Source organism: Peromyscus leucopus, chromosome 18 (assembly GCF_004664715.2).
Source record: "Peromyscus leucopus breed LL Stock chromosome 18, UCI_PerLeu_2.1, whole genome shotgun sequence".
Taxonomy (NCBI): Eukaryota; Metazoa; Chordata; class Mammalia; order Rodentia; family Cricetidae; genus Peromyscus; species Peromyscus leucopus.
In genome coordinates this window covers 12088831-12157503 of record NC_051078.1, presented here as the reverse complement: position 1 = coordinate 12157503, position 68673 = coordinate 12088831, and the positions used below count along the sequence as shown (strand labels likewise).

Sequence of the window (68673 nt, the reverse complement as noted above, 5' to 3'; positions counted from 1 at the left end):
CGTGACAGCTCAAACATCCCTCCGCACAGATAATTTGCTGGTGGTAGACTGATATATAGGTGACTTCTGTTAAAATCGTCCTACTTGCCTTTCAAGCTCAAGCCTGCAGCCTTCCACCCATATGGAATCCATCGGAACCTACAAAAACATCCAAACACCAATGACTTGGGGATAATATTTTTAAAGGAGCAATGTTCCTTGATTTCTCATTTCCTTTTAGAAGAATCACCGCAGCTACCAGAGATAACCCCTCTGAAGACTTTGAAACTAGGTTTTTCCAAACTTCCATGAAGCTAGAAGGAAGCAGGGTGGCACCCAGAGGGCTGGCTTCTTTCTCGCTGGGCAGCACTTTCTGAGGTAGCAAACCCCTGCGTCCCCCTTCTTCTTTAACAAAAAGTGAAGAGATGAACACCCCTGCTTGGGTCACGGGAAAACGATAGAATGATTCGACCCTGTGATTCACCGGCACGGCCTGCATCCTCTCCTTCACAGGCAGGGGGTGACGAGTGTGGGAGCCCAGCTTTGGGGCTGTCACCTTGGGTATCAGGAAATGGGCAGCTCAGGCAGTATTCAGGGGTCACTCAGACCCTGGGGTTCAGGTAGGTGCGGACAGGCTGCCACTTGAGGGAACATCTGACTCTCTTTACCAAGGGCACAGGTTAACACAGAGAGTCGTTATCTGTGCATATTCAAAACTGTTCCTGGTGACAGAAACGAGGATGTGCTTGAGCCCCGGAGAACATGGCATCTCACATGTCTTCTCTTAGGGTAGGGCAGTTGCCAATTGAAAGGCTTACTTATTCCATAGTAATCGGAGAGTGACCCTAGTTACTTCATCTCCGAAGCAGGGGGAGCTAACTGGTGAGTTCCCCCCAGTTTTCTTAGGACTTATTTAGAACCAGGGGTATAAAGGGAGGACAGAGTGCATCTTAAAACAGCACGATCTCCTTATGCCTTCCAGTTTCCAACACAGAAAGAGCTATTTCACAGGGCTGGGAGAAAGAACAAACCCTTGTACCTCTTTTCGGTGCGTTTTCATCCTGCAGCCTCTCTGGACTCCGTCTGGCTTTACCTCCCTGTATCTCAGTCTGTGAGGATCACTTCCGGTCAGTGGTTAATCATGGGCAACTTGCTTTACCTCTCTGGACCCCAGTTTTCTTAGTCATAAAATGTGGATAGTAGTGTTTTTACTTTGTGGAATTATTGTGAGAACGAAGCGGGTTAATAGATATAAAATTCCTTAGAACAGAATTAAATATTGTAACAGTATCATTAGTACTGTTAAAGTATTTTGAGTCTTCCCCAATATTTTAAATTAAAATTTTATTATTATTTTATGTGTATGGGTGTATTGCCTGCATGTCTGTCTGTCCACCATGCAGGTGCTTGGTGCCCAAGGAAACCAGAAGAGGGTGTCTGATCTCCTGAAACTGCAGTTACAGATGGTTGTGAACTGCCATGTGGGTACTGGGAATTGAACCTGGGTCCTCTTGAAGAACAGCCAGTGCTCTTAAGCTCTGAGCTACCTCTCTCTAGCTCCTTTCTCTATGATATTCATGGGTTTTCCAGGCACAGTGTAGCGGAGATCGAAGAGGGTCTATGAAATGTAGGATCATATGATAATGCTCAGTCGCAACTCCATTGTGAAACTCAAGGCAGTGATGTGTAACCAGGGCAGAGGTTGGTTTCAGGTAATGTAGTCATGGGAAGAACGAGACAAGTGGACTTCTGCACCTTTGGGGCAAACAGAGGTTGAGGGGAGACTGAGATGGAGGAAGATGGTGAGGAGGGCGATTCAGACATGAACATGTGAGAAGACAGGTAAGTCAGAAGTTAGAGCACAAATAAAATTTATCTGGGGATCAGAGGACAGAGCCAGCCACTAGATTAGACATAGAGGTCAGGCCGTGGTGGCACACACCTTTAATCCCAGCACTTGAGATCTTACGTCTTTGCTTGGGAAGGACACACACCTTTAATCCCAGGAAGTGAGGGCAGGAAGCACAAAGGTATATAAGGCATGAGGACCAGGAACTAGAAAGGTTTTAAGAAGTTCAAATCAGAGGTGAGGACTCAGAGGCTTTCAGTCTGAGGATTCGTGGAAACAGGATTGGCTTAGGAGTTGGCGAGGTGAGGTGGCTGTGACTTGTTCTGCTTCTCTGATCTTCCAGCGTTCACCCCAATATCTGGCTCTGGGTTTTTTTTTTTTATTTATTTATTAATAAGACCTTTTAAGATTTGTGTTTCACAGGATGATAAAATGGGGGCTATTTTTTAAATTATTATTATTATTATTATTATTATTATTATTATTATTACTATTACTACTCAATAGTGTGGATTAAACACAGGGTCTCACACATGCCCAGCAAGCACAAGACTACTGGCCTATATCCTTAAGCCTTTAAAGATATTTTATTTTTTATTCTGAGACGGTGTCAAATTAAGTTGACAAGGCAGGCCTTGAGTTTGCCCAGGCAAGCCTTGAACTTGAAATGCTCCTGCTGCAGCCTCTGAAACAATTGGGAACACAGGCTCCCTCCCCCCCCCCCCCCATCTGAGGCAATGAACCGCAAACACTGAAGAGTTTTTCAGGGAACGAAAGGATAGTTATCAGCATCCAAAGATTTCCTGTGTCGGGAGTAGAGGTCTGAGCCTCTGGAGACTGCCTGTCTGCCCGCCTCACGCTCTCAACCACATGTTGTCGCTCTAGCTGTCCTAGGAGATTTGGAAGCACTCGGTCAAGCAGAGGGGGTGGAAACTGAAGGGAAAAGAGAGACAGTTCAAAGGGACCCCCCCCAAAACCAGGCCCGCCCCCAAAACAACAGTAAGAAAGAGCAAGGCCTGTCTGCCAACTGATTGGACAAATGGACTTGAAGTAGAGGCCAGGTCAGAGGTCAATCCGCACGTCCAGGCTTGTGGGTTTGGGAATTAGAGACAATGGGAAAGGGGCTGAGAACTGACTCAGGAAAGAAGGAAATGAGACCGCGCTTTTGGGGAAACTGAGTCTGCGACAACAGCGCGATCCCCTCTAACAACGGCAAGCTGGTATTATTTACTGTGCCCCCCCCCCTCCCCGGGGGCACTGTTTTATCCCGAGTGCATTTCTTCCTCTCGGAACTCACAGGCAGGCAGCGGGTGCTACTTACTGTTGCTCCTGTGATGCAAAGGAAGAGTTCACAGCCGACTTGACCCTCAAGCCGGCCTGGATCCAGACCTTCTGCGGCTCCTTGGCTTCCCTTGCCACCGCTTAGGACAGCGGGACCCTGGCAGGAAGTGACGCCAATGGTTACTGCATAAGGTGACCCTAGAGCCCTCAGGGTTCACAGCCACTAGGGAATGAAGGAGCGTTTTTTTGCAGGGGGAAGGTGCGCACAGGTGGGATGCTGTGAGAAGTCATATGTTGGGAATGGTGCAGAGCTCCGGGAAACTGAAGGAGATGTAAGCAGCAAAAAGGATGCTTTAGATCGGGAAGGGAAACTAGTTTGTGAAGCGGATGGAGAGGGACGTCCGAGCTGGGGAGGGAAACTTCCTCCAGGATGGCAGGGACCAGTGGCTGTGTGGTCATCGAAATGAAAAAGAAACGACTGGGTGGCTAACGGAAGGGCTGCTTTACCAAGTCTCCCATCACTTAAACAAGACGGACCTTAGTGCTGAGTCCAGTGTGGTCCAGGCGTGAGCCTGACCTGAACTTGCTATGGAGCTGAGGATGACTTAGTTGCTACATCTTCTGCCTCAGACTCTCAAGGGCTGGGAGTGAAGGCGTGCGCCACCACTGTGCCGAGTTCCCGGCTGTTTTGGGATTGAACCCCGGGCTTCCTGCCTGCTAGGCAAGCAATCTACCTATTGAGTTTTGTCCCAGCACGTGTTCTCATTCCCAACCAAGCCAAGGATGCGCTCATCTCAGGACCCCTCTCACATGCTGTTCTACATCGCGATCCACTTCTCCAATAAATGTTTGCTGAATGCTTAGTATGCAGCCAGGCCTGTTTGCAAATAAATGGACCCCACCCCCCCAATGTAGCCTTTCTGTTTTTAAATTATCATCCTATCAGCGTCTCTCACTTCTCTCTGCTGAGACATCGATTTATTAGAGAGGCCTCTTGGGACAACCTCATTGACAACACTGGTCCTGGCCGCTCACCTCACCGTCCTGTATTTGCTTCGCTTGGGTTATTTTATGTAGTAGAACAGCGGTTCTCAGCCTGGGGGTCGAAAGACTCTTTCCCAGGGGTTGCCCAAGACTACCAGAAAGCACAGGTATTTACATTACGATTCATGACAGAAGCAAAATTACAGTTATGAAGTGGCAACGAAATGATTTTATGGTTGGGGGTCAGCACAGCACCAGGCACTGTATTCGAGGGTCGCAGCGTTAGGAAGGTCGAGGACCTCTGTGGGAGGGTCATCTGACACTGCCTGTTGTATCTTTTTCTTTGTCTCTGTCTAGTCCCAACACAACACAAGCTCTGTAGTAGAGAGTTTGTTTTAGTCTCTGTCATGGTTCCGGAACAGGACCCGGCACATAGTAGGTGATTTCAAATACAGAGGAATGAACTAAGGCATGTATTCAGGGGATGCTTTTAATTTGGATACTCATGTCTTTATTCTAGGACAACTGCCTGTGTTATTTCTTTGGTCATTTCCTTCGTATCCTGTTTTCTTTCCAAACTCCTATCACAGTCTCAGATTCTGGACACTCTCAAGTGCCTGCTGACTTTTAGTAAGTTCACACTTTGATTTTTTTTTTTTTTTAAGATAAATTCTTGCTATCTTTTCCTGGGCTGGTTCCAAACTCCTGGGCTCAAACAGTCTTCCTGCCTCAGTCTCCCAAGAAGTTGGGACTGCAGGCATAAGCCAGTGCACCTGGCTATCTTAAAAAACTCGTACCCACTGATTTTAAGTTCCACTGACATGCATTTGATTTCTAAGAGTGCTTTTGTGTTCCTCCTTACATTGGCACAATCATTTTAAGAGCTAGACTGAGTAGGGTAAAACGGACCCAGCATGCTCTCCGTTCTTTCCCGTCTCTCCCTGTTAAATCCCATTCCTGGCTACAAACCTCATCATCTCATCTAGACCTCAGACATGTTAGTTGGTCTTATAAGAAAAACAAAAGGCCATTGGTCACTTTTTGGGACAAGGCAATGACTTCTAAAGTTCCCAGACAGCGTGAAGCTCTAATTCAAGCCCAAGCCCTCTTTCCTTCCCAAGACTCAGTCCTGATGACCGTGCCCACCCAGGGCTCAGTTTCCTGAAGCTGGGAGACACATGTAGCTTGACTTCTCTATACCTTTGCTTCCCCCCCCCTTTTCTGTCCACTTTCTAAATCAAGGCTTCTCAAACTTTACCACTCATGACTTCTTTTTGACTGAGATATTTTTACATAACCCTGGGTATGCAAGTATGTAAGATAAGTGTACAAATCAAACATTTTCTAATAATAAATCATAATGGAATTAGCTTTTAAACAGTCCTTTGGTATGCACAAATCTTACTGTTTATTAAAAAGTAAAGTAAATTTGCATGCTAATGAGATAGAGGTTCTCTATATATACATAACTAAATCTTGGCTGAATACTGGGTACTGCAGGGCATAGAGCATCTTGAATGTTTTCAGTTGATTGGCATTTTAATCCTCTAATCCCCAGTACAGAGAATGTCACTTTGCACAAATGAGTACTACAAAATGGAATTGTGTTTAGGGTTGTTTTAAAAATTGTTGGAAATTCTGCCCTAATTCCAAGCCAAAATTTACCCAACTTAAAAAAAAAAGAAAAAGAAATTCAAATTAATAACGGAAGCGGAAAAATTTAAAGTCAAACACCACGACACAATTCAATCCAGAGGCACCAATTTGATAATTATATGTTGAGGGATGTAGACAGGATAACAAATCAAAGCCTTTGCTTTCTGTCATCCAATTATGGTGTTCTTACAAGAACAGAAAACCTTCTGTGTACAGTTAAAGCCTTGCAGTTCATAACATAGAACAGCTTTGACCCTGAGCCAGGGCTTTTCAGGCACCAACACACACAGTATGGCAGCTTGTAGAATGCAAAGGTGCACATGCTTTGACTTCAGAACGGAGGCCACTGTGAAGTCCTGGGGTGCGGCTGGGCCAGCTGAGCCTGAAACACCTTGGGGTCATCATGCTTTGACTTTGGGTTACCTTTTGATCGCTGCTTGTTCTCAAATCTTTTATTGTTGTCAAAATCTTCATGATATCCACCTTCAGTCAGGTGTCCACGGTTTAAGAAGCCGGGTTCTAGATGCCAGGCTCCACATTCGGTTAGGTGCCCCTCCCGCTACAGACAGTTTAAGGAGCTGGGTTAAGATGCCTTTCCAGAGCCAGACCCAGAGCGAGAGGGGTTAGTGAAAAAGAGGCCCTTTGTGGCTCCTCCGACTTGTAACTTGATGATTTCCTTTGAGGTGGCAGGTGCACAATTGCCTTTTCCCTGGAGGGATGCTTTGGAAGTCCGCCCACCCAGGACCTCACCGAAGAAGGTGTGGGTGGGACTGGACCTCAGGACTGGACCCTGCTCTCATGTCTGGACTTCTGGCAACGCGCTCTGGGTTAGTTAGGCTCCAATGCGACTCCAGGCTCTCTCCTGCGGTCGGATTTGGCACCTACAGAAACACGTTTGCTGTTTGGTGGGCTAAAGAGGATCGATTCCGACTGCGTCACTTCCGCTATCTTCCAGGAAGCCCGCTCCCACAGCGCAGTCGTTACGTGCTGCCTTCCCACAGCAGAACTAGCTGATGACTACTCGCTCTCAAAAGACCAGGGGCACAGATCAACCTTTCCCAAGGGTTCCTTCGGAGCCTGAATGGTGCCAGCATCTCTAGATTCTCTCCAAGTACCAGGCTGTGGACCAGATCCAGGCACAGAACAGGGTAAAGCCAGGGAAGGGAAAAAGTGGGATTCAGAGCTAGTGCTAGGTCCCTGGGAGCTTGGACTAGAGCTAAGGGAACATAGAAAAGGACAGGGACTCTTTCTCAGTCCTGGTGGTGGGGGTCGGGGTGAGGCGACACTTGATTGAAGTTGATGCACAGCAGAAAAGCAGCCAGTGCTGACAAGACCCCTCCACCCCTGCATGTGCTGGGACTAACATGCTAACTGCTGCACTGAGATCAGTTCCCAAACACAACAGAGGCTTTTATTTTTTTTGGTCTGTGGCAGTGGTTCTCAACCTGTGGGTCGCGACCCCTCTGGGGGGCAACTGACCCTTTTCGCAGGGGTCTAGTATCAGATATCCTGCATATTACATAGTTACATTGCGATTCATGACAGTAGCAAAATTACAGTTATGAAGTAGCCATGGAAATAATTTTAGGGCCGGGGGGAGGGCGGCCACCACCACGTGAGGAACTGCATTAAATAAAGGGTCACAGTGTTAGGAAGGTTGAGACCCACTGGTCTATGGCTTCAGATATGTGCTGCTTGTTAAGAACACTGTCTGCTCCACTGGGACGTACTGGTGATGCCACACTGTCCATGTCCTACGTCAGGGAAGGATATGTTCTGCTACTTTCTGCAAGAATTCGCTGCTGTCAGCTCCTGTGAAGGATGACCTCCGCCTGAGAGAGGAGAGACACCTTGTCCAAAGCCATGGCTTCCCGAGGCATCCCGTTTTTGGTTCCCGGAAGGGCAATTGTCCTTGTAAGCCACCTCGGTCCAGGACTCTTCCTCTGGCTGGCTGAGGCTGGTATCAGGCCTGGCTTAAGCTTGCCTCTGTCTGCCCTCTTCTTCTCCCTTGCCCTCGCTTCCACAGTGTTGATCCAAGGCTCTAGATGACCAACATTCAGCTTGCCATCCACTTCTCCGAGAACTCAGTCTACAGCAGACTCTGCCCTCCAGCAGGTGCTGATACCTCTGCTTCTCCAGTGTCTCCGTTACCAATCCTTTTGACTTTCCTAGTTTAAACATGATTTATTAACTCATCATCGTATTGTGCCATTTCAAGAGGGAGTGGAGAGAAGAGCATATATCTGCCATTGTATTGGTTAGAAATAAATTGAAGAGGAAATAATTTATTCTACCTTTTGCACCAGAAAAAGACACCTTCGGGGAACTCGGGGGTGAGGTCTTGCCATTGGAAGGTGAGGACCCCAGGAGAACAAGAGAGCAAACCTTGCTGAGGCCAGCTGGGACCAGACAGTCTCAACTATGCCGTTAGTGGACCACAGATTCATGAACGTAGATTAAGCGGGTTCAGTCAAGCATCAGAAATGGCCGGCTGACCCACAGATCCATGAGCAGTAGATACAAGGTCACAAGTTTAAGCCTTCGGAGGGGTTTGTTATAGGAATACATGGTTATACGTTAAGCCACTGCCTTTGGAGGGGTTTGTTATTCTACAGCAATGGGTGACTGACAGAAGAGACAGACATAATCATTAGGTGGAAAGGATCATTAGGAGAATTGAAGGAACTAGTCTCTAGGACCACATCGCAGGACCCCCATGAGAAAAGCTACATTTGGAAAGTTATGGAACCAGAAAGCCAACTGAGAAACCATCGCTACAAGACCTAGCTCCAGACCTGTTAGGAACCGGAAGCCGCCCGCTCCAGCGCCACACCATGGTCACTGCCGATGTGGCTCACACCAGCAGATGCCTGAGTTCTGCTTTGCTTCATTGCTCAGTGTGTGCGAGCCCTTCTGATCAGCAGGGTGTGGGTTATTCCTGCGCGTCTATAGCACAGCAATCTAAAGTCACAAGGTCAAAGGGATGCTCAGTTTCCCAGACACTGCAGTTGTAATGGGTTTGGACTCAGTCAGTTTCACTGTTTGCCACATCTACCATTAGCTAAGATGAACACTTCTAAAACTTATTTCATAGCCAGTGCTCAATGGTGCCGAAGCAATTTCTTTGACTTTATAGGTGTAGTGTTTTACAATGGGGTATTTTACTCTTTACTGTCACATACCATTGACTCACATTGAGAGACTGGAGGGCTAACCAACATAGTATTGTGATTTTCTGAACTCACTGCTCCAGCAAAACATATAAATCTGTTAGGACCATCAACAATGAAAAAACAAAGGAGAAGAAACTGCCTGGATGTCCTGGAAAATTCTTGATCACTTATTGACACTTTTGAGAGCATGGCCAATAGGAAGAGACAAGATCTCAGAAGGGGCAAGAACGCAATCTAGCCTTGACCTACAGTTACTAAATGCAAATACATTAACTATGTGACAAAGAAATATTTCAAGGTTTATGTTGGCCTAAGGGTAGAAATTGAGAACCTAAAGGTTTTTTTTTTTTAAGGTTTATTTGTTTATTTATTATATATACAGAAGAGGGTGCCAGATCTCATTACAGATGGTTGTGAGCCACCGTGTGGGTGCTGGGAGTTGAACTCAAGACCTCTGGAAGAGTAGTCGGTGCTCTGAACCTCTGAGCCATCTCTCCAGCCCCACCTAAAGGTTCTTAAGGGGATTGTTGGATTGTACCCTGTGATAACAATGCCTTAAGTGATAGCATCTGGGGACTGGCGGGATGATTCAGTGGTTAAGAGTATTCATTACTCACAGAGGAGGTGGATTTGGTTCCCAGCACCTACATGGTAGCTAACAACCACCTGTAACTCCATTTCCAGAGGACCCAACGCCCTCTTCTGGTCTCCTCAGCACTGCATGCACATGGTGCATAGACATACAAGTTACCAAAGCACTCATACATCTAAAATAAAAATAAATAAATCTTTAAAAACAGATTAACCAAAGAAATGGCATCTGGGCCCTCCACCCATGGGTATCCAGGGAAACAACTGGATTTGGGGGTTATTAAACTAAAAAGGGGGGTGGTGGGAAGGTGGGAGTGGAGCTGGGAGGAGCTGGGGGAGAAGCAAGAGGCAAGTGGTGGATGTAATCTAAATACATTGTATAAAATTCTCAGATGATTAATAAAAACATCACACACACACACACACACACACACACACACACACACACACACACACACGAGATGGCATTTGTTTTTATATAGTCAGAGAGTGAATGCTTCCAAATTCTGGAGAAACATTTATGCTCCTGTGGGTGCTTTGTTAAGGGTTGGTGATTTAGAACAATGAGTAATTAGGGAAGAGAAAGGGAGCTGATTCTCTGATAGCAAAGTCATCAGCAATGTAGGTGTTAAAATGAAAGGAATTTGCACCCCTGAATTTTGTTCCCATGTCTATGCAGCCGAGGGGCATTTTTATTTTGGTATGTTTGCTTGTGGTGGTTTCTGCCCTGCTAAGAATTACTTTTCTCAGCCATGGCTTTTTATGGTGAGGAGTCCCTCAAACTCACCGAAAGGGAAAAGTCCTTGTCAAGCGAGCCTGGAGTTCCTCCAAAAGTCCCCCAACATTACCCCACTGGTACAAAAGCTATACACCCCCCCCCACCCCCCATCAACAAAGGCATCATACAGTTAAAAACCTAGAGGGCAGATCCAACTTGACTCATTAGTAAATCTTAATCGTAGATGTGTTTATTCAGTTCTGACTGGCATTGATGTCAAGGATCAGCAACTGCTTCCAGGCGGAGAGCGCGGATTCGATTGTTCAGTTTCTTTTCATTGGTGTGAGGAAACGGAAAAATCAGTCAATACCTGTAGAAAAATGTTGGGGAGCACATGAGTCAGAGCTGTTCCTTTTTGGAAGTTGCAGAGGTCCAGTTTTACTAAGGAAAATCCAAGGACGTGGCAGGGCTGAAGAGTGGGGAGCCGGAACAGCCAGAACTCCAGTCACTTTATAAGGAATTAAAAAGAAGGTTGAATGTATGGAGACGCAGGAGGCTGCTACTCTGTCGACGCCCTGGGTTGCCACACCAGCTTCAGTCTGACTTCTGAAGTAGCAAGAAATGGGGGCCGGGATATGGATATATAGACAGCAATTTGCATTTCTGGGAGCAAATGTTAGTTACATCTTCCCAAGGAAGGGCTGGAGAGATGGCTCAGCTGTTAAAGGCTAGGCTCACAACCAAAACCATCTTCCCAAGGAAGGTCTGGCCCGGATTCGCCACTCAGGCCAGAACAAAGAGAGAGTGAAAGGTCCCTAGATCAGGTGTTTCTGAGGATGGCATTTAAAAGCGGCTTCTTTGTCCTGCCTGCTCTTCAGTCTCCTCTAGATGGAACTTTCTGGCAGTCGGTTTAAAAGCATCCTTAGCATAGCCAGGTGCTCACAGGCAGCCCCTGCCGGGTTCTCCCCTTTCCTTTTATTTCCTGCGTCCTTTGTGTGAACATTCCCCCCCCCCCCCCCCCCCCCCCGTGTGATTGCAATCGGCTTTGACAGCAGGGCTGTGTCTTAGTCACTATTTCCCACCCCTAGCCTGGCGGTGTTTTACTTGTGTGGAATTTTGTGTTGTTAAAGGAAAGCAAAGACCTCTAGAGGCCAATGCAAGCTCTCCCATATCTCTGCTGCTACCTCGAGAAGAAGGATGATGCGTTTGTAAGGCAGTCAGGTCCTGCGTTTAACCGAATGACAGACGAGGCATTCCAAGTGCAAATAAAAGTCGCCTTAAAGGATTTTTTTTTTTGTTATTGCTTTAGTGTTAAAGAAAACTGGCAATGTTATTGTAGTGTATGCAAATTAGATGACCCTAGAAAGGACCAGTGGAAGAAGTTAATTTATATAAGGAAAACAGCCCCAAAGGTAACTATTAATATTGACTCCAAAAGCTGCCCCCTGACCTCCACATATTCGCCACAGCACACACGCGCTCCCTCCGTAATTTGCATATCCTTATAAGCTGAATAAAATACTTCTCTCTAGCTGCTGCTAATGGGGTTAGATTCACCCCGTGAATGTCATCGCGCCCTCCCTATCAGATGACACATCTTCTCTTCTGATATTCTTCCTCTCTCTCAACTGTTGGCAGGTCATATGCATACTCGGCTTTTTCTTTTATCTCTGAGAGTCTCGCTTGCTAACTCCCGGAGACGCCGCTGTCTCTTTAAGGGATACACGGGTGGGTGCGAGCCCCGCCACCTGTCAGTTTCTGTTACCTCACTTCAGACTCTGCAAACCACAAGGCCGGCAGCACCCTGTTAGGTTTTCTAAGAACCCCAGAGAGAGGCTGGAACGCTCGCTCTGGGTTGGAACCGCTGTCTCTCTCAATTGTACCCAAACAAGTGACCTCATACCCCATGGTGGCAGTCCACTGCAGGGTCTAGCTTCCATTTTCCTTTTTCCCTCATGTGGCCTTGCCAGAGGCAGCCTCATGCTGTTCCCTCAGAACATTGGTACCGCCTGGGTGGTGATGCTGTCTCAGAGACCAGTTCCATAGGCTTCTCCTGTGAACCTCTGCTCTCTAGGAATCTTGGCATTCTCCCTTTGCGCTCCCAGCCACAGGGTGTGGACTGCTTTCTACAGTTACTGTTCCCGCTTTCTCCTTTTTGTTTAAAAGTCCTCCAGTAGCCGGGCGGTGGTGGAGCACACCTTTAATCCCAGCACTCCGGAGGCAGAGCCAGGAGTTTGTAATGGCTCAGGTATATACTTCCTACGATATGGACTAAAAGTATCCTAGATAAATATTATATGTAAATATCATATATATGTGTGTGTATATTATATATATCTATGTATATCCTAAATCTTCTGAACAGGTGATATTTTGTTTTCTAAAGAATATATTTAGCGCTGGGCAGCAGTGATGCACGCCTTTAATCCCAGCACTCGGGAGGCAGAGGCAGGCGGATCTCTGTGAGTTCGAGGCCAGCCTGATCTACAGAGCGAGATCCAGGACAGGCACTAAAGCTATAAAGAAAAACCAAAAAAAAAAAAAAAAAAAAAAAAAAAAAAAAGTTCTCCAGTAAGCAAGAAACCAAAGCCCATGAATTTCTTTGCAGAAACACCTAGTCAGTTTCTGTCTTCCTGACTGGACTCTAGCAGGTACAGTATTCAGTACCAGAAGACCCAACACACTTGGGGCTGCTGCAGCAGCTTCCCTAAGTGGCAGAGCACCTGACATTTCTGTATCTGCTGAAAAGTCTGTTCTTTCCCTGGGCCGTAGATGAACTATGGCACCTTTAGCTTGTCCTCTTTGATGGAAGGTTAGATCGTCTCTTATTGTGTGAGTTAACTTCTCTCATTGCCATAAGCAGACAACGCTCTACTGTACACACCCCTTCACTGTTGACAGACGCAACTTAAAGGAGGAAGGGACTAATATGGAACACACAGTTTAGCAAGGGACGCAGTCTATCATGGCGGAAAGACATGGCCATGGGAACATGAGGCAGCCGCTCACATCATGTTCACATGCAAAGAAGCAGAGAGATGAACGCTGATGTCCATGCTTTTCTTCCCCCTGCCTCTTCCCCCCCTTTCCCGAAGTCCCAGATGCTGCTTGCCCATGCTCAGGGTGAGTCTTTCCTTTCTTTCTCTGGAAAACCTTTCAGAGACACACTGAGAGGTGCACTTCCTAGGTGGTTTCCAACCCAGTGGGGTAAACAATGTTACCGTCAAACCTACCTTTTATTATCAGCAACAATGCATCAAACAATCTCAAAGGAATGTTTATATATCTATATCTATATCTATATATATATATATATATCTGTAAGTTTGTAGAAGAGGAACTGATGTGTCAAAAGGATTGTTAAATTGTTCTCATTTGGGGTTATAGTAATTCTGCTTGTAGGAGAAACAGAGACTCTTACACAGGGAGGCAGGAAGCAGGTATGGCACCCTTGTCCCATCCATCGTGAGGGGCTCCTACCGGAAGAGAGAAGCATAACATGAAGCCTGTCTTAAGAGGAATCACTTTCTGGCCTGGTTTCCCACGGACTTCATGCTGAGACCTCTGGAGATGAGAAAGGCCCAAACAAAACAACAGCTCTCTGAATGCATCACTATTCATCTGCCGAATGAAAGAGGGTTGTCTGTCATTTACACCCAGGCTGGACGGTTTATAGCGTAGTTGTCCAGTGGAGACTTAGTACCCAGCTAATGTGGTGGTAGCCAGCAATAATAGTTCTTCTATAGACGCGTGGCTACCCGGAGAGAGGAAGTGCTGCTGGGTGTACTGGGTATAGCTGTAAGTCCCCGTGAGGAAGTTCCTTTGAGTCCTGAAAAATACGTGTGGAATATTGGAAGCCATTCCACTCGTGTGCTTTTTTTTTTTTTTTTTTTTTTTTTTTTTTTTTTTTGTACTGGCAAAGATGGTAAGAGTTGGTAACACACAGACTACACGATTCATTCGCAGAGTTCATACCTATTTTATTCCACGTCTTTGATTCATTTCTGGGGTGTTGATGTTTTGCTTAACAGTGGCACAGTAAACTGCTTCCCTGAGTCCTTGCAATACATCTCTAGCATACCTGGGATGTCACCAGGTCGCTTTTACCACCTGCCATTTGGTTTTTCCTGTCACTTATTCCCTGCCTGGCAGAGCTTTATCACAATCATCACCGTCTCTGTTTAAGCAGACAGCCTTTTAGTTCTTCACACCGACTTCCCCTTGGCATTGTGTGGCGACAAGGCTTGGTGTATAATCAGAGCCGGGTCTCTCCCACCCTGCAAGGTCTGGGCTGCTTGTCCGGCAGGGGACTCTTGTTTCGTGTCCCACCGTGCCTCGCTTGTGACATTCTTAATTCACAGGGCTGAGGCTCTGTCGTCACCAATTAACATTAAAGAAAGGCCTCCTGGATGTGCGGCTGCACAGGGACTTATTTAACATTCTCTTTGTTTTAGATATCAATCGGGTGGCTGCTTCAAATGAATTTTTAAGCATCTCAGTGATGATGAAGATGGACAGAGACATCAATTAGGGATCAGGAAGGCAAGTCCACAGGAAGTGAATGCTTAAAGGAGAGTATGAAGGGTTGATGTGAACATGCCAACATTTAAAAGAGGTTTTTTTTTTTTTTTTTTTTTTTTTTTTTTTCCCCAGTCAACAAATGACAAAAATAACAGGTGAATTCATTATTCCTGGAAGAACCCTGGCAGCCTTCTAGCCAGACATCGGCCTTGATCATCTTATTTTCCTCTTCTTGCAGTTGCAGTTTTCAAGGCCAAGTCTGAAATTCCCCCCTGAGCCTTTGCTAATCATCTCGACCCCTGGGGATGACTCTCTGCTTCAAACTTTTCATTCCTGCTTCTCGTTTGGAAAGTGAGCCCGGGACACACTATACTGTTATTGAATAAATCTATGTACATCCTTCCCAAGCATGTCTAGGCAATTTCTTTCCCGACTTTTAGAGTTAGCACTCTTAGGAAATATTTATGATGATGGGCAAAATAGCCTATCAAAATCAGACGGACTGCAGTTTTTTTTTCCTTTAGTTTTTACTCTTTGGTCTTTGCTCTTTTGGGGGGCCTACCACCTAGCTCCCAAATAACCACACACAGAGTCTTATTCTGTGTATCCCTGGCCATCCTCCAACTCTTAGACCAGGCTGGCCTTGAACTGAGAGATCAGTCTGTCATGTCTCCCAGCACTCCCCAGGCAGAGGCAGAAGGATCTCTGTGAGTTCGAAGCCAGCCTGTTCTATAGATAGAATTTTATTATTAAAACGGATAAGAGAAAAAACAAGGCTGAAGGGCTGATAGTTGCGATTCAAACATAGTTTTTTCTTTTCTTTTTTTCCCTTTAAGCCCCAACATTTGCCTTCCCCCACCCCTCAAGGGGTCAGAGGGAGAAAACACCATCAAAAAATGGTGTTTGTGGTCTTAATAAAATTTATTTGAATCTGCCTGAGTACATCCTATGTAGTTTTGGGCCTATCCTTTATGACAGGAGGCTACTGTAACGCGGCTGTCGGTAGGAACTGGTTTTCAGCATGGTATATACTCCCGGAAAAAGCCACTCTGGGTTCTGGTCGTGCGTTCTGGAACGCCGGGCACAGCTCTCCCGTTCTGTGATGTCAGGGAGCTGGAACCTGCAAGGTGGGCTCCTGCGGAGTTCGGCTGACGCGCAGCCCGGGTGGTTGTCACGGTGCTGCGGTGCGGTGCGGGGCGGTGCGAGCATCGGTCCCACACCCGGAGCCTCGGTCCCCGCAGCCTCCTCCTCCTCCGGGGACAAAGCTCCCGCGGCGAGCCCCGCCCACCGCAGTCCCCGCATCCTCATTGGCTGGTTCACCGCCCGCCATCCCTCCCCCGGGCAGCGGGGCGGCGCCCTGGCGAGCGCTGGTTGGTCTAATCGTAATGACGGTAAGGGCTGCCATTGGTCTGCAGGCTGCAGGAGTGGGCGGAGCAAGGCCGGGCGGCGGGGCGGGAGGGCGGCGAGCAGTGCGCCGGCGCGTCGTCGGGGACGCCGGGGCAGCCTCTTGCTAGGGAACCGGTGTTGTCGCCCCGCCCCCTCGGGGGGCTTGTCGTCCCGTTAACTGTCGGCGGGGCCGGTGCGGTAGAGCAGGGCGACATGCCGGTGCGCTTCAAGGTGAGATCCGGGGGTGCTCGGGGGGCTGGTGGCGGGGACCCCCGCCGGGTGAGTGCGGTGCGCGCTTCGGCCTCCCCGAGGCTCCTGGCTTGGAGCCTGTGCTGGGGCGGGGGGGGGGGGGGGGGGGCGAGGATGCTCCGGGCCGTGGTCCAGCGCCGAGGTGCGGGTGTGGGAGAGTTCGATGCGGTCCTGATGGAAAAGTCCTTCTGGGCGCGGGCGCCAGGAGCGGAGGCGAAAGGCTGCGTTCAGGGTAGGTAGGACGCCTGTGGTCCCTCTGACGTTTGCATCCAGCCCTCCCCCCCATTTCCCCGCAAAACTTTTAAAAGTGTGCGTGTGTGTTTTCGAGTTGGGAAACGGGCTCTCAATAAGAGGAGAGCGTGGGTGGGTCTGCAGCTTGCCTGGCTGTGCGTTTGTTTTAGGGGTTGCTAACATTTCCAGGTAGCTGTCTGTGCCTCGCACCCTTCCCCGCAACAGGTGGCCATAGCGTTCCAGAAAACCCCCACTCTAATTCTTAAGGGCTTGTCGACGGAGTGAGAGGGGGACTTGTCTCTCTCCAGTTGCCTTCTATTAGAAGGAACTAGGAGGAATCCATACTCTTATGCACTTGGTGGGAATTTAGGGTAAATCCCTAGTACACTTTATCAGATGAGCTCACCCTTGAGAACCAGCTAGAGGGCAGCCTCTCTGAGCATCAGACTCCTGCTTCCATCCCCCTCAGGTGGTTGGAAGGATTAAAGAGCTACTTAGCCAGGGCTGGGTAAATATTAGCCATTATTAAGGAGCTTGTCTGGGTTTAATTATCATTCTTAGACCGTTTAACACTCTTCGGAGGTTGAGATTTTTCTTTCTTTCTTTTCCCTTTCTGATGCTGGCTTTTTAAAACCCTGTTTATTACATGGTGCTGAAATTGTGCTTTGCAATTACAGGGGCTGAGTGAATACCAGAGAAACTTTCTATGGAAGAAGTCCTATTTGTCAGAGTCCTACAACCCCTCAGTGGGGCAAAAGCACTCATGGGCCGGACTTAAATCGGATCGGTTGGGTAAGTTGAGCAAATCAGTAGCTATTATGACCTGAATAAACCTTGGGTTTTGCTTACAAAGCAATTAAAATCTGCTTGTCACAGCAGACTCATTCATCTGGTTGGCAAATATTTATTGATGCTATACTGTGATCCTAAACTCCTTTATGTCTAGAAAAGAAACTCATTAAAGAAGGCATTTCAGGTTGTATATGAAATAGCATGGTAGCAAACAGGTTGAAGAGTATACTTAAAGGGACTCCCCTTGAGCTTTGTTGTTTTGAAAAAGGCCCTTCTGAAGATGTCTGAGCTGGAACCTGCAAACTGAGAGGGTGGAGCATGGGGAAGAAGGGAAGAAGACTCCCAAAGTCTGGACGAGCGCAAGTGTAGGCAGAGCAGCTTGCCCAGGTTCAGTTAGTGTCAGAGGCAGGACCTGAACTGGTCTGTTTCGGCCGGGGCCCATGAGTTCAGAGCTATGCTCTTCTTATTAATTTCCTTCTTCTCCAGACCTCAGAGAATGTGAGCCCTGGGCTCTACCCTCCCAAGTAGGCCTCAGGAAGCCACGCCGCACAGGATTGTTGGGGAGGGCCAAGGGCGGCATGGCTTGGTAAGGGTTTTACGTACACAGGTCAATACTTAGTGTGGTATGGATGGTGTGCGCGAAGGCCTGATGGGTAAGGCATCAAACGTGAGGTATTTGAAGCCAGGGAAAAGTTAGACTCACACTGAGGGCACCAAGCCGGGAAGGCAGGAAAATAAGGCATGTGCTTAGATTAAGTTTGGAGACCCGAAGGAAGCGTGGATAGCTCTTTAGGTAGTTCAGGGCCTGATCTCAGAGGCCCCGATTCTCAGGCAGCCTGCTGGGAAACCTCTCTGCTCCTATGTCCTGTACTTTGGAGGGTTTGTTCAATCAGGAATGCAGACTGGTCTTCATGTATAGCCATCTCATTGAAGGCCCGAGGGGTCTGACTGGACACCGGACAGTTGGTTAACTTGCTTAGTTGTCCTTTGGCATTTTAGCTGAGGTCAGCTGCATCCAAGGGTCCATGATGAGAGGAGACCTTGAAGGTGGAAACCACTTCAGAGCAGGGGACACTGTGAAGGAAGTGATGGCTCAGAGGTGGGGGGCATAGGAATTTTAGGTAAGCACAAGGACCAGCGTGAGGATTTCAGGCCACTCGGAAATGGAAGTTGGAGGCTACCAAGGAGCAGCAGGCTTACCTAGGACTCACTGTCCGGCCTCTGAGTACAATTCATCCCTCACCACCAAGGGCCTTTGCTGGAGCTGGGAAGACAGAGGGCAGCTGATCGGAGGGTCTTCCGCTTTGCTCATTCCCCAGATCCCACCCCTTTGTTCCAGCAGAAGTCTAAGGCAGTGGTCTTGCATGCCTTTGTTTTGTTTTCATACTTCCTATCATAATTAGAGGGGCCTGGGAAATGGCTCTGAGGCTAAGAGCACTGGTGCCCCTGCAGGGGACCCGGGTTTGGTTTCTGGAACCTGCATGGCAGCTCACAACTGTCAGTAACTCTAGTTCCAGGAGATCCAACCCCTTCCGGCCCCTCAGGGCACCACTCATGTATGCCTTATACATACATACATACAGGCAGGCAAAACACTCCGGCACATAAAATAAGGATAAAAAAAGGGATTTAGAGGGTAGCAGAGTATATAGTTCAGTGGCAGAGTACATGCCTAACATATGGGAGGCCCTGGGCTTGATCCCCAGGAGTGCCCCCAAAGTTAAGAGAATCTTATTGACCTCCCTCCCGTTTTAAAATTGATCTTTAATTTCTTTCTAAGCTTCAGAGGATGCATATTTTGGTGGCGCTGCCTCCTCAGCTCAATTCAGTGAAATACAATTTGCAAAGCCACCCTCTTGGGCGACCTGACTTGCCAAATTTGAGCGACTTCCTGTGAGAAAAGTCGAACTGTAGGCTTTGGTTCGAAGTGCATTCATGCATTTCCCAAGCGAGCTCTCCACACCTGAAGTGTATGGCGGTTGGAAAAGCGCGAAATCAAGGGCTGCTCCTTGGTTATCTCCAGCCTTTGCTTTCCTGTGAGATAGTGTCCCTTAGGAGGGCCTGTGCGCTCTTGTCCCTTTGTCTCCCTAGCCCTGAGTTCTTGTGGTGTGTCACGGTGGCCCACCACAGGTAGCATCAGGCTGCTTGAGATGTGCTAGCGTCTTCTGGGAAGTGGCCGCGGGACCCAGGTAGGCTGTAGCGAATAGAAACACAGAAGGCAGGCAGAGCAGGGTCACCCGTGGAATTCGGGATCTAGAGAGTGCTCCTTTCTGCTCACCCCACCCTATGAGAGATGTCTTTCTGTGCCTGTCCACTGATGCCTTTCTAGTCCAGGGAAGCCCATGAGCGCGGGACCCTCGCTTCAATGGCAGAGCAGCTCAGAGAGAGGTTTGGGAGCGGAGGGTTTACCTCATGTCAGCCTTCCTGTCGCCTTTCCTTCTGCTCTGGTCTTACTCTTCCTCAGGTGGAGCAGCCCTCTTCCTATTTAAGGAAAAGCCCCGAACTAGGGCATTCGTTCAGCGCTGTCACGGACTCCACCTACCTCAGTAGAAGGCGGAGGTCCAGTTTGGTCTCTGCAGCCGCTGGACAGCGATGGAGAGAAATTGTATTGAGCTCTTGTGACGGGGTCACTCTTTAGTTCTCAGGAAATCAAGGCGAAGGCGAACCAGGAGCGAGCCTGGTGACATCTCATCCTCCTCGTCTCGGTCGGTTCTGCACAGGAGAAGCTTTGTGAAAGGTTCCGGATCTGACAGACCCGGGCTTGTTGTTCTAACTAGAACAGGAAAGTAACCAGAAACGGAGGCAGCACACTTCCTGGCATGCCAGGTCGCTCACCTTGTGATGCCCGTGACTTGTCCAAGGACAGCTGGGACACTGTGACCTCCTCAGTGTTCAGCTTTAATACTGCTTTAAAGCAGAACCAATAGTTGATGTCGAAAACTATACTTAGTTTTTTAAAGTCCTACAATCTGGAGGAATTTGTGTGTGTGTGTGTGTGCACATGTGTGTGTACGCACACCACAGGGCATGTGTAGAGGTCACGGAACAGCTTGTGGGAGTTGGTTCTCCTTTATACCGTGTGTGTCCTGCGGATTGAATTCAGGTCGTCAGGCTTGGTGGCAGGCGCCATCTTGTTCTCTCTCAACTGAATTTTAAGCTTCAGCTCTCTCCTCACAGGTTTTATTAATCACAAATTTTAGTAAGAGCTCTTCCCGACTGTGAACTTTGGAAGTAGCAACTTTTCTGTGCTATGTTTTGTAGGGATCACGAAAGAACCAAGTTTTATTTCAAAACGAAGGGTTCCCTACCATGACCCTCAGATTTCAAAATCCCTGGAGTGGAATGGAGCCATCACAGAGAAGGATATGGTTGTCCCACCAGAACCCCAGACCCTCCAGACACCAAAACCACAAGAGGCAGAGCCAGAAGAAGATGCTAACCAAGAAAGAGCTCTCTCCTTAGAGGCTTCCAGGGTTCCCAAGAGAACTCGATCTCATTCTGCAGACTCCAGAGCTGAAGGAGCTTCAGATGCCGTGGGACAGCACCAGGATGCAATAAGAAACCACGTACCAGATGATGAAGTGAAGTTGGAACCGTCCCCCCAACCTCTGGCGGAGAGTGTAGATCCCAGGGTAGGAACACCCGTCATATTTCTTTAGAAAGTGACAGCCTCTATAGGTTTTGCCATCATTTCATAGTACTCATTGTGTATTTACATGTTTTTCTTGTCATTATTTCCTTGCCTCGTGTCTCTGGTCTAGATGCCAGCAGGCTGCTGAGAGTTACTAAGCATGGCTGTTTTCTTCACACTCCCTGTTTTGTGCTGGTTGTCTAAGTCACGCCTTCCCGGGATGAACACTCTGTCTCGGGATTTTATTCTCCCGGGACTGGCGCCCGAGTCCTAAGGGCTGAGGTCAAGCTGCGGCAGAAGGGGAGAAGGCCGTTTCCCTGGCCGGGGTGCTCAGCTGACTTCTGCCTTATCCTCATTTCACTTTCTTACTGTGTACCGGGAGGCGACAAACAGAAGCTCGGTTGACGGGAGGGGAAGGAAGGAGCCTTCTGGCTGGCTCTCAAAGGCCTCGCAGTCCTGTCCTCTTATGTCACAGCTGGCCTGCAGCAGGGCCCCGGCAGGCACATAAGCAGAGGCGGCGGGGTGGCTGTGGGAATCTCACGGCCTCCTACATCTCATTCTTCAGGCTGTTGCTCTTTCCCTAGCTTTCTCCAGCCACTGACTGGAACCCTGGAACCATTTAAGGGTGCTGGAGGAGGATCTGTGGCTTGTTGAGAGAGCCGGGGGATGTGGGGGGACCATGGAAGGTGATGCGTGAGCTTGGTGGTTCGAGGGAAGGGTGCCCACAGAAGTGTGTGGGTAGGGCAAGGTGCTGTGATCTTTTTGATATTAGATTTAATTGTGAATGACTGGAAGGAAGGATCTGAGCAATACTATTTTTTTTAGATGCATAATAGTTCCTTGACATTTTTATTAAGAAAGGAATTTTAAATATTTTGACAGTTGAAAAGTGATTAGAAGTTAAAACTTTACTATACTGTATGTATATAGTTAGCAATACTGCTGTATGATACAATGAAAACTTAAGGGGATACATTTCATGTTACATGCTTTATAGTTTGTGGAGCCAATTTTAATAGTTCTGGATGGGTTTTCTTCTCCCCAACAGTTGGATAGGCATCTCCGTAAGAAAGCTGGATTGTCCGTTGTTCCCTTGCACAATGCCTTGAGAAACTCTGAGTACCAAAGGCAGTTTGTCTGGAAGACCCGTAAAGAAACTGCGCCCGTGTTTGCAGCCAGTCAGGTAGTTTAACAGCGCGATACGTTTCTGAGCGTTCTAACCTGCTTCAGTATCACAGACTTATGTGGAACTTATTGCTGAGAGAAAGTAGGAACCGACCGAGGCCTGGTTCTAGGTTCTGGAAGACAGAGGCGAGTTTTGCTGGACTTTGGCTCTCTCCCCCTTACGATTTCTATAATAATGTACCGTCCTGTGCTACTGATGGTCCCCATTGCCAGAGCCGCTAGGCAGGGGACAGGACAGTGAAAACCCTAGGGAGCGGTAAGTGTCCATGTGCCAAAAGATCTCTTTAGCTTACTTTTTAAACCATTCAATTGGTTATATTCTGAACTGCTGTTTATTTGACTGATGTTCGGCATGATGTGTATTTTTTTTTAAGAAAGATAACTGCTTTGAATATTTAATAAATGTAAAGTATGTTGAAAGTAGCACTCGATATAATTGTTGCCTTGAATCAGCTGAACGATGACGGGGATTGAATTTAGCTCTGTTTGTTTCTCATTATATTTAGATTAGATTAGATTTCATTATATTCTCGTGCAGTTTTAGCATTTTATTACCTTGCTAATAAACATTCTGTTAACTGCTGCTGTCCTCGGGAGACTTGTTAGCCTCTGAATTCTTACTTATCTTAACTGCCATGTCCATGTGTAATAGCTCCAGAAGTCCGTGACAGCTTCAGTTTTTTTTTCTGATCGTGGTATTTTTCTTTGATAAGGCTGTGTACCTTTACATGCCCTTGATCCATTTTGCCCGTATTTCAGTGCTCAGTGTTTACTCTGCTTCTAAAAACTGAGAGGATGATAGATAACAGCAGGGTAATAACATCTGTGATCTTCCACGGTCATATGCACACCACTGATGATGTATGTCGTGGCAGCTTTGTTTAGTTGTTATATGTTTTAGGATCATATGAGGTGTAACACAAAATGATGTGTTCTCTTTTTAGGACCTCATAAATAGGTGCAGTATTTCGTCTGCTTACTTGCTTGCAAGTGTTCTTCGATATTAAGTGTCCCTAAGAGATACCTGTGACTTGAAAGTGATGATTCGTTCTCATAGAGCATTTGACCTATAAGCTAGAGCTGATTCAAGTCAGAGATTTCTCCACAGATTTTTTCATGCCGATGGAAGCATTTTGCAGAAGTGTTTTTTTCATAGGATCAGAAGTACAACGTAAAATAAACCGCCAGCGGTGTCTTCATTAGTGATTCCATTGCTTTCATTAGCGAGGCTTTCAAAGGGTTTCTTTGGGAAGCAAACGCTCTTTGGAAGTTCAAAGCGCCTTGGCTTTGAGGTCTGGAGGAGCTCACTGATAAGCTTCCGGCGCTCTCTAAAGGAGCCATCGGCTTTTAATCAGGGGCCTTTTCTTAATAAGGTTGTCCTACTAATCCTGAAAGGAGTTGGAATAGTTTGGGCCGGAAAGCCCGTGAGGTTGTAATGGTCCTGAGGAGATGGTTTGGATTGGGTCTGTGTGAAGATGTGCTGTTCAGTGGTACAAGGCAGCAGTGGTGTATGTCCTGCCCTGCCCCCTCCCAGAATTTCACTGTCATCCATGGTGATACACCAGCACGTGGAAACCATATTGAATAGTATGGATGAAAGAAAACATTTAAAAGAGAAATGTAGTAGTTCTTGGATGTTCTCTCTTGCCTTAATGACAGGGCAAAACCTAAGCAAGAAACAGGCAAGAAAAAAAAAATCCCGACTGAACAAATCAGGCACCATTTTAATGTTTTAGAAAAAGGGGAATTCTGGCAGGAGAAACATAATTTGTAGAGCTGACAACAGTTACTTTAATAAAGCTAACGTCTGTTCATATTATGAAAATATGTTTATTTCATTATCTCACTACAAACTGGTGGGAGGAAGTTGGAAGGGAAAATCAGACAAAGGAGTATGGTTTATTTTTGCTTAAGTAACATTTTGCTCGTAATTTGACTATTTATTAAAAACATAGTTACAAGTATAGAAATTTGCCCTTTGGCTACTAAGGACACACTTGAAATGAAATCGCAGTCATATACAAGTTTGCCTTTTTGTGCACTACAATTCAACTTCTAGGAGTTTCTAAGAGCAATTAAACACCTAAGTTCTGTGTCACTTGGAACCAACCAAAAACTGAACTTCTTTTTGTTTGTTTTCAGGTTTTCCGTAATAGAAGCCAAATTGCCCCACAATTCCAAGGCAGTACATTCATCCACGAGACTGAGTACAAGCGGAACTTTAAGGGTCTATCTCCAGCGAAGGAGCCAAAGCTAAGAGAGGCTTTGAAAGGAAACGGTGGTCTTGAGACGTTGTCTCCAGAGAAGGTATCTGCTAACTCCCAGCCTCTTCACAAAGGCTTCCCACTCCCCCTGGCTTCTTTTGTTACCACCTGAGCTCTCTTTCTTCTGCCAGCGTTAACTCATTTGTTCATTAAAGGCCAGATGTTCGTTGAGTACTCATGAGGAGCCAGGTCCTGTGTAGGTATGCGAGCGCAGGATGCAGATGCAGCAAGGCTGTGCAGCGCTTAGGCTGCTGGGAGAAAGACACATAACTAACCTTAATAGAGCATGGCCATACTTAGCAGTAAGCAGGTAAGTCTTCCGTGTTAGTGCCAAATGATTGACCGTGTGGTGACGGGAGCTGCAGGGCAGTAGGAAAGCTGGGAATGTGCATTTGAAAGTCGTAGCTATTAAACAGAACACACATTTATTTTAAGATCAACTTTTTATTATGCTAAGTTGTAGCTAGTATAATTAATATCATTTACTTCGGTGAATATGAACACCTGGGTGTAGCTAGAGTTTTTCTGCCTTGCCCACAGTCAGGACAAATCTTTGTCACCTGCCAGTCCCACAGCCGCTCAGACCCAACCAAGTAAACACAGAGACTTACATTGCTTACAAACTGTATGGCCATGGCAGGCTTCTTGCTAACTGTTCTTATAGCTTAAATTAATCCATTTCCATAAATCTATGCCTTGCCACATGGCTTGTGGCTTACCGGCGTCTTCACATGCTGCTGGTCATGGCGGCGGCTGGCAATGTCTCTCCGCCTCAGCCTTCTGCTTCCCAGAATTCTCCTCTCTCCTTGTCCCACCTACTTCCTGCCTGGCCACTGGCCAATCAGTGTTTTATTTATTGACCAATCAGAGCAGTTTGCCATACAGACCATCCCACAGCACCTGGGTTTGTATGTGAACTTATAGGTATTCTAAGTTATGACATCAGGATAAAAATCACTGTGCAGATTATAGGAAAATGAAATATAAAATATTGTTTTTTGTCTTCTGTAGTAATGTTATATGATACTTTGTGGTTAGAAAGTATTATGACTAAAAGTATATTATTATTAGAAAGTAAATGACTAAAAGTAAAATTATATACCTATGTATGTGCATGTGGATACAAATGCTCGCACACATGCATACACACATGCATACATGTGTACTCAAGCATGCCCCCACACATGTTCACTAAGCACACACATATACATTCTTATGACCTATGACCTTCATAGGGGTGGAAAGTGTTATTCCGTAAAGCACTGTGGTAACTTAATTAGCAAAACTTTAATTACTGAACACTTGAATGTAAAGTTAAGGACGAAGTAAAAATCTGTTCACTATGTAGTAGCTTTGTTTGCTTAATATTTAGATGGCATTTGTTAATCTTTAAAAAACAAAACAACAAAACCCTAGTCAGGGATCTCAATTTGTTGATTTTTTTTCTTGTTTTCTTTAGTAGCTAAAACATCTGAAAGCAAAACTGTAATAGGATCTCCAAGCCTGCCTTCATAACATCTATGTTTTTATTCTATTGTATGACTCTCTAAGCATAAACACTTAAATTATTTCCATTTCAATATAACAAGGCAGACGAGCCTTTAGAATTAGATGTAGAGATGGGATCAGAAGACTCAGATCAGCCTAAAAAGAAGCTTGCTCCGTGGAGACACCAAAGGCTTGGGTATGTATTCTATAAGGAGATGGTCATTTTTGGGTGGTCAGCATGCTAAAGTACTTACTTCCATTCTGTCTCTCTTAGCAAGGTGAATTCTGAATATAGAGCAAAATTTCTGAGCCCAGCCCAATATTTCTATAAAGCTGGAGCTTGGACCCGCGCGAAGGAGAACGTGCCAAGCCAGGTGAGCCTGTGATTCACATTTCTTCCAGCCTGTCCAACAGTTTTACAATGAGTTTCATTCACAATTTCGAGATGAGCGATACAGTAATAGCGCTCCAATTTCAACTGTCTTAAAATTGTAGGTAGTAACTAACAACTTAACCAGTGGGTTCACTGTTTTTATACCAGTGGTTTCCTTAGAGATTGATATTTATTATTAAAGTCATTCTTTATTACCATCCAATAGCTGAGGGTTTTAATCAGTTCAGTTTGCATTATGGATTTGTTTCTCATGACATTCAGACCTCCAGTCTTCAACTGAGGGTCACCATCCAATCAATAATGTATAGACAGCAAGGCTGCTGACCGTTTGTACCATTGCAGTGTGTAGGAAAGGGTGGGCATAGCCTGAGCTCATTCAGTTTCCAGTTCTACTCTCGGGGTGCCCTGGCATAGGGGAGACACTGGGGATCTAGACAGGCTGGAGGAAAGGGCCGTTATTTCCCAGTGCTGAGAGGTGGGGCTCCTAGCATAAATAGTGGAACAATAGGATTGTCATAGAATTAGTATCTTAAGAGTGTATCCTGACAGTTTTCGACCTTTTCCATGTGCACAAGCTAAATTAAAACATTCCTTAGTTGGGTTATATAATAATAGACATTCTTTTCCATCCATCTTTCCAAAGAGGGTTCATTGGATAGGGAATGCATTTGTCTAGCTCAGTGCTTAGCACCGTGGTTGGCAATTACGTGTCAGCCTCCGGGGTCAGGTGTTGGCCCCTTTGAGTTGCTGGTTCTTTGAGCTGGCCTCTCCCAGACAAATGGCTGCCTCTCCTGCCTCAGCGTTCTGTTTCAGTAGGTTTCTGGATTTTTTTTCACTTCAGCTACTCTTGGTACCTGTCTCCCTGAGCCTCATGCAGGCTACATGGGACAGAGGTAGAGTGCCAGCCCCCATTTCGTCTGGGCCATTTGCCTATTCACTCTGGTGAAATCAAATAAAAAAAAAAAATTGAGCATCAGAAGCAGTAAAGGCTGGAGAATGGATGGGGACCCCCAAGCTCTTGGATGGCTTATTAGTATTCCAGGTCTTGACAGAGAGAGTGTGTCTGGGGAAGTGGGCAGGGCAGGAGGAATCGGAGGACGCAGAACAGAGTGGCTGCCGAAGGCTGGTGGACAGGGGTGAGGCCATGAGAAAGTCTTGTGTTAGATCCCTGGCTAGCGTGAGACTCCTTAATAAGGTGAGTTGGTGTTTAGGCCTCAGCTCGAATGTTTAGTGTTTTCAGAGACTGGAGAGATGCTGAAGTCAGGAGCCGTTCCTTACATTGAGCTAATGGAGGAGAATGTGTTTTGTCAGTTTTACCTAATATGACATCTGGATGCTGTAATCTCTTGTTACTAGAAGTGATAGGTATATAAACTAGGGGTGAAGTTTGCCTCAACCTCTTTTATCAAAAAACTGAAACTTAAATTGGTGATAGAAAGAATAATGATTCTCTAAAAATCAGTGAGCAGTTTTTATTAACCAAGTTACAGACATCTAATATGGGCCATATTTTGCTGAAATAGTAGTTTTTTTTTCTGGACAGTTATTTGTGGTATGTGACTGATGATAACAAAGTGTCAGTACTCTGTCATCCCCTCCCTCCGGCATTTTTTGGTGTGTGTGCTATGTGTGTGGGTGTATGCAGTGTGCGTACATGGCTGTGCACGTGGAGGCCAGAGATTGGTGTCACTCACCACATTACTTTTTGAGAGAGCATCTTCACTGAACTCAGAGCTCACTGATGGGCTAGACTGGCTGCCACTGAGCTCCCAGGATCCTCCTTTACCTTCCAGTGTTGGAATTATACTGCATAAGTGGGCAAGCACTCTAACCACTGAGCCATCTCTCCAGCTTTCAATCCTTACATTAACTCACCTTTTGGCTTATAATCTTCTAGTTCAGACACAGTCCTCCTTTTATAGTTTTAGAATGCTGCATTTTTGGAATCCATTTTAAGCAAAACTGTTGGGCGTTTTCTCCTAAGTTCCATATGCTTATTCATTGAATGTCTGTGTAGTTGGTTTTGAATGTGGTTGTGTATTCCACATCTGTGCAACGTTATCATCACGCTGCTGCTTTGTAACGCTCTTAAGAGAACACCCTGTGCCTTTAATAACTGAGTCTGTTTTAAGTTCATTTGTTTTTGGTTTTTGGAAAAGGATCTGTCCTTGGGCTCATAGCAAACCTCCTGCCTCAGTCTCTCCCATGTAGATATTACAGACATATGTCACGATGTCTGGCTGGCTATTGATGTGACTTTTAGGACATTTGGGACTTTGATTCTAGATAAAGATCCACATTGGAGATTTCCTGTAATTCAACAGATGCTGTAAGAACTATCTAAAAGATGACTCCTCATTTGGGGGGCACGATTTTTGAGAAAAAAATCTTTTAGTTTTTCTGAATTTGACACTTCTGCATGTAAATTTTAAATGATTTAGTTCAATTTGGGAAAAATAATTCGGTAATGAAAACATTCTATTTATGGTGTTCAGATTGTGTGTGTCTGTTGTCTGTCTGTCTGTGTGTGTCTGTGTAGGCCAGAAGAGGGTGTTGTGTAACCTGGAACTGGAGTTTTAAGTGGTTGTAAGCCACTTGATGTGGGTTCTGGGAACTGAACTCTGGTACTATACAAGAGCAGCAAATGCTTTTAACCTCTGAGCCATCTCTCTACCCACTGTTTAAAATATTTATGTCCTGTCATTGGGTGGCATTACTGTGTGGATTGTTTAGTTGGGAGTAATTTATTCCCATCCTTTATAGTGGTCCTGGCCATTGGTCTTAGGGGTTATTTCTGGAGTTCACACTCAATTTCCCCCTCTTGCCCATAGAACATCTTACTTTGAGAGATGTCGGTTTCTTCAATTTCCATCTTAGCTTAGAATTATAGATATTTAAATGTAAAACTGAAATGTTAGTGCTGACATTATTAGGAAGGATGGCTAATGAAGAATTGTGAAAGCCTTGGATTTGTATATCATAAGTAGATAGAACTGAATGGTTATACTGAATTTCCATAAATAATTGGTATCAAAAGTGGATCGCTGGATGAAGAGTGGTTCTTCATCCACCCTCTCATGTGTGAAGCATTTGGGGCCTCCATGTGAATAGGATGTAGTCTCCTTGACTGTTCCTTCCCATGGCTCAACATTCAAGGCTGTGCTGATCAGAGCCCCCTTAGGGCCTGTCCTTCCGTTTGTACCTCACTTGTCTATTAGGATGCAGATTGTGATTAGGGTGATAATGTAGATCCAAGCCTGCTTCCTTGGTCATTGTGAGCCCACTGAGTCTGAGAGTTCCTTGGCTCTGGTCACTCTTTACCTCTGCTGCTCAGTCCACACTCTGTACAGTGCAGAATTCCTGCTTCAAAACTGCGCTGCCCCTTCCTGCCACAGGTGCCCAGGTTCACGGAGAGAGACTCTGAGGATACAGGAAGTGATCCTAAGGCTTGCAACTGTTAGGTAGGCGATGAAACATTTGATACGTGGGCACTTCCATGAGGCACCTCATAACCGGTTTCCTAGTCATTCGGAATGCCCTGCTAGTCACTCAGCCATTTAAACCAGACAACTTAGTTCTGCTGTTGGTGTAAAAACTCCACTGCCCATTTCCCTGGAAGTCTAGGAGTTGATAGAACTGATCTGTGCACATAGTTCACTTTCGACAGCGAAGAAGAGTAGGGTTTCAGATCATCCCTCAGGATATTTTCAAGTTTGTCTGCATAAGCGCGGTCTGCTGGGTCTGTATGGTCTCCTATGCTTTCGTAGGTGCTCACTTTGAGGTGGGTCTTCCCCTAGACATGCAGTGCTCTCCATCCCTTGTTTCCAACTGTCTTCTAAGGAGCCCTGGGTAGTTTCCCCAATGGCTTTTGCGTCGCGGGTTTCATCGTTTATTTTCCTCTGTTGCCTTTAAGTGAGCAAGCGGCACTAGTGCTCAGTCCTCCAGTAGTCCGAGAGTCTTACCTTAATGGTAGAAAACGAACACACTTTCGGGCTGGAGAGATGGCTCGGCAGGGGAAGAGCTTGCTGCCAGCCCTGCCAGCCTGAGTTTGGAGAGCTGACTCCCTAAGGTCGGTTGTCCTCTGACCACACACACATGCATGCACACACGCAGACACAGACACGTGCACACACACACACACACATACACACGCACAAGTGTAACAGTACTGCTGCTAAAGAATAAGGCAGTGATGATAATGCATAAACAGCTTTTCCCCCATGAAGATTAAAAAAAAATGACACCATTAACAGTCATACCCAAAATAAATCGTCAAGGGATAAAGGAGTTTACAAAAATATGGAATTATCAGTGGCAAAGTTGTTAAATATAAAAACAACCAAGATTTTAAAAGCTGAATTTTAACAACTTAGCTTTTTGCGTTGTGGTTTCTACACTGTACATTTGCATTTAGAGAAGCCAGCCAGCAGGTGGCGGTATGATGTGTAAAATAAAAGGGTTTCTGATGGGTAGTGAGGTCCTTTTCATAGGAAAGGATGCTATTTACAGACTAGGGCATGCCAAGTATTTTATAGTTCATCATAATGTTTAAAAACATCTTGTTGTTGAATATACAACCATTATTTGGTAGGGATTTCTATTCAATTATATATTTAGTTAACACTTTTTTTTTGAAGTAGAGGTTTTGCTGACTCCAAGGAACCTGAGGGATTTGGAGAGGGATTCTCACAACTTCAGTGTATCTTGTCACAGGAGCAGCTGGGCACAAAGCTGGGAGAGTAGGCCAGGCTGGGAGTTACTGATGTAAGCATTCTCAGAGGCGGGGAGCTAGGAATAGCAATCAATTACCTGTTACAACACCATCCCAGCCAGGGATGGGGAGCTAGGAATAGCAATCAATTACCTGTTACAACACCATCCCAGCCAGAGATGGAGAGCTAGGAATAGCAATCAATTACCTGTTACAACACCAGCCCAGCCAGGGATGGGGAGCTAGGAATAGCAATCAATTACCTGTTACAACACCATCCCAGCCAAGCAAGAATGTGGCTGATCCTTGAGGCGGTATTAAGATGCCTTGGTTACTGAGTTAAATGTTACTAAGAATACAAGAAATATTGATTGGCAAGTTTATATATATTTAGAAGGAGGAATAATAAGGTACAGCATCTCATTGATTCCCATTAATACTATTTTATGGCATTAACCTGTCATTAAGTGTGTCTCTGTATTCCTCCCCTAGGGTTCTCTAAATGCCATGTGGTATGCAGAGGTTGGTTGCTTTTGAGTTCTTAAACACTATAATAATGCTTAGACTACCTGTGTAATTTCATTTGCAATAAAAAAGTATATGTCAATATTTTTCTTAGCTGCCACAAATGTCTCCTTGCCTGCTAGTCTGAAGTAAATTAACTGCATTGTGCTTTAGCCCAGTTGTCTTAATTTCTGCTTAAATGCATAGTGTATGTGGCTTTTATTTTTGCCTTCCTTTCTCATTGGACTTTGACTGTATTTGTGCATTGACTGTAATATGATGTCCTTGTTGATATCTGTAAAGGAGCCTTGACAGATGACATCTGTGCTCTTTGGTGTAGGTGAAGGAGCTCCGAGAAAAGGCTGAGTCTTACAGGAAGCGAGTTCAGGGAACACATTTTTCTCGGGACCATCTGAACCAGATTCTGTCCGATAGCAACTGCTGTTGGGATGTCTCCTCCACCACGAGCTCAGAAGGGACCATAAGTAGCAACATCCGAGCACTGGATCTTGCCGGGTGAGGCGCTCTTTGTGGATGGTGAGAAGAGTGTGTTGTAGCTTATGCTCATTGTAGAATGACAAAGGGAAAATGAGCTGACTGCCCACAATCTGCCTATTATATTACTCAAATGGTTTTCTTATTATTTAAAGCTTATTCTCTGTGACACATACAGCTATATTATACTTGCTCTTTGTTTCTGTGTGGATAATACATTGTTATGGAAGGCTAAATTTTGCAATATTTTGTTAACAACCACAGAACTAGAATGAATAAAGATTAGATGTAGAAAGGACTTTAAGAAGTTAAAAAAGTAACCATAAAAACTCATGTGAGTATAAGCTAGTGGTATATACCCATTATCATTCACAAATACAAGCTAGTGGTATATATCCTTTATCATCCATGAGTATAAGCTAGTGGTATATGTCCATTATCATCCATGAATACAAGCTATAGTGGTATATATCCATTATCATCCATGAATACAAGCTATAGTGGTATATATCCATTATCATTCATGAATACATTTTTGTGGCTAATGTGGAACCTGGTCTCTAGTTGTAGAGAATTCTCTGCTGTTTTGAACTTTAAAGTGAACATAGTTTAACTGTTTGTAAGAGAAATTACACATTGATTGGTAGCAAATAAAATAATTTTAAGCTAGAGCATACTTAATGTAGTCACATATACCAAATTCATCTATAAATTCTATAGATGACCTTGCCATAGAAGTTCAGAAAATAATGTCTTTAGTAATGTTTTGGAAAGATGAATCTAAAATCTAAAAATTTGAATCTGCATACTTGTTCAGATGTATCCTTGAGTGTGTGCGTGGATATGAATTTAGTTACAACCGATTAGCCGAGTTGGGGTATTAGTCTTTTTCATTTGAGGGTAAATAGTGGCTTTTGCCACCAGAAGTAGAAGCATATATGTGTGAAAGGAGGTAAATATATTACTTTTTGGAATGCTTTAGTGGAGACTCAGACGAAACTTTCACTTACTGTATTCTACAATAACTTCAATACCTAGACGAGGCCATCAGTGTGGAAAACAAGAGAAGGAACGTGATGAACTCACTAAGCCAGTATAAACTAAAACACTCAAAGGCAGACTTACAATAAAACTTTCTTTGTTATGCAGTGATCAGGGATGTGTTTCATTCTTTTATGTTGCATTTGTTTTTTTTTTTTTCTGTTATGCAGTGATCCTGCAAGTCACAAGACTCCCCAGAAACATCCTCCTCCCAAGCTAGAAGCAAAGAAAGCTGCCCTGGAAGAGCAGCCCCCGAAAAATACCACCGAGAAACTGGCCCTGCCAGAGGCGGCCACCATGCCTGTCAGGAGGAAGCTGGCCTGGGATGCGGAGAGCGCCAGTGAGGACCGGCAGGAGCAGCCCACAGGAGACGGGGAGGAGGAAAGCGGGAAGGACAAGCCGACCTCTGTGGGAGAGCTCGAGAAACTGGACACACAGGACAAGTCCAAGGCAGACAGAGGGAGAGAAGGGTGAGGCTCACACTTCTCAGCGTCTAGAACATTCTAGTCCATGACTAACATGCATTTGCTTCGTCGCCAGGTCTAGGGGTTTACACCTGCAGCTTTGTGACTGATAAAGAGCAGGTTGGCTTTAACCCGGTGAAGTAGGCACAGTTTCGTGGCGTGTGCTGTAAGTCGAGTCACCACTGACGCTGATGGGGCGCTGAAACAATGTGCTCCTGGAGGGGGAAATAGATGGTTCTCGTTTACAGCCTGGTGGCGAGGACTCCCAGGTTCGCTATGTGCCTGGAAGAATGACTCCATGGAGCAAACCAGTGTTCATTAATATCGGATGGTTCTGTCCAGACGTCAAGGCCACTGTTTTGTAGTACTTAGAGTGGCTTCTGAAAATAGCTGATAACTGGTTGTATGTGTAGACAGCTTTGGGGGAGCTCTTCGCTGCTGCTGCTGGTACATCTTGGCTGTAGTTAACCCTTTATTCATTCATGGGTGTCGTAGCTAATGTGGAATTCGGTGCCGACCGAATGGAAGTCTTCTTAGCTATGGATTGCTGATTTATAGTGATCTTGCCTCCTTCCTAGTATTCAGTTCTCTTAACTGCATACAGATTAAGAACTTTTAAAAGGGTTGTTTTTAAGGCAGGGATTTCCCTGAATACTCGAGGCTGGTTTAGAACTCATGACTCTCCCATGCACTTCTCCCATGCCCTAAACACTGGGATCTTAGGCAGGTGTCACCACAGGCTTCCTGCAATAGGAACCTTATTTTTTTCCCCCCGAAACAAAGGAGACTTCTCTTGGGCAGTTTATGCTTTATTATTGTGCTACATAATTGTGATGACATAGTTTTGATCACGTTTTCCTGATAGACTGTTTTCATTTTTTAGGTCGGAGCCGTCTTCTGTTTCCTCAGGAAATGGGGGAAGGCTTCCTACTCCGAAGCTGAGACAACTCGGCATCCAGCGGACTCACCATGATCTCACGACTCCCGCTGTGGGTAAGGGTCAGACCCTGCAATCCACAGTCTGCCTGTGTAGAAGGTAGCTTGGTGTGATTGACACGTAGTTTCTGTGGGATTTTCCAGGTGGGGCGGTCTTAGTGTCGCCATCGAAAGCGAAGCCTTCAGCCCCAGAGCAGAGGAAGAGAGCGTCCTCCCAGGATGGCTTAGACACTCTGAAGAAAGACCTTACTAAGGTAGACATTTGTGTTGCAGGGGAAGACCTCTCTTCTTGGGTTCGCAGTCTCATGTAGTAAATGACATGTAGGCTTGAGACTTCAGAAAGTCCTGCCCTCTGTATATAGAAATATTTCTAGTAACCTTTTGGTAACACCAGGCAAAGGCACTGGGATTTACTGACTTATTTATTTGGTCGTGATGTTGTATTGCTGCTGATAAGCTTCCACGTATTCATAGTAATGACTCATCAGGAAGGAAAGAAGAAAAACACAGTCTGTTGTCTGTGTTCCAACCATGTTTCAGGCACTGTTTATCATTGGAGATAAAAACTAGACAGAAGTCCGGGGGCTCATTGGGCTTACCGTCCAGTGGAGGGCGGGGCCGAAGTCACGATAGCGAAGGTAAAAGACAGGTAGGCATCAGTGCTCTGGGAAAACTGAGATGGGGGATGAGTAGGAAGTGGTCCAGGAGGTCCTCACCAGCAAGGTGGTGTGGAAGCAGAGTCTGAAGAAGGTGGAGGACTGGTCTGGGCCTATCTGAGAAGACGTCAAAGAGAAGTCAAGAGTCTCTGAGGCGAGAGGCCATCGAATTCATTAATTCGTGTGCTCCTGTGACTGAACAGAGAATAGCCTGGGTGATGGGTTTTGAGACAGAATGCCGTGCCAAGTTGTGTGAGGCTTTGTGGGTCATAGAAGAGGCACACACATTGTTTTCAGTGAGCTGTGAGGTAGGAAGTGTTGGAAGGACAGAGGAGCGACAGACACCATCCGACGTGGACTGTCCCAGAGTCACTCTCGCCATGGCATTGAGAATGGACACTGGGGACTGGACACGTGTGTGAAAGCAGTCAGTCACTAGGTCCAGGAAGACATCCTGGTGACTTGGATTGTGGTGGGAGGTGGCAAGGCCATCCGATGAAGTCCAGTTCTGGATGCGCACTGAAGATGTGTGTGCAAGAGTTGCTGCGAGTTGAGATATGGTGTGGGAGGAAGAGAAGAATCAAGGATGACAGAAATTTTTGGCCTCGGCAAAAGGAATGGAGTTGCTTTTTAACTGAGATAGGAAAGATGGATAGGAAAAGGTTTGTCAGAAGATAGCAAGAGTTCTCTTAGATTTGAGATGATTATGAGCTGTATGAATAGACATGCGGATGGGAGCTGACTATGCATTTGAAAAGCTGGACTGAGGAGACATACTAGATGCTCTGTATAATATATGTATATGTATGTATATATATATGTATGTATATGTATGTATCAATGTAGCTCAGGGTAGTGTATTTGTCTAGCATGCATGAGATCCTGGTTCAACCCCCAGTACTGCTAATAAATGAATGAATGTTATTCTGGCCTGGAGAGATGGCTCAGTGACCAAGCATGTTTGATGCACATCCAGAGGACCTGAATTTGGTTCCTAGCACCCACATCAAGTGGCTAATAACAGCATGTATGTCTGTCTGTACACTACGCACATGCCTAGTGCCCCTAGAGTCCGAAAGAAGGCCTTAGGTCTCCCCGTTACTGGAGTTACAGATGGCTGGGCACCTCCCTGTGGGTGCTGGGAATAGAGCCAGGGTCCTCTAGAAGAGCAGCTGAGCCATCTCTCCAGCCCCTGTTTCTGTAGGCACACACTGACCATCCTGCCTCAGCCTCCTGAGTGAGTTGTGGGGATTATAGGTGAGCATTACACTTGCCTCAGCTCTTATAGATGATGTGAAGAACCCAGCGTGGACCAGCCTGGTTTATCTTGTAGATGCATCTTACCCATCTGTGCATGTGCCGGATGCTGTGGCCCTGACAATAGACCTGGTAGAAGCTACAGCCTTGGGAGGAACACATGTTAATCAGTCAGACAAAGTAAAACGCAAAATTGAGAACTGATAAGGTTTCAAAGGTGAATTACTCAGTGCTTTCCTATGAGGAATTAACCTAGGTGTGACAGTTGAGTCTGTCTTGAGGCTGGGGATATAGCCCAGTGGTCGGGCTCTTGCTTAGCACAGGAAACTTCTTTGAAGTCAAGGATGTCCTTAGAAGTCATAATTCACCTGCGATGAAAGGCATCGGATGCTCTAACCTGGTAAAAGGATGGAAGAGAGGAACATGGCTCACGACTTGTACAAAACTCCCAGGCAGAAAGAACAATTTTCTGTTCTGCATGGGAAACACCCCGCCAGGTTCTCTGCCAGAGCACCTCTCTGCTGAAGCGTTAGCCACTCCATGCACCCATCCACTCGGCCCCAACCACAAAGCCTCACCCATCCCTTGGAGTCACTTGAAGTTTAATTCACAACCCTTCCTTCTTCCTACCAGTACAGGGCATGGCAAGAGTCACGGTGTAGCACCAAGCTAGCAATGATAGTAACTGAGACTTTCCCATGTGGATGTAACGGTCTTGTTAAATAAGAAACACAGAGCCAAATGCAGAGTTAAAAGCCCAAGAGGTCAGAGCAGTAGCGAAGAGCTGAGACTAAAACCAACTGCCTTCTTAACCCTTCGCCTCCGCTGCTGTCCTTCCCCTGAGAAAGGGACCTACTTCCTGTGTGTCTGTCATTTTATTGACTTTCTGTTCTGCCTTCTCATTGGTTGTAAACCCAACCACATGGCCTCCTCATCACTGCCTGTCTATACAGACCTCCAGGTCTTCTATGGTTGGTATTGAGATTAAAGGCGTGTGTCTCCATGCTGGCTGTGTCCTTGAACACACAGAGATCTGCCTGTCATGTGATCGGGATTAAGGGCATGTGCTACCACTGCCAGACTTCTGCTATGGCTTGCTAATAGCTCTGACCCCCGGGTAACTTTATTTATTAACATACAAATAAAATCACATTTCAGCACAAATAAAATATCACCATATACCCATTATCTCAGAAGTGTGGGGACCCACTGAACTATATGGTAGGCACGCTGCCACTGAGGGACATACTTTGACTTAGTTTCAGTGTGACTTCTGTGTCTATTGAAGGAAGAGCAGACCGAAAGGGACAGCGTCCCAGTTCAGAAAGGGGACATTGGCACCATGGACCAATGGGGAGCATAGGTAGAAGTGGGCGACACTGGAGGACTGTGTAAGGGAAGCGTGTCCTCCCCTGGTGCTGGGTCGGATAATGGGGAGGGGATTGTGAGTGGCTGTGGTTTTCTGTCTTTGCAGCAGGATTGAGGGTATATATTGAGTAAGAACTCATAGGCTTATTTTGGAGAGGAACATGAGGATTTTTATTTTTGTCTGCTTCCTTCATATTTAATGTGGCTCCTACTGTGTGCCAGGTGCTATCCTAACATCTGGGGACACAACTTCCTGACTTTGTGGAACTTTCCTTTTTACTGGGAGAAATAAACAAAGGATTCTTTTTAAAAAGTAGGAGGAAGGACTGTGAATTAAACTTCAGGTGACTCCGAGGGATGGGTGAGGCTTTGTGGTTGGGGCCGAGTGGATGGGTGCGTGGAGTGGCTAACGCTTCAGCTGAGACCTGACTAAGGAGGGAGGTGCTCTGGCGGAGAACCTGGCAGGGCGTTCCCCAAGCAGAACAGAAAGTGCCACATTGTTCTCTCCCGGGGCTGAGCTGTTCATTTTATCTTGCTTTTATTCACGGTATTAATTATATATATAATAACGTGTTCTATTATGATATTTTCACACACATGCCGTGCATTTTATCATGGTTGCTTCTCATTACCTTCTCTTTTTTCTTTCTTTCTTTCTTTCTTTCTTTCTTTCTTTCTTTCTTTCTTTCTTTCTTTCTTTCTTTCTTTCTTTCTTTCTTTCTTTCTTTCCTTCCTTCCTCCCTCCCTCCCTCCCTCCCTCCCTCCCTCCCTTCCTTCCTTTCTTTCTTCTTTCTTCTTTTTTTTTTGAGACAGGGTTTCTCAGTATAGTTTTGGTGCCGGTCCTGGATCTCACTCTGTACACCAGGCTGGCCTCGAACTCACAGAGATCCACCTGCCTCTGCCTCCCAAGTGCTGGGATCAAAGGCGTGCACCACCACGGCCTGGCCTCATTACCTTCTCTTGTTCACCTCACCACCCATTCTCATAATCCCCTTCCTCCCATCTAGTCCTTCTAGTCTCTCCTTCTCTCTCTTTCCTTCCCTCTTCTCTTCCTCCCACCTCTGTTTTTTGTTTTTGCTTTTGGTGTGACCCCCACTGTGTTAGGTTTTTTTTGTTGTTGTTGATGTTATTATTTTGTATTTTTTAACAGTCCCAAGTGAGTAGTTATTTACAGGAGCATGGGCTGCCCACCGGTAGTCATACTGTTGAAGAAAAATGTCTCTCCCTTCCCAGAGACCATAGCTGCCTAATCATACTCAAGAAGGGGGGACCCCCACCCCCACAGAAACCATCATGGACCTGTGAGTCCCCAAGGAAGAGTGCCGAGTTTGAGAGAGAGAGGGGAAGTGGGAGGTGGATCTAGAGGGAAGACAGGGTAGGAAATGAGGTTGGAAAGGAGGGGACGGGGAGGGGCTTGGATGTTGGTCCTCCAGGCATTGGGGAGCCCCTGGAGATCTGAAGTGGAGAGCAAGTAGGGGTTTGACTCGGGGTCCGTCAAGTCTCTGCGGTGGGGAACTGTTATCTGCAGGGACAGTGGGGGCAGTGAGCCAGCAGAGCGGCCCGAGGCTCAAAACCACGTCAGTCCGGTTCACTTAGCCCGGGGATCCGTTCAATTAAAATAGTGTGTAGTGTTCCATTCAGCTCTTTTTAGCAGCAGCAAAAGCAAGGTGAGCAGAGCCGCCAGGCTGACAGGAAGAAAAGACTGTCATTTCGTGTGACTTGTCACTTTCTAAGTGGACAGGAGACAGGGGAGGCGGATGGGAGATGTATCTCCTTTTATTGGAGTTGAAGTGCTCGAAAATGATACCCCAGGTTAGAAATGCGGAAATGTCACATCCGTGGGCTCAGATGAGGGGATGAGGGGAGTTCACGGCATGACTGAGACTGTTGTGCCTGTGTTTGCCGTCTGTGGAACTCTTAGGATTAAGTTACACTGTCACTGTGGAAATTGAAAATACTGACGAGTAAGCAAAGGATTGCTTTCTGCCCGCTCTCTCTGGCGATGGTCAGTGTTAAGTTTGGAGGTGCTTAGTTATAGTGTCTAAATAATCGGTGTCCTACAGGCAAGGTTTCAGAATCTATTTTTTTATATGCTAGTTTTGTTTCAGATTGTATACATCGTTTACTGATTAATATATTTTCTTACTTGGCTCTACTGTGAATATATATTTGCATTCTTAGGCATCATTTATTTTAGTGGCAACATGGATGCTATTTGTAATTAAAAAATTTTAAACCAGATGCTAATGTTCAAATAGAATTTTCAGATTTGTAGCATTTTATTTTTTATTTAAAAAGTAATATAAAGAAATCCATCTGTCAACTACATTTTGGTTTATATCGCTGTTAACCTCTCATGTATTATTTCTCAAGTATTAGTACAGCATTAAAGCAAACACAGTTGTAGAGTTCTTGCTGGGCTCTCACAGAGTGAGCTCCAGGGAGTCTGTAGAAGGGTCCCGTGTTTGTACATCCGGGTCACCTCTGTAATATTATATTCAATTTAATTAATTTTCACAATTTGGTAAGTGAACAGTTAGTACTTCACTGCTTTTATTTTGTGATTAAAAAATTCTAGCGAGGTAGACCGTTCACTATACTTACATCTATCTGAATTTTTGACATATGCCTTGTTCTGCTTCATAATAAAACTTACCTCTTCCTGCTACGAAGGAGACGCTTCCGTAGCTTGATAGCAATTCATTGTGGATCCTGTCTTCCCACGTTCGTCCTTTCAATGCATTTTTAACGTACATTGTGTTGGCCTATTAGCAGCTGTTTCTCATGTTGGTTGGTCACGCACACAGCCTTCCCTCCGTGGACACGCCGCCACTTCCCCCATGTCTTCTGTGACTTGTGACTCTCCAGCATTTGAATGTTGGTTCCCACGTGTGTGCATCTCCACCCCCCCCCTTTTCTGTCATCTAGAAAGGAACCCACCGCACGGTGTCTCTCCTGACCTCTCCTGCTGCTGGCATCAAAACAGTTGACCCCCTGCCTTTGCGGGAGGATTGTGAAGTCCGTGTTCCCAGATTGGCTGAGGCTGCTCTCCCAGGTTCGAAAGTTCTAGAACACCAGACACACACCCCTGGACAGCCTTCTGCCTCGTGTGCCCTGCCTTACTGGCATCCCTCCAGCAGGATCCAAGGCTGTCTGCGAGACCCTGAATTCCAGCACAATGGTGAGTATTTTTGTTTTAATTTCTTGTCTTTTTAAAGCAAAAGTGTTATACTGACAGATAAGTACAATAAAAAGCACCACATGCTGACAAAATTCCATTGTTTAGGTGCTTTTCCTTTCTTCTTCTTTTAATAATTTTTGCTGGCTCCCCTTCTCCCTCCATCTCTTCCTCAGACCCTCCCTCCCTCCCTCTTTCCCCTCCTTTCTCCTCCTTTATTTTTTAATTGCTCTCACGGGGTGGCCCAGGGTCTCATGGGCTAGCCCAGGCTAATGGATTTTTGTGAATGGGCAAATCTCTTTGTGGATACTGGATTTTGCTGCTTCACATTTTATAAAAGGAAAGGTGTCTCTCACATTCTTACCAAGGCACGTAGAGAGACCACCTAGCTGCCGGTAGTTCCTCCTCTTCAGGCAGGACAACAGAAACTGTCTCTAGACATTGTCTAGTGGTGCTCGGATGTGGAGTTCCAGATCTGCTTTTCCTTGGGTTTTGGTAGACATTACCCAGTTTGTGTCCTTCCTCCATCACGGTTGGGAATTCCCAGCGGTTTTCACTCCGGAGCTTGTGTGTGTGGTGTTTTCTTTCTGGTGGCTTTGGGATTGTCTGTTCATGCCCGATGCTACCGATACTTCACAACCATGCATCTTGAAGTGGGTGGCTCCCCATTCATTTTCCCAGTACCCCGTCGACCTTTCTGAAAAGGCAATTTCTTCCTGTCCTCCGCTGCCCCGCTGCTCCTGTGCGGTAGCTGCAGGGCGCATGCCCATCGTGGCACTGGTAAACCGCCAGAGACGAGTCTTTAGTCCCCTCCCGGGAGACGCAGTAATTCAGCAGTGCAAGTGTAAAGAACTATGTGACCTAACTGTTGCATAAAACGGTCTCCAGAGTCCTCTGCTTCGTCCCAGCCCCCATGTCACTCACCCGGGGACAGACAGACGAGCGGACAGATCCCTGGTGACTCACTGCCTCTTAGCTTCTCTGCTCTGCCCACTTGAGACTTCTGCTCTCGTGGTGAATCACATTACTTAGCTCCTCCAATTCTTCCCCTTCTCCTAACTTGGTTGCCGTTTCCTTATCTTTTCAGTTTTCTTTTTTCTGTGGCTTCGGCTCTCTCTCCAAATGTGTACAGTGAGTTTGCCATCTCTCTGTGGAGGCCCACTATGTTTCTGTGAAGTTATGTCAATATTGTCATCGAGAAGAATTGTAGGAGCTTATTCATAGTTTATGTACTTGCCAACCGCATTAAAATTACCCAGTGGCCCTTTGATGTCGTAGTTTCTATCAATATACACAATTAATTGACAAGTATGGCTCTAGAACAGTGGTTCTCAATCTGTGGGTCACGACCCCTTCGGAGTCAAATGACCTGTTCACAGGGGTCACATCTCAGCTACCCTGCATAGTAGATATTTACATTACAATTCATAACAGCAAAATTATAGTTATGACGTAGGCATGAAGTGGTCTTATGGTTGGGGGTCAGCACAGCGTGAGGAACTGTGTTAAAGGGCCGCAGTGTTAAGAAGGTTGTGAACCCCTGTTGCAGCAGGTGGGAAGTGCATGAAGGAGGGGCTAGCATCCAGGGAGGTCTCCTGATACATCATCTCCTGGCAGGAAGGCGAGAGAAGGACGGGCAGACGCTCCCTGATACTGCCTTAGGGCACACCTAAAGGGCCTGCCGCCTAAAGCCGTCCCAACAGCAATTCAGTTTCGGCATGAATTTTGGAGGGGACAGATGTTCAAACAGTTCCATTAATATATGATGTCTGGGAGCTAAAGGATAATGTCTTCTGCCTTTTTTTTTTCTTTAAGTGGGAAAACCAAGGATGAGCAATTTGCAGTTACCTCCACGTGAAGCCTTTAACGATGAAGGTATTTTAGTAGTTGCTTAAGATCAACCTCAGCTCTTTTGTAAGGTGGTTTGTAGTATGATGAGCTTACATTTGACTAGCACTTCAAAGACCTCGGAGTTCCTCTATAGCTATTTTTCCATTAGGTCTTTGAGACCTTATGCTAGGGATGAAATTGTTCCCGTCTTACACAGGAGTCCCAGGGACTGTGTGCTGAGGAGTATTTCCCCAGCAACCATGTGCCTCACCTCAGCAGGGGCCATGGCTCTGTTTGCATCCATCTTTCTGTCTCAGAAATTTGGCCTGAAAAAAAAAAAAAAAAAAAGAAATTTGGCCTGATGTTAATCCATATTTTTCTCAAATGCCTATGTGTTCTTATCGCTTTTCATTTCTATAAATGTATGTAATTAATGAAAACGGACGCTTTTCCTCCTGTATAGTCTTCATCCTGTTAAATTTTTCGATTCTAATAAAAGCAGGAGGAATTTTGAAAACTTGAGGTGAACATTCAAAATGACCATTGTGCCATTCTGAGAGGCATGGCTGTAACCTGTAAAGTGCCAATAAGTTTCTGAATGTATTAACTTTGAGTTGGGAAATAAATTTGAACTTAATGCTCTTTACATTGGCAGCTAAGTATAGTAGAAGAACTGTTAGTAAGTCTGCAGCTCTTTATCCAGTGAATGCAGGTTGTGTTTTAAATGCAGATCTGGCTACCTTGAATCTAGTTTTGCCTTTTGTCTTGTTGATAGCAGTGTTTGTTAATGTGATTGATTTGCTCAATCAGAATGTGGGATTCAGTACCTAGAAAGAGTAGCTTATTTATTGTCAAACAGTTTTTTTTTTTAACATTTAGTGAGACTTTGAAAAAGTGATATAATACCATGTTAAAATACAGCATTTTAAAAAGACTTATTTGTGTTATTCTTGATAATGTGTGTGAGCATGTGCACATGTATACCGGTACCCTTGAGGCCAGAGGCATGGCAATCCCCTGGAGTTAGAGCTGCAGGTGATTGTGAGCTGCCTGATGTGGGTGCTAGGAATTGAACTCAGGTCCTCTGGAAGAGCAATATGTGCTTTTAGCTTCTGAGCTGGCTCCCCAGTCCCGCATTTTATTTTCTTAGTTGAAAACGTTTTTGCTCCAAATAGTTGTTCTTTTAAACTAGGATAAGACATCTCAAGATGAGTTGTTTCCCGATAATACTGAAATCATAAGCTACGCTTAACTGCTGACCTTGTGGGATTTCAACGATGTAAGAAGGGTTCTGGTCACACTGGCATGTTTGACCTCTGATAAACTTAGAAAACTGCCATGAGCTATGAGGAGTTAAACTCTGCATTTACCAGGTCCCTTGTTTCCTCATCGATCCAGTATTGCTATCAATAGGATGATGGTTTTGATTTTCTGTTCCTAGTACATTAAGCATACTGTTGTTCTGTGGAGATTTCCACCGGGAATGTAATCCTGGGATTCTCTCGTTACAGATGCAGACAGACTGTCTGAGATCTCTGCCCGCTCTGCGGCTTCCAGTCTCCGGGCTTTTCAGACTCTAGCGCGAGCTCAGAAAAGAAAGGAGAATTTCTGGGGCAAAACATAAACCTGCTCCTCTTATCTAGAGAAACACTGGCATCCTCTTTCCTTATTGCTTACCGTGTTAAGATTTTCAGAGTGTTTGATTTCCTCTTGACACTTTCAACTTAAACTATTTGATTTTTCAGTAGCTCATCCTACCCAGGAAATTTTAATGCAAGCGTATCTAAATTTAACTCTTCGAGAATCCCTTGTTACTTCTCTGACTATGAAGACATAGATTATGTAGTTCTTCACACGTTCTGTCTCTTGTATCAGGTGTCGGGGGTGGCTGGTAGAAGTGTGAATGTCATCTGTCCAGAGGATATGCTAAAGGGATAACATGATGTCAAAATTAAGATCTCCCAAATTATATTCCCTCCCAGATTGTTCTAGGCATTTCCATAGCCGTAGAGATCATCAAAGAAATCTGCCATTCCTTGACTTTTGCTTCAGTGTTTTTATTAGCACCTCCTGTACAGAGTTGCAGTGTTGAGGGAATTATACTTTGAAAATCCGGCTGTATATATTTTTCTTATTTATGTGACAAAATTTGCTTGAGAGAATATGTATATTTTTGATCTTTTTATGTATTCTATTTGTACAATAACTGGCATACATTTGAATAATGTCTAGATTTTAAGAAATTATTTGTGTAATGGAGAATTAAAACTTTGTAGACATTTGAAAATGAAAATGAAGTGTGCTTGGCTCCTCCAAAAGGTTATCATGTGGAATAAATGCCTTCTTGAAACAGTCTCCTAGAACTGGTTAATCAAAAATTATGCTACGTGTGCAAACTGTCAAATTTGGTGAAACTGAGTCTACAGTATTTTTTTTTTAAATACAAATGCAGGGTTTTAAAAGCAGATTCATTAAAAAATTTCACAGCAACTTTGTGAGTCTGGTTTTCCCTTCTAGGACATATTTAACAGTTGTTTACAAATCAGGATAACTTTACGTTTCTAATAAGAATGGGTTCTATAAACATGTTATGCAAATCTCTATAATAGTACATGTAAACTACTTGTTATGGTTTGGGTGTTTTGTTTTCTTGTTCTATCGGGAGGATCTCTCTAGTTCTAAGGCTGGCTTCAAACCTACGATCCTCCTATATAAGCTTCCTGAGTGCTGAGGTTACAGGCATGTGCCATCTTGCGGTGACATCCCCTGAATGTCATGTCTTGGAAGTTTGCAGCCGATTTGATGGCACTGTTGGGAGATGATGGCGACTCCAGCAGGTGGGGCCTAGTTGGAGGAATTAGCTCCCTGGGAGTGTGCCTGTGAAGGGTATATTTTGTCCCCAGGAGTCAACCTTTGCCAACCTATGCAGGTCTGCCTGGGAGACCTGGGATTTCTTAAAGAATGAGACTGACTATGGTCTCCTGCTGCAGACAACTTCAGTTTTGGTGCACCTGTATACATGGATGTAACAGAGAAAGCAATGATCCAAGGAGGGTTGTTGGAGTTCAGAAAAACGTGCAAATACACGCCAGTCAGCACATACTAAGTATTAATGGAGCAGCCTTTTCCAAGAGCAGACCAACTTAAACACAATTGCCTGGCACATCCTACAGGTCATCTCTGGGAAAGCGTGAGAGCAAGGCAGAAGCCATATCCAGATCCAGGGCTCACTGAGGACAGCACTCAGCATATTCCTGTACCAGACCGGGTTCTATGGCCATGTTCCCACATCCAACAAGAATAGACACGTCTTATAAATTGAATGTAAATGTTTAACACAGGAGGCACGGAATCACGTCCAAGAACAAACTTGGGAACAAAATGCACCTGAGGTAAAAGTTCCTCTGCCTTTTTTTCCTGGAGTCACTCATAGTTCAACCCTAGGGCATTGTTCACCACGTGTCATTCTTCTGACCATGTTCTGACACCCAGGCCCTGGCTTCCATAGCCTGTGCTTCCTGGCTGCCGTGAGGTGAGTTCTTTGCTCCATCATGCCTGCACCTCCACGATGCTCTGCCTGGCTGTGGGCCCACAGCAGAGGAGCCAGCCTGCCATGGACTGTAACCGTGAGCCAAAACCGGTCTTTGCTCTTCTTTTTCAGGTATTTTGTCCCAGTGACAGAGTTGACAATAGAATAGTGTAGGTAAAATACTCAGAATATCAATGCTCTTGGATTAGAAACCAAGTTCTGAGATACTTGGTTTGATGTCAGCTACGTTTGTAGATCATTGGTTTGCAATAAATTGTCTAAGATACTAGGTTGTTAAAAACTTGTGAAGGGCTATAAGCATATGGATATTTGCCCACATTCCACTGACTTTTAAAAGACCTGGTCATGAAAATTTTCTTGAGGCATGAGATACAGAAGGAATAAGGGCTTAGAATCTGGCACAACCTGGCTTCCAGTGCACAGATTAGCATCTGTACAGGTGTCCTCTCAGGCTTGTGTGTTCTAAGTTTGAGGCTCACTGTCTCTGGAAGTTCAAAGGTTTATTTTCTTCCTCCAAGGTTGATCCATTTTGTCGGTTAGGAAAGTTCTCAATGGCTAACAGTGGATCTGTAGTGCAGTACAGACTGAAATCTTTGGTAAGCCCATCACAGTGAATCAGGCCATATGACCTCGATCTATGTACTATCAATTGATTAGATTAGGGATGGTTCTCATGGGCCTAAATCATGACTCTACTCTCTTGTGATGCTCTTGATCTGCACTGTGTTACTGTCTGCCTCTGTTTTAAAAACTTGTTCTGCAACTCCAGGGAGATAATAGTTTTAGGAATCATCATTGTTTCAGCACTTGAAGGGCATGAATTTGAATTATGAGTGTGTTGTCTTGATAATGAGAACAGGCCATGAAGTTTCCCAGTACTTAGAAGGAGCTGTGGATGGGAATTTATTTAAAATCGATTTTATTTAGGCATATTTTAATAAAATGATATTATTACAATTATGTCTTGTAGAGTTTGGACAGGTAAACACACCTGGAAAAAGTGCAGCCATCAAGATGTTTGTCTATCCTGTGTGTCCTGATTTTCCTCTATTGTCAAGTCTGTCCCACGGTTGGTCCTCAAGACAGCCATGAATCTGAGTTGGGAAAAACGTTAGTCTGGGTTTCACTTGTATTTTTGAGATCATGTTTTGCGTGTTTCCTTTTTAATTTATTCACCTACTGGCAAACTTTGGATTTCTTGCTGTTTGAGGCCATACTGAACATGTCTGCTGTTCACATTGTGAGCCCTTGTGTAGAACTAAGTTTGCCACTGTCTTCAGAAACACTCAGCGAATCCTGCTTTTATTTCTCTTTGGTGTATTCTACCCCCACCCCTGAGACAGGGTCTCTCTATGTTGTCTTGGCTGTTCTGGAACTCACAGACATGCACCTGCCTCTCTGCCTTGGATTAAAAACATGTGCTACAATATCCAGCCTAAGTATACCTTTTTTTTTTTTTTTTTTGAGCATGTGTATTAGAGGTACAGTAGAGCCAAATGGGTATTATAACCTGGTGACTTGGTATTTTTGTCTAAATTGACATTTCATGAGCCATATTCAGGAGTGAACATTTAGGTCACTGTATAAGGTTTTCCCCAAAGCTATTCCCCTCCTTGTTAGCCCCATATTCGCTCCAGGAGCCGACCTTCTCCTTGCTCCGCAGTTGAGGACCCAGTACAAATGCATACATGTGCATATGTATCCGACAGTGTTCACATGCTAATTTTTAGTCTCACCTCTGGATCCCTTGGGAGTCTGAATCCCAAGTTAAGTACGCTTGAAGACTGATGAAGAACATGATAAGAATGTTTGCTATGTCGTTAGGAAAGGTTATGTAATTTAAGCAGAATCATGCTCACTTTCTAGATAAAACAAGTTTAATGACTTGATCCAAGACCCCATTGGCTAGTGAGTTAAGTCTAGATTTGACTTGAACTCCGCCCACATACTCTTCTCTGAAGCATTTCTGCTCAAATGTAATATCTGCTATGAGTCAGCTATTTCTGGCTGATTCATTTGGGAGTTCATTTTTCTCTTTGCCTTCTTGGAAGAGAAAGTGTCTTCCTTTTTCGAGTCAGGAAGAGAAGAGAATGTGGGCAGGGGATTATCATCCAGATGGACTCAACCAGAATGGAAGTCAGCTAACAGACAAAGCCAGCTGCCCTGTAACACCACGGCAAGGGTAGCCTCCCCAGAGGCTAAAGGACACGCTATGCACCTTTACTGTGGCACTGCGTAATTACAGTAGACATGCCACAGTTTCAAAAAATACTGATCTCTCTGGATGTTTACCAAAGGAACGAATAGTCTGAAATTGTGGATGATCATAGAGTTGTTCATATTGGATCCGGGACTATGTTTAGGGTGCTTCTCCATGTGCTGGGCCGTCCATATTCTGAAGGTATAGTTAGGGCCTGGTATTTGTCAGGCTGCTGTACTATAACTGTTCAATTATAATTGAAGTATAATTAAAGTAATTGAGGGAAATGGCACAGCCCCAGCTCCTGGACATCGAGGGCTTGTGCCCCTGGTGCCTCATAGCTCGACTCTCCAGTTCACCCTGTAGATAAAAAAAAGCAGGCCAACAGGCTCTCCAGCTTTATATGGATGGGCTTGCGTGGTAATGCTGACCAAGGCTAGAGACACCTTTTTCCTAGGTGGCGGATACGCACGGAAAGACCCAGCCGCCACTCTCACGTTCAGAAGCAAGCGTCCTCAGTCCCATTTCCTATTTCTCTCCACTCTGGTGCTCCCGAGCAGGGGGCGGCGCCTCAGTCCTAATAGCCCTGACACAGCATGAGGAAGCAAGCAGCTAGCCGCCCTCAGGTGGCATCCCTTTTCTTTCCGCGAAGGGCTCACCCCCCATTCTAATTCACTTCGTGATACCCCAAGCTCCATCAGAGCATGTCCATGGAAACAGTGAGAGATGAGGACTTAGCAGGGGGCGGGGGGAGTGGGGGACGACCCTCAACTACCTTGACAGCCAGGTCCTGATGCCGATAGGTGGAGTGATGCTGGAGGACTTCGCAGCGAGTCAAACAATGAAATACTCGGATTACGCTGTGAAATTTCTCCCAGTAGGGGAGATAGTAGGCTGGGGCCAGCTTACAGACCCATTGTTATGTACTCCGTAAAACTGTGAGGAGCTGCTAAAGCATCAGTAGTTTGAGACTGCCCACATCAGCAAGCCGTGCAAATCAGAGCATTTCTATCTCCCTCCCAGAGAGACAGTGTACGAATTCCCCCCTGCCGTGTTCTGCCCATCCGTGCTGAGCCTTCTCTATCATTTGCCAGATGGAAAAACATCAATTCCAGGAGATGCGGAGCAGCCGTAATGTTGATTGCACCCACACACCCCTTGGTATATACGAATGAATACCTGCTTTAGTTGTCTTTCTGGTGAAATCCATCTAGAAAACAAAACAAACCACAGGTGGCCGCCAGTGGACTTCCAGAGGGACAGCCATGATAGACTATGGACCAGCCCAGAGACGGGCCCAAGATTCTGGATGGACAACCTTCTAGACCAGTGGTTCTCACACTTCCTAAGGCTGCGACCCTTTAATAACACAGTTCCTCATGTTGTGGTGACCCTCAACCATAAAATTATTCTCATTGCCACTTCATAACTAATTTTGCTATTGTTATGAATCATAAATATTTGTGCTTTCTGGTGGTCCCTCCCCCACGGTGTTTGGTGACCCCTGTGAAAGGGTCACTTGGTCCTCCTCAAAGGGGTCACAACCCACAGGTTGAGAACCACTGTTCTAGAAGGTCCTGAGGCTAAGATCCTTTGGGAACCCCTGGCTTTGGGTTTAAAATAGCCCATATAATTCTTCCCTAAGTCTATTCAGCTCTGAGCCTGGGTTCTTCATCATGTCAATGAGCTTAAGTTTAGTCAGCAGGTTAAATGGTGTATGGTCTTAAAGGAGTTTTACACATGCTTTTTAAATGTTCAGCACAAAATATCTTGTTGGTAAATTTTTATTAAAACAGTAGAAAAAAAGGGGGCTCATTCCAGAGACACCCGGGATTAATCTAGCCAGCAGGAGACACAGCACCCTGAAACGAAACTGTGGCACAGCCCAGCACAGACCTATCTTTTCTGACCTACATTCAGCTCACACGGAGAGGCAGTTTTGGGGAGAGATGCTGAAATGATTTATCTATTTCCGTTATGTGGTAAAGACCAAAAAAAAAAAAAAAAAAAAAAAAAATTCTGACTACAGTATTGTGACTCAGCGATTGTAGAAGGTGGAATCAATCACCTGGTGTACTTGAGCCAGATTAGTGTAACCGTGAACTGGAGATGTTATCGGGCCTGAGTCAGGAAATGCAGAGATACAGGAGTCCTGGTGCTTACCGATGAGAGGAAAGATTGGCAGCCTTGGTCCATGAATGAGTTGTGTGGTCAATATCAGAGGCTTCCTATACGTGTTGCAAGGTGACTTCTAAGACGAACCAAACCAAAACTAAGCTCTGTAATTCCAAGAAGAAAATAAAAGCTAACCTCAGGGCCATACATTATGGGAAAATGTAGATGAATGTTTTCTTTCAGACTTCAGTGAGAGTTGGGGTTCTGGACCCCTTTCTACACTCAGGAAAAATTGCCCACAATGACTACCTTAGCGTGTGATGTTCCCATTAGAAATGTATTTGGGTCAAAACAGATGACGGGAAAACCAACACAGAATTGAAAATAGGTTGCGCAACGATGCTAAGTCTGGTTCTGTGAAGGACCCGTCGTCCTAGAGAGTTTGCCTTGTGATTTTTGTGAAGAGGGAGCTGCCCAAGTGCGTTAGCAGTAGAGAACATCTATTTAAGATAAACACCATTCAAACTGACCCTGTGAATTATGTCTGAGACTGGAGATAAACCCTGGATCCATGTTCTAAGAACATGCTGGTCTCTATGATCAGTCACAACCCAAGTGTGGAGACCAAGGAAACATTTTGTCCACTTTTATTTTATAATTTGGAGTGGTGGAAGCTCAGAGCAATGGAGACAGAATATTTACTTTACAACTCATAGTGATAAGGATGCTAAAACAGCAATGGTGAGTGGTTTTGACTGAGAAAGCTTTCAGAGAGACTAGATATCATCCTCAAGTAGATTTAGTGGAGGTTTTCATTCATTCACTTGTTCATTCACTCACTCAAAGTGCACGCAAAAATGCCACGGGTCATTTCCAGTGTGTGCAGCAGATAAACCACAGCAGCAAGGTGAAGATTTCTCATCTGTTCTGTCTAAGGAGAAAGACCGCTTTCCACTCAGGCTTCACGGGTTTCCGGTGACAGGAAATTTCCGTTTGCTCCCTGTCCCTGAAGGTCGGCAAAGTCAGCAAGCCTTACTTTTTCCCCTGTCCCGTTCCCCTTGGTAAATGGCTTCCGACCTGCCGATGACAGAAAGTCCATCCAAACCGCAGTCACATAGGGTGGCGTGGGTGCGTGAGAACGCGTTTGCATGTGTGTTAGTGACTCACAACGCACTCTCCTCATGTCACCACAATTGCTTTGTCTGAGATCTCCACACAAAAGTAAGACAGAAACACAAGAAATCTTGAGCGCATTTTCCTCCGGCAGTACAACATGCTTTAAAGGGCACGTGCCTTGCCTTTGTCCCATTTTTCATGCTAAACCAGGGATATGTTTCCTTCTGGGGTCTCAAGGTCTCAGTTGCTTTAGGATTCTGGAAATGACCTTTCCTCAGCTCCTGAAGGGACCCAAAAACCCAGGAATGGCACACAGTCAAATGGATTTAGAAATGTATTGACTTGCCATCTCCTTCTCTGGGTGAATGATTCGCTCTCCACACTTTCTACAACCCAGCATTTCACAACCTGTGGGTCATGACTGCTTTGGGGGGGGGGTCACATATAGATCTCCTGCATATAGATATTTACATCACGACTCATAACAGTAGCAAGATTACAGTTATGAAGCAGCAATGAAATAATTTTATGGTCGGGGGTCACCACAGCATGAGGAACTGTGTTAAAGGGTCACAGCATTAAAAAGGTTGAAAACCAATGCTCTAGCAAGTTTTCTTCAACTCTCTGAACAGACCACAAGAGACTGGAAAAAAAAATGAGAACCCAGAAACAATCATAATCAGACAATGGTGTGTGAATCTTACTTCTGCCACTTGTTAGCTGTGCAACCCTGGGAAAGTTACTTGACTTCTCTGAGCTCTTGCCTCTGAGTGTGCTACATATAGGTTTCATAATCCTAAGCCATCTCAGAAAACATCAGTAAGCGTGATGGTGAATCCTTGCTGTCGCTTGATTCAAGCATCTGGGCACACCTGTGAAGGATTTTCTTGGTTTGATCATTTGAGGTGAGAAGACCCACCCTAAATCTAGGCCATGCCCACTGGAGGCAATCTATATAAAAAGACCTAGAAGAAGGAAACCCTTAGTTTTTTGGACTGTTTGTCCCTGAGTCACTTCAGTACAGGTGTTGGGATCAACTTAATTAACCTTTCATTGTCTCCCAAACCCTGGGTGACTTTCCTTGAGGGAGATGCCAGGCAAGACAATATTGATGCCCCTCAGGACCCACCAATAGACCTCTAGACCCATAACCAGATGTCGTGAATTGTTGACTAGGCAAAGATGTGTTACATTCATTTATGCTGCAGAGTAAGTATTACTTTGACTGTGGAAAGGTGTGTTGCTTTTGTTTATGCTGAATTTGTTTCATTAAAAAAACGTGTTGCTGTTTCACCTTGACTTCTTAAGGTACCTGATTGGTCTAATAAAGAGCCGAATGGCCAATAGCTAGGCAGGGAAAGGGTAGGTGGGGCTGGCAGGCAGAGAGAATAAATAGTAGGAGGAATTGAGGCTCGAGAGGAAGAAGGAAAGGAGGAACGAGAGAAGGAGGAGGAGGAAGAGAGGAGGAGGAGGAGGAAGAGAGAATGATGGAGACACCTGGGGCCAGAAGCCAGGCAGCTGCTAGCCAGCAGACATGAGAAGTGAAAGTAAGAAAGTAAAAAGCAAAAAGCAGATAAAGACAAACAGGTTAAGTTAAAAGAGCTAGCCAGAAATGAGCCTAAGCTAGGCCGAGCATTCATCACTAATAACAAGTCTCCGTGTCGTGATTTGTGAGCTAGCTGGATGGTGCCCAAGAGAAAAAGGCTTGGCACAGCCAGACTTAAGGCTGAGCAGTCTCCTAGAAGAGAGATAGAAAGTGTCATCCATAAGGAGGTGCACTACATTGATGAAGAGCTTAATGGGTTTGCTAATTCATTCAAGCCAAAGCCTGGGGAATGTGTGTGTGTGTGTGTGTGGGAATGGCTTTTAAGGGTGTGGGATAATGGTTGGAGGAACATAAAGCTGGATCAGACCGAGTTTATCAGTATAGACTCACTGAGTGGAGATTCTAGGTGTAATATGGAAGCTCACACACTTCAAAAGGGTGTCAAAGGTTTGTTTGAACGGTTGGCTGAAGCATTTGTCAAAAGATGGCCCACTGAAAAAGGAGCTGGAGATGCTTGATATCCCTTGGCTTACTGTGGATCAAGGAATTTTCTGGCTCAGGGAAATCACAATATTAGGGTGGGTATGATGTGTAAAACCTAATCCTTCATCATGGGAAGGCTTGGAAGACATGCCCTTCACTAATCCTATAAGACACAAAACGGCAAGGGGTCCATGCATTTAAAGAGCTTTGCCATTAACTCTTTTCCTTATGTCAACACTTAGGTTTGGAGATGCTGCTGCTCAGCTGGATGGATTAAAATGTGTGTGTGTGTGTGTGTGTGTGTGTGTGTGTGTGTGTGTGTGTGTTTGTGTTTAATCGGCCCCCAAGGTAACAGGAGCCAGGTGGTAACACTGATTCACCAAAGGCGAGGTGACCATAGTTATTTTCATGGGCAGCATGGGGAAGCCATGTCCGTAATGGCTCGGACCACAATGTTCAGCATAGGTAGCGTGATTTCTATGGTGGCATGATTTGAATGGACCTTTGGTATCGGTTAATCAGTCATGATGTTTCCAGGAATGAAATAGATAAGAAGCCGACTGCCATTTGTGTTTGAGCTGAATAAGCAGAAACATTTTCAAACAGATGAAAGGCTGTGTTGGATCACGACAAAAGGGAATCTTGACCCATGCACCAATTTCCAGACTTAAGAATGAAGGGACTTGAGGAAGGACCTTGATGAAATGCCTGAGAGTTTTAGTGTTAGCCTTCTTCAGTCTTTCACCAGAGGGTCCTATAATGTTTTACAAGGGTAACTGTACACCAGGGAAAAGGAAACACACAGACTTTCCAAGATCTATTGGATTTTAGTTCCGAACTGACACTGATTCCAGGAAGCTCCAAGAAACATTGTGGCCCTCCAGTTAAAGTATGAGGGCTTATGAGGTGATCAATGGAGTTTTGCTGAAGTCTGATTCACAGTGGGTCCTCAAACTCCTGGGGTTATTTTCCCAGTTCTAGAATGCATAATTGTCATAGATATGCTTAGAAATTGGAAGAATTTCCACACTCATTCCCTGGCCCTGTGGAGTGAGGCCTATTATGGTTGGAAAGGACAAGTGGAAGTCATTGGAGTTGCCTCTATCAGGGAAAACAGTGAACCAAAGACATTATCACATCCCTGGAGGAACTGCAGAAATTAGTGCCACCATCAAGGACTTGAAAGATGCAAAGGTGGTGGTTCCTATCACATCCCTTTACCTCTCCTATCTGATCAGTGCAGAAGACAGACAGATGGTGGAGAATGATAGTTCACTATTGGAAACTTAAGCAGGGACTCTGAATGCAGCTGTGAGACCAGATGTGACATCCTTACTTGAGCAGATTTACACACCTTCTGGTACACAGTATTATAGCTGGAGAGTTTTCTCTCCGGTCCCGCCAAGCCCCGGCAGTCCCTTAGCCCACTTATAAAATAAACACACAGACGCTTATATTGTTTACAAACTGTATGGCCGTGGCAGGCTTCTTGCTAATTGTTCTTATATCTTAAATTAACCCATTTCTAGAAATCTATACCTTGCCTCATGGCTCGTGGCTTACCAGCATCTTCACATGCTGCTTGTCATCGAGGCGGCTGGCAGTGTCTCTTTCACTCAGCCTTCTACTTCCCAGAATTCTCCTCTCTCCTTGTCCCGCCTATACTTCCTGCCTGGCCACTGGCCAATCAGTGTTTTATTTATACAGAACTATATCTACAGCACAGTATGCAGCGACTGATCTAGCAAATACAGTTCTCTCCATACCTGTCCATAATGACCACTGGAAGCAATTTGCTTTTAGTTGGGAAGGTCAGCAGTGCATATCTTTACAGTTTTACCTCAACGGCATGCTAGCTCTCCATCCCTGAACTTAGTTCAAAGGAATCCTGATCATATGTTTCTTCCACAAAATATCACACTATATTGATGACATTTTGCTGACTGGACCAAGGGAAGAGGAAGTAGCAACCACTTTGGACTTGTTGGTAACACATATGTCTATCAGAGGATGAGAAATAAATCCAACCAAAATTCAAGGGTTTTCTACCTCAGTGGAATTCTTAGGAATCCAGTGGTGTAAGACATGCAGGAATATTCCTTCTAAGGTGAAGGACAAGTTCTTGCTTCTGGCCCCACCTACCACCAAGAAAGAAACACAGTGGTTAGTGGGCCTATTTGAATTCTGGAGACAGGACTTTTCTTTCTTGGGTATCTTACTCTGGCCCATATAACAGGCTGGAAAGCTGCTGGCTTTGTGTAGGGCCTGGAGCAGGAAGAGGCTCTTCAGCAGGTCCCCACCACATGACCCAGCAGACCCGACGGAACTTGAGGTATCAGAGGCAGAGAGGGGTGCTGTTTGGAGCCTTTGGTAGGCACCTATCGGTGAATCACAGAAGAGACCTTTGGGATTTTGGAACAAGGCTCTACCATCCTCTGCAGACAACTATTCTCTCTTTGAAAGACAGCTCTTGGTCTGCTATTGGGCTTTAGTGGAAACTGAATGTTTGATGATGGGCCACCAAGTTACCATGAGACCTGAGTTGGTCATCATGAGTTGGGTATTATCTGACCCACCAAGTCATAAAACAAGGTGTGCACAGCAACACGCCATTATCAACTGGAAGCGATATATGCATGATCAGGCCCAAGCAGGTACTGAGGGCACAAATAAGCTACATGAAGAAGTTGCTATGAGATACCTATGGTTTCTACTCCTGTTACAATGTCGTTTGCTGCTAAGCGTGAACCTAGAACCTCATGGGGTGTTCCCTGTGATTGGTTGACTGAGGAGGAAAAGACTAGGGCTAGGCTTACTGATGGTTCTGCAGGCACCACCCAGAAGTGGACAGCTGTAGCATTACAACCCCTTTCTGAGACAACCCTGAAAAACACTGGTGAAGGGAAATCTTCACACTGGACAGAATTTCAGGCAGTACAGATGGTTGTTCATTTTGGTTGGGAGGAAAATTAGCCAGATCTGCAATTGTTCACTGATTCATGGGCTATAGCTAATGGATTGGCTGAGTGGTCAGGAATTTGAAAAGAGCATAATTGGAAAGTTGGTGAGAAAGACATTTGAGAAGAAGTGTATAGCTAGATCGCTTTGAATGGGCGAAGGTTGTGAAGGTGTGTGTCTCCCATGTATTTGCTCATCAAAAGGTGGCTTCAGCAGAGAAGGAGTTGAATAGTCGAATAGACAGGATGATCCATCCTTTGGACTGTCAACCTCTTTTCCCAGCCATCCTTGTCATTGCCCAGTGTGGCTGTGGACAAAGAGGCCATGGTGGCAGAGATGGACTGTCATCCACCAAGGCTGACTTGGCTACAGCTACTGATGAGTGCCAGATCTGCCAGCAGCAGAGACCAACACTGAGGTCCGATATGACACCATTCCCATTCCCAGAGTGACCAGCCAGTGACCTAATGTCAGGTTGACTTCATTGGACCACTTCCTTCATGGAAAGAGCAACACTTTGTCCTTTATGGAGTAGATACTTGTAGTCATAATGTTTTGTCTGGTCCCACCTGGCTCTGTGGTCCCACAGCTGCTTATAAAATAATCATTCAGAGGCCTAATATTATTTACAAACTATATGGCCTATAGCAGCCCTCTTGCTAGCTAGCTCTTATATCTTAAATTAACCCATTTCTATTAATCTGTGTTTTGCCATGTGTTCCATGGCTTCACCGGTCTGTTGCATGTTGCTCCTTGGGTGGCAGGCTGGTGTCTCTTCTGCCATTCCTTTCTTCTTCCCTGTCTCTCTCCTTGGATTTCCTGCCTGCCTCTCAGCTGCCTTGCCATAGGCCAAAGCAGCTTATTTATTAACCAACGGGAACAACATATATTCACAATGTACAGAAAGATATCCCCGGGCAGATACTGGCTATGGACTTACCTTTCCCTGCACGTAATGCTTCTGCCAAAACTACCATTTGTGAACTTACAGAATGCCTTAACACCATCATGTTATTCCACACAGCATCACTTCACAGCCAGAGGAGTGGAACAGTGGGCCCATACTCATGGAACCCACTGGTCTCGCCGTGTTCCTCATCATCCTGAAGCAACTGGCCTGACAGAGTGATGTAATGGCCTCCTGAAGACACAATTGCAGTGCTAAGTGGGTGGGGTAGCCAGGAGGGCTGGAGCAGGGCTCTCCAGAAGGCAGTGTGTGCTTTGAATCAGCATCCAATATATGGTATGGTTTCTCCCATGGTCAGGACGCATGGATTGAAAATGGGAATGGTTCTAATCACTATCATCCTTAGCGACCCACTAGCCCCCTGTTCCCACATCCTTAAGTTCTGTTAGCCTAAAAGTTTTGGTTCCAGATGTTGGAGCCCTCCTGTGTCCAGGAGACACAACAAGCATCCCATTGAACTGGAGGCTCAGACACCCCCTGCCTGTCCACTTTGGACTCTAATGCCCTTAAACCAACAGGCTAAGAAAGGAATAACAGTACTAAGAGGGGTGATTGATCCAGACAACCAGGGAGAAATGGGATTTCTCCTCCACAATGGAGGTAAGCAAGAATATGGCGATACTTTAGGGCCTCCTTTGTTACCATAGCCTGTGATTAATGTCAAGGAGAAACTACAACGGCTTCGTCCAGGTAGGATGCTAAGGGACCTAGACTCTGTCCTATTTTGTTAAGAATGTGTTTGTGCATATATAGACATACATACAGCAATGTCTGTGCTTTCTTTCTTCAATTTCTTTATCACGTAGCATCAATTGAGACAATATCAGTGGTCATCGTATTTAAGTTATAAGACAGCAAACAGAAAGTTCCTCAAGGGACATTGCCACCTATTCTGAAATCTATAATGCATTTGTGGTTATACATGGATAGCTATATCACATAGGTATAGCTATAATTATAGCTGTAGGTAGAATTACGACTGGGTTATTGCTTTCATCTGGAAATTAAGCATGGTATAGCAACATGGTTGTGAGTCAGGTTGACAAGGAGGGGACTTCTGATGGTTAATCTTGGTTGTCACTTGGCCACATCTGGACTCAACTAACACGCATGCATCTGGGCACACCTGTGGCAGATTTTCTTGGTTGGATCACTTGAGGTGAAAGACACGTCCTAAATTTGGGCCACGCATTCTGGTGGCAGCGTGCAATAGAAGGACTTGGAAGAAGGAAGCTTTTGCTTTTTGCCTGCTTGTCCTCGCTCTCACTGGCAAGTTTGTCTGTCCCGTTACCGAGTCTTTCCTCCACTAGTGTTACAACCTGCTTCTTCGGGATTCCAACCTAGACTGAACACCGTCAGCTCTCTAGGACTTCCCTGAGATGCCAGCACCAGATTGTGACTGCTGAGACAGCCAGTCTCCTGGACTGAACAATCTCCACATCCTTGGCCTTTCAGTCAGGAGATAGCTGTTGGACTACTCATGCCACAGCCTGTATGTAAGCCATGCTAATAAATGCCCTTTGAATATACTCATATATTGTCATTCTATAAATTCTGTTCCTTTAGAGGACCCTGACTAATATAGCTAATCTTGCAAATCTGAAGTACTTAATACTTCAAGTGCATGTATAAGGCACTCAGTAATCATAACAACATTATTTTCTATCTTATTTCCTGGAGATAGCTCTATTTCACAGAAGGTGAGAGATGCTGAGGGAAATAAAAATTACTTCAATTTTGTATTTTTAAGAATTTAACTAATGAGAAGTACAGGGCAGTGATAGGGGTGGGTATTATAAACCTCAAGGTGTACAAAAGAGTGTGCTGGCATCTTTTGTCTGTTCCTGAGCACACATTCTCATCCACTGAAGCACGTGGCAGTCTATATCACACACACACACACACACACACACACACAAACACACACACACCACAAACACATATATGTACACAAAATTATAAAGTAACAGACTATTCATATGGTTTATTTTTAAAAAACATCTCCATGTGTGGTGCAGATTTTAGTCTGTGGGCTTAGATGCATTAGGTTCCTACCTCTGCTTTGATACATGATGAAATTTTAGGCCCGTTACTATGGATCTCTAAGCCCACAAAGCATCAAGACTGACCGAGCAGGTCCAGATAGGGTTCTTCCACAGTCACCCATACACAGAAGATGCTCGGTAACAACTACTCATAGAAATGAGCGAGAGCCAGCCACATCGTGGGTGACTTGTCCTCTGCCTACACGATGAAGTTCAGTTTTCTGAATGATCTTGTAGGTACTGTCCCTCTTTTACCAGTAAGGAGATCTAGGCTGCGATAACTCAGGTCTTATAAGTTTAAAGCCTTACAAGAACCTCTTCATTGCCATGGAGATAGGGATGATGGACACCCCCAACTCCTCTCAGATAGGCTGCTCACTAAGAGATGCCAGGGGAGTGGCAGACAATTTTGACCATAAATTCTTCAGGAGCTAGCTACATAGGATCTTTTCACTACTATTGAGGTATAATTAAAATTGCAAGTGTTTTTGTTAGAGAATAACCAAGAAAACAAAGTCAATTCTTAATAGGTAAAGTTAGCTACTAGCCAGGTGTGGTGGCACACGCCTTTAAGCCCAGCACTTGGGAGTCAGTGGCAGACAGATCTCTGTGAGTTTGAGGCCAGCCTGATCTATAAAGCGAGTTCCAAGAGAGCCAAGGCTACACAGGTCAACCCTGTCTCAGAAAACAAAACAAACAAAAACAAAGTTAGCTATTTATTTCCATGTAAGATGGTGTTACAATGGACGCCTGTATAGCACTCGAAGTTTTACACCGTGTTCTTACTATGCAAGAAGTGCTGGGCAGAGCAATAGCATGATGTATCTGATGCATGTTTATTATTAACTATTGTGTTTGCTTTCTGTAATACCGACAAAAATACCTGGGAAAACCAAATTAAAGGAAGGAAAGTCACCCTTCTCCCCCCATCACCAGCCTCCAAATCAGTGGTCACTAGGCCCTGCTGCTTTGTGTCTCTGATGAGGCAGTGCATCCATCTGATAGACTCACGTCCCACCTTCCCTTCAGATAGGAAGGCGACTTTTGATCTAGCGCTGTGGTGGAGGACCCGTGAAGAGGTCAGTTCTGCAGTGAGAAAGCCTTGTCCACTAGTCTTGTGGCCACACTTCCTTGCGTGGGAAAAGGAACTCAGTAAGTTGTCTCTAGGACATTCTGCCTGGTTTGAGAGAGTGGCCTGAGGCTGTGACTTAGATATGTCTCAATAGAGGGAGGTGACAGGATTGTGGGGTGCTTTTAAAAAGCCTTTACGTCATGCTCAGTGCCAACAACTTATTTCTTTAAATATTTAAATTAACTTTTAAAAGCAAATAACATGTTCACATGGCTCAAAATCAGAACAATATAAAGTTATGAACACACACACTATATTTCTACCTTTGTTCCCATCCACTCTGATTCTAAATTAATAAATATTTCTGTTAGTTTCTCGTGTGATCATTTCCATGCTTTGAAAATGCAAATATAGGCCAAATACAACTATATCTGTGCTCCCTTCCCTTACGATGAGTTCATACTCCGCGCCTCTTCCTCCCAATTACTGAAGAGTAAAATCCTGGTGGCGTTTCTGTACCAGCAAACAGACAGCATCTACTTTCCTCTTTACATCTGCACAGTACTGCACTGTGTAGCTAGAGTAGTCTTTATCCAAGAGTTCCCATCAGCAGACACTTCAATTGCTTTCAATCTTGTAACCAACAGTACTGCAAAAGACATCTGGAAGCTGGAGGGATGACTCAATGGTTAAGAGCAGTTGCTGTTTGTTTGTTTGAGGACCAGAGTTCAGTTCCCAGCACCCATGGCATCGGGCTCACAATTGCCCTTAACTCCAGCTCCACAGGCATGGGTACTCATGTGCAAACACACACACACACACACACACACACACACACACACACACACACACATGAATACTCATAGAATTAAAAATAAATCTAGGGAGAAAAGATAAACCTGTATAAATGACTGTCTTAGGGTTTCTATTGTTGTGAAGAGACGCCATGACCATGGCAGCTCTTATAAGGAAAACATTTAACTGAGGGGGCTCGCTTACAGTTCAGAGGTTTGGTCCATTATCATCATGACAGGGAGCATGGCAGCATGCAGGCAGATGTGGTGCTGGAGAAGTAGCTGAGAGACCTACATCTTGCAGGCAACAGGAAGTTGACTGAGATACTGGGCGGTATCCTGAGCATAGGAAACTTCAAAGGCCACCCCCACAGTGATCCACTTCCTCCAACAAGGCCACACCCACTCCAACAAAGCCACACCTCCTAATAGTGCCACTCCCCATGGGATGATGGGGGCCAATGACATTCAAACCTCCACAATGACTTTTTATTCCTTCTTAGGCAGTTATAGAATAAACCCCTAGAAGTGAGATTCTGGATTGGAAGGTGTATGGTAAAAGCAACGGTTGTTCATAGACCTTGACAAGCAACTCTAGATGCCAGCACCTTCGTCTGCCTTGCTCAGACAGTAGAGTGCTGGATTCTTGCCAATCTGATGGGCAGGAAATGTCTCTATGCTGTTCTGATTTACAGTTTTGTTTTTAACTGAGGTTCGGAATTTTCATGTGCTGAAGGGCAGTTTTATTCCTTTTATGAAATGTGTTCTGGGGAGAGTACCTGAGATGAGGTGAACACATTTTTACAGGTGGTCCCTTGTTTGCTGACTTACGCTTCGTGTGTTGTTTTTTGCTGTTGTTTTTCTACAGAGAGCATTTTCTTTATGCAACTGGTGCACAGTTTTCTCTCATGATCTTTACTCTTTGAGCCATAGTTAGAAAGACCTCCACAACTCTGTTGTGACAAAGGAGTTTATATGTGTTTTATCATATTTTTTTTATAGTTTATCTCCATGCTGAAGCCTTTTGTTTATTGGAGTGTCCTGGTGCACATTATTTTAGATATGGATCCTAGTCTGCCTTTTTGTACCTGATTCCTCCATTACCCCCACATGGTTTTAATTGAAGAGTCTACCTTGATACCAACTGATTAAGACACTCCCTTTATTGTGTATCAAATCCCTGTAGCCATTTGGTTCTAGTTCTGACTTTCTATTCTTTTCAATTGACCTATTTGTGAATGCATCCAGTAGCACCACATTGTTTCAGATATTGAAACAGCGTATTTTAATAGTTTATGAGGGTTTTGATTTGAGACAGTGACTGGCATTGTATTCTAGACTGGAACTGGAACTGACTGTGGTCCAGGCTGCTCTGTAGCTCATACAACGGCCATGTCTTAGTCTCATGAGTGCTAGAGTCACATATGTGAGTCACCATGCTTGTCAAATTTATAGTATTTTATGGGGAAGATGAGAAGCCCTTCTCTTGGGGCTTCCAATGAGAAAGAAGTTTGTCCTGTCAATCATCTTACATACAAAACCCACACCTTTCTTTAGGTGTCCATATACAGTAGTACCAGGGTTTTACTATCACCGGTAACCTTGTTAGACTAATAGCAACGGCTGTTAAATGTCTGGAGAGTGATGTGACGGATGACACTCTCTTTTGCTCTCCACTTGCTGGGCAGAGTGAAGAGTGGTAGGGTGTGCATGAGACCAGATGGTCTTTGCTTTCTGCAGACGTTTGCAACAATTCCCAGAAAGGAGCCAGATGAGGGGTGTGGAAACATTTAGAACTGTATGCTAAGATTCTCTACTTCCTACCAAATGATATCCAGGTTGAAAGTCTCAAGATTCATGGCTGTCTTAGAGTTCTAAAACTCTTCACTGACGTTTTTCAAAAGACAGTGTAAGTCTGGGAAAGAAAAGTGAGGGACCCCTGGACTTTACCTAATGAGCTCCCCAAAACCATTTCTTCCTGTCCACTAAGTTCTCAAGAAATGGCCACTGTGTGGGACGTTCGCTGGCCTCAGCAGCAGCAACAGGACATGGGCAGAAGCAATAATTCCCATTTCTAGACATGGCTGTAGGATGAAGCCTACTTAAAAGAAACATAAAAAAGGGGCTGGAGAGATGGCTCAGTGGTTAAGAGCACTTGTTGATCTTACAGAGGACTGGGGGTTCAATTCCCAGCACCCACCGATCTTACAGAGGACTGGGGTTCAATTCCCAGCACCCACATGGTGGTTCATAGCCATCCGCCGTCGTGTGACTTCCCTAGGCACCAGGCACCCAAGTGGCACACATAGGCATGCCAGCAAAACACTCATACCCATAAGACAAAATGAACAAATCCTTTTTTTAATGAATTTGGGAACTTCCCCGAGGTGTACACAACCCTGGGTTGCCTCCGCGAGGCTGCTGCTGTGTCTGGCTCATCTCGGTGTGTCCATCACTCATCTCGGTGTGCCACGCTGTCACTCATCTCGGTGTGCCATGCTGTCACTCATCTCAGTGTGCCACTCGATCGCCTCCTCAAATGCGCTGATGAGGTCAGCACGGAGGGGCTCAGTGATTTCCAAACTGAGCATGCAGCAGGAGTGAGGCGAGGCGAGGCTGCCCGGTGCGTGCTTGAGGGAGTGCGAGCCGGGCTGGGAGGTGGAGGAGGCAGGAAACCCTCTGTTTCTTGATATTACAAATCTCAGAGTCACTTTCTTTCTCGGTAGGGGCATGGCTTATTAATCGCCAGATTATCTGTGGTTTGTTTTTGGTGCCCGTTAGCCCCCCACAGTGGGAATACTTCCGGATTTTTTTCTCACTGTCTTCTGTTTCTCCCCCACTTCGCTGTGGGAAACCTCTCTTCACCCTCTGCATGTGTCTGGTGTTTGGAGGTTGTCTAATCTCCTCATTAGACACGTTCTTCAGTCCACTTCTAACAGCAATGGAATTTTCCCTAAAAATGGTTGTTTTCTTCTTCACAGGGGTAATGCATTCGTACAATAAAATGAAATAAAACAAAATAAAAATGTGCTGGCGAACTAAATATCCCTTGCAGAGAAAACCACTTTAACTGTTGACCTAGTGACTCTCAACATTTTTAATGGCGGTTAACCACTTTTATTCTACAAAATGGGGGGTTAACCTCTCGACACCATTTTTGTGTGTTGCTTTCTTTACTTGGGAAGCCTCCCCATCCCCTCCTTACTGTGATCCCTATTGTAACGGTGTGGGAAATGCTTTGGATCCCCATTGCTTCCAATCATCACCTAGCTTTGCCCACGTGATACAGAAAAAGGGATGCCTGAGTAGGAGCCCGGAGTCCTGAGCGTTCAGCATTATCCTGCCACCAGCTGGCCATGTGACTGAGACACAGAACTAAACCTTTTTGGCCTCAAGTTTGCTTTGTCAATGAAATCATTGGCTGGTGGCTTTGAAAGCCCCCCCTGCGGCCCCCCCCCCCCCGTTCTCTCGGGCTGATTGAGACCAGGTATGGATTAGAATGTGTTTCAGGCACTCATCTAGGAGCCGGGTGACTAACACAAGAGAAAGAGGCTTCAACTCCGTCAGAGCCTCCATGTCCACGTGGAATATATTCCCCTATGAGTAGCACAGCTGGACTTCCTAAAACACTAACTGCCTTCTGTCCCTCTGTTTCTCTCTCCTCATCAGCCTCCAGCCGTAGCAACTGAGCCCTTGTCCCACCCATTCCCATGCAGGACATCTAACAGGTGCTGACACAGGCCTTCAGTGGGTGGCGTCCACCCCATTCTACCCCGTTTTCATTTTGCTTAAGCGTCTGGGAAACGCAACATTGTTATTTGTTTTGTCCCCCGGAACTCATGTGTCCCGAGAATGCCTACTCTTTTCTTTGAATGTCTATACAGTCAACTCGTTATTTGTGATTCCGAGTACAAACTCAGCTCTGCTAACATTTATTTGTAACTCTACCGTCAACACGGCTGGGCCTTGGGGGGTTATTTGTAGGAGCGGGCAGGGCCCAGAGAACTGTGCGCATTCCCAGCCGAGGCTGTTATGTTTCTTTCCGTTTTGACTGAATGCCCCGACGGAAGCGACTTAAGTGAGGGGGGGCTTGCTCGGGCTCACAGTCGAAGGCACCTTGCTTGGCAAGAAAGTCCAGACACGGCGACTCGAAGCAGCTGCTCACGTCAGATCCACAGTCAGGAAGCTGAGAGCAGCGAATGCCTTCAGCCTGCTCCTTTCCCGAGGATCCCAGCCAGGGCGTGCCCCACCCACAGGCATGCCCACGTCCCGGGTCACTGTCAAATTCTATTAACTCGACAACACCACCACCATGGTCTCTGCCTTTTTGTTTCAACTGTCCCACCGTGAACAAAAAGTTTTTTTTCTTTCTTAATTTCACTATGTTTTGGGGATGTGTTTCACATTTTGATGCTTTTTGGTGGCTGAATATGATTTTATTATTTAAAATGGTCCCCAGGCAATGGTTGGAAGGACTAAGTGTAAGAAGCTGTCCTGTGTCTTATGGAGAAGATGTGTCCCAACTCTTGCCTGCAGTCAGGACCTCTGTACCTGTGCTGTCTCCTACTATGAGTCCAGAGAAGACGTGCCAGGAACACATTAGGGAACATGGACTTCACGAGACCGTGGTCCAGACCTTGTGCTAGAGATCAGCACATTTTGTAACACAGTATGCACAGTTATACCCACTAGAAAGGAGACTCTAAGGAGACGGAGACTCATGGGTGATGAAATCCTAGCTCCTAGGCTCTGGGTCGCAGACCCTTTCTGATTCAGTCTCTGGCTACCCTACCAGCTTCATGTTTTGATTCCCCAGACGCCTTGAGTTTCTGCTCACCTCCATAGCACTCTCTGGGTGCTCTCTGCTTGCCATCTTATTCTTTTGCCTTCCTGGTGGGCACTTACTCGACTGACCACACTCGGCTTCTACATCATCTCCTTGAAGAAAAACTCACAGAACTTTCCAAGTAAAGCTGACCACACCCTGCCTGTTGCCCTCCCTCTAGAAGCTTCTATCAAAGCACCACCGCTTTACCACATTTGTTGTGTAAACATCTCCCTTTCGCTCTAGACCTTCTCTTTACACGCAACATGAGCTCATCCTTGCTCAGGGCTCTCTGACCATCAGTATGATGAGTCCCTGAGTCAGTGCGGTAGGTCCCCGACCCCTGCTTCACCCCCGTTCTTGTTCCTTTTTGCCAGAATGACCTACCTTAGTGATTTCTCTCCTTACTCCGTTCTCCCACCAGAGGTCCAGCGAAGGGAACCCCATCAACCTACTTGTTCAAGCCAGGAAGTTTGGAGATGTCGACTTCCCCTCCCTCCCTCCTCCTCCTAGCCCACCCATCTTCCAATCTGTTTAGCTCAGGTGATCCTGTCCATCCTCGGCATTCTTTGCATCCCAGTGATCCACCCCAGGCCACTCTCTTCCCCCTATCTCAGCAGCCTGCTGACTTGTGTTTCTGCCTCCTCCTCCTCCTCCTTTACCAGAGATCTCTTCCTCATTCTCATCAGAATTCTGTCTCAAGGGTGCCTTGCTCCTCGGTGGTTCACACCGCCGTCCTCCTCTGCCGTCTGGCTAGCTCCTGTAAGATGAAGTGTAAGCCCTGAGAGTGACTGATCCCTCTGTGTTTTTACTCTCAAATCTCATCTTTCTCTACTGCCGGCCACCCCCGCAATGTAGCGCAGGCCTTCAGCCTTGCCTACCTACTCATAGCTCATCGAAGCTGGATTTGTGGTTCCTCTGAGGACGAGCGAGATGCATTTTTCCCCCTCCACAGCTTGGCCCAGCAGATCTTTAGTTCTGAGTGTCTTCCCCCACCTTCAGAAAATTTCATCTCTGATAGTCACATTCTCTACTTCAAATACCTGGAAGGTAGGAGCTGTGTATCACCCTAACTAAGAACACAGCTCAGTGGCCAGCATGGTGGAGATAAGGTATAGCAATTTGCTGAATGAAGAAATGCCATTACCTAGCCCTTTTGACCGCAATGGGGGCTGCAGTTAGTGGTAAAACACATTCCTGGAATGTAGATGTCCTTCCTTTCGGGGGCCACACTTGTCAGCTCAGCCACACTACCTCTGATCCTCCGAGTTTTATTAACGTCAACCGTGATTGAAGAAATTCCAAGTAGCAGAGAGCAGGCAATGAATTGCCTTTGGCATTATTTGAATGATACAAACTGTTTCTATATCACTTTGTTTTTCATGGGAAAACAACGATCTCACTGACTTCATTGCTTAGACTTTGTTTGGGTTTCTATTAATTCTTTCCCCTGGAGAAGTTAAGCACAGGATCAGAAGACCTGCACACACAGTGCCATCTCACTATCGAATGGAAACATTTATTCCCCATGGGATGTTAAAAAGAAGTGGTTCTGATTTAGGTTTAAGCTTTTTGTCAAAAGTGCATCTATTGATCTAAACAGAACTTTGAAAAATACAACAACAACAAAAAAGATAAGATCATGTACACAGCATGACCTCATTTTTGTATAATAAGAATAGTCAGCCTATCTTGGAAAACTCTTGGAGGTGCATGGGATCAGAGGGGTCCCTCCCATTTAGCATTGCTTAGTTGTGGTTTTGCTATGCCAAAAGAAATCTGGAGAAAGTTCTGGAATCATTTTTGCTTATAGTTTTGTCGAGGGAGCTCCTTTGGCTGTCTGCATCCTCTGAGTAGAAGGGTTGTCTGAAATAACTAATTGACAACTGGGTGGATGACGTTCATTCATAAAAAGGGACTGTGGACCAGCCTCCCACTGGAGCCCAGAGTATCACTTCAACTTTTGTTTAAATGTCTGGGAACAGGAAGTCCTGGAACAGTATGATAATAATATAAAAGTTTCAGCTCTTTGAAATTCAGTCAATAAGGATGTCTTAAAAAGTTAAAATGTGTCAAGTACTTAAAAAGTGATTTACAGGCTGTGGGGATACTTCAACTCTGGGATGAGGCTGAGGGCCATTTTCATCTGTGATGTGGATGGGGTCTGTTGTCAATATGAGTCACCCTGGG

General features: G+C 45.3%; 1 protein-coding gene across 3 annotated transcripts; it reads left to right on the top strand.

The window, feature by feature from the left end:
- The first annotated feature begins 15910 nt into the window (after positions 1–15910).
- Positions 15911–45302, top strand: Mdm1 (Mdm1 nuclear protein). 3 transcript variants are annotated; one of them, XM_037196743.1, is made up of 15 exons: positions 15911–16143; positions 17296–17410; positions 20672–21042; positions 22090–22224; positions 24369–24533; positions 26080–26174; positions 26253–26352; positions 31576–31605; positions 31928–32103; positions 33294–33593; positions 34471–34580; positions 34668–34777; positions 40733–40985; positions 42798–42857; positions 44324–45302. In XM_037196743.1, exons 1-15 carry the CDS (start codon positions 16138–16140, stop codon positions 44434–44436), a joined length of 2139 nt encoding a protein of 712 aa, XP_037052638.1. In that variant the 5' UTR covers positions 15911–16137; the 3' UTR covers positions 44437–45302. The 3 variants fall into 3 exon arrangements, with proteins under 3 accessions (XP_037052638.1, XP_028725460.1, XP_028725462.1); XM_028869627.2 differs by lacking the exon at positions 15911–16143 and adding an exon at positions 16232–16369; XM_028869629.2 differs by lacking the exons at positions 15911–16143; positions 31576–31605 and adding an exon at positions 16232–16369.
- The last annotated feature ends 23371 nt before the right edge of the window (positions 45303–68673 follow it).

Excerpts from the sequence above, each read along its gene's own strand:
- Mdm1 (XM_028869627.2), top strand. Across the intron at positions 21,043-22,089 it reads CGGAGAGTGTAGATCCCAGG|TTGGATAGGCATCTCCGTAA; the intron begins GTAGGAACACCC and ends TCTCCCCAACAG. Across the intron at positions 40,986-42,797 it reads CCCTGAATTCCAGCACAATG|TGGGAAAACCAAGGATGAGC; the intron begins GTGAGTATTTTT and ends TTTTTCTTTAAG.